At 43.4% G+C, this 66,629-nt stretch overlaps 1 protein-coding gene across 2 annotated transcripts; it reads right to left on the minus strand.

Moving 5' to 3' along the window:
- Positions 1-3,940: 3,940 nt before the first annotated feature.
- SNX31 (sorting nexin 31) lies at positions 3,941-52,444 on the minus strand. 2 transcript variants are annotated; one of them, XM_054590065.1, is made up of 14 exons: positions 52,365-52,444; positions 52,201-52,275; positions 41,655-41,769; positions 39,859-39,923; positions 37,273-37,383; positions 33,166-33,256; positions 31,894-31,981; positions 29,035-29,104; positions 22,711-22,803; positions 20,743-20,946; positions 14,422-14,535; positions 12,350-12,427; positions 7,240-7,294; positions 3,941-4,635 (listed from the first exon to the last, which is right to left on the minus strand). In XM_054590065.1, exons 1-14 carry the CDS (start codon positions 52,428-52,430, stop codon positions 4,538-4,540), a joined length of 1,323 nt encoding a protein of 440 aa, XP_054446040.1. In that variant the 5' UTR covers positions 52,431-52,444; the 3' UTR covers positions 3,941-4,537. The 2 variants fall into 2 exon arrangements, with proteins under 2 accessions (XP_054446040.1, XP_054446039.1); XM_054590064.1 differs by having other exon boundaries at positions 4,544-4,630; positions 7,238-7,294.
- Positions 52,445-66,629: the final 14,185 nt, after the last annotated feature.

Genomic DNA, 66,629 nt, shown 5'->3' on the forward strand with positions numbered 1-66,629 from the left:
ATGGTCTGAAATCTCTTCCCTTTCAAAGGTAATTTTAGTTTTGGGAAAAGCCAGAAGTCACAGGGTGCCAAACCTGGGCTGTAGCGGGGCTGGGTTACTTGGGTAATTTGATGATTTGCCAAAAAACTACACAAGATGAGAAGCATAAATGGGCGCATTGTTGCAATGAAGCTGCTAATCACCAGCTGCCCATAGCTGCAGCCTTCTGATTCATCTGAGTAGTTTCTGTGAAGAAATGTTCGAGCTTAATGCAAAATTCAATGCAGATTCGTTGCTCTACTGGCTCAATCATTTTGAATGTGATAACCACACAGTACCGATCCTCACTTAACGGCATATACTGCCCCCACTGATTAGTACAGTGAAGTCATCATTGTTCACGCATGCACATTCCAGTCCACTCTCCTTGGCTGCCAGGTTACACAGATATCGCGCAAACCATTCTATGTTAATATATTAACATTGTTATATTAACAATGGCTGGACTTTTTCTAGACAGGCCTCATATAAGTATTGTTACACAGATATAGGTATACATATACATAATTGATATAAATCCACTTACCTGTAAGAATCTTAGGTTTGACCACGATGCATATTCAGTCGATACATGAAAATAAACTCTGATATACAATCCTATTTTCTTCCTAACCCTGCTATTTTGCAGGTGCTGGGGCCATGGACCCACTTTCCCTCTGTGCATAGGCAGGTGGACTTGTTGACCTAGTGCCTCTGGGAAGCATGATATTCTACCGGCTATTGTGAAGCAAAATCAGGAAATCAATTCTGTAGTTGACTTGTGATTAAAACTTGTCTCCAAGTGGTTGCCTTTTGCAATATATGTTTATTAACTGTCAGTTCACTTGTTTTACTCATGATTTTTGTTCTGCTAAAAATCAGAACTAAGCTTTCCTTGATTGAGACCCCAAAACAGTAGATTTATATCATCTTTTTCTCTGCACACTAGACCCTATTACAAAGGATTGGAGCTCCCCAGAAATTCTGGTGAGAGCAGTTTCCAGTGAGAATCAGGCCATGCATGTGCACAGCAAATCCAATGCACACGTACCATTTTCAGTCTGCTGCTCTGAGCATCATCACCCCAGACAACCGCGGCATCGCAGAACCCATCAAATATGTGCTCATGTGGACAGACGGGAAACCCATTAGGAAGTAGAGCCAACTCCATGTTCCCACATTTCCGGGAGAAACCACATTCAGTGCAGGAACAGTGCAGAAGCCCAAGGGTCAGTTCCTATAAATCACCTGAATGTTTGACCTCTTCTAAGATATCACACAAGCAAAGCCCATGTGGTTGAAGACTTTGCCCTACAAAAAAGGACATGTGCTAGGACTAGAATGACCCAAGTTCACCCTGTATTTTCTCTAAAGCTCCAATTTTTCTTGTCTGGAAAATTATTACAGAATACAACAAATAGCTAGTATAATGCAATTTATATGCCAAATACAATTACACCTGAGTAAAGTGGGGAAGTACAAATTTAAGGATTAAAAGCCGTTTTCTAAGGGATCGTCAGTTAGCCATATTTCTTGTAAGTTAACTGAGCACATTTTATTTTGGAGTGATAAGAGCCAGCAAAATATACCTAACTTCTTGACATTTTTGGGGAGGTTGGTTACTGATGATAGGATTCAGACCAGTGTAATAAAGGAGAGAAGTACTTTCCATCCCATCTCCCACCACCCTGAGTCCCCAGCATCCTGGTGGACCAGGGACCACACACCGCAGGAGGAGGGATAACCAGGAAGCATCCAGAAAAGTAGAGGGGTCTTCTTTGCTGAGTTTTCTTTTGTTTTGTATTTTAAGATCACTTTGGCTACTATCTTCTCACTGATGCTTGGAACCTTTTTGGTTTTCCACAAATTAAGATCATTTAGCTCTTTTCAAATTCCCTTTGAGGGTGAAATTATGGTAATTTCTAACTTAGATATATAACACAAAATTTGCTTCCCAACTGTCCGTGTGGGGATGTGTGCAAGCTGTAAACTCACCACATGTTGACCTAGTCCAAGACCTGGCTTTGGAAAGCATGTCAGATCTTCAAACAAAACCTGCATGTGTTTTCCCTCCATAGCACCCAAAGAAGCTCAGATCTTGGGCTGAACCACAACTTAATCAGCTCTGCCCTTTATTCTCATTATAATTTTTGTGAAATTTTCAAACTTAAGTATGTTTGCCAGTAGGCAGAGAGCTTATGCCAGTTATTTTTAGGAGTATGAAGAGCAATGGGAACAAAGATGCATGTCTAGAAGAGGTGAGAGAAGTAATGTTGGTGAATGTAAATGTATCAGGAGTAAATCTGGCTGGTTGGGGACCATTTGCAGGTACATGGAGAGTGAATCTACAGACTAACCCATGCTGCACCACTGAGAAGCTACTTGAAGAATTTCAAGAGTTGCCTACCTTTATAAAGGTTGTGGGCTGGCTGAATGTCTTCTGTGCTGGGTGGCTGCGCTGTTGGGAAGGTCACGCCCCAGCAGCACCGCCTGAAAAGTGAGGTCGTCCCTGGCAGGAGTGATAGGGGGTCTTCTCCCAGGGTCCGCAGCAGGCAAGGCCACTCCAGCAACTGGAGTTCAGACTTTATGCACAATAATGATATGTTTTGATCCAGAAGGGATTTAAACCCCTAAACTCCTTCTAGATGAAGATAGGCCCAGGAATCCCCAAAGGAGCTAATAGCCCCTTCTCTCACAGGACTGCTAAGGAATGTGTCATTTTACTAGGTAAGTTTTGAATTTTGTTTTCTACTATCCCACTTCCTTTTTTTCTTCATGGAATATACTGTGAATGCACTTCATTACTTGCATTTTCTTCTCGTATTCTGAAATATACTGAAGATAATCTCAATGTCCTAAAAAAATTAATAAATACAATGCTTTGTTTTTACCATCCTCATATAAGGGCTAAACTGCTTGACTTACGTTGTAGGGATGCTGCATCCACACATGCATACTGATCCCTCGTCCTCTTACCACTATCTCCGAACTACGCCCTGAACCTAAAGCCTTGTGAGCATGAGCAGGCTGGCCGATCATTTCCCAAACACTGTACTCATTCTCCCAACGGTGTCTATCTTTGCCTTTTATGTGTGTGCCCCCAACTCTGCCTCCACTTGGTTGTACTCTTTCTTCAAAGTCCCTTGTCTCCTTGGACTTTCTTGACCACATCTTCCCCTCAACTTCCTTTCACACACAGGACCACACTACACATGGGACACCCATGTTATCTGGGATTACTCGCTCTTCTGTATCAAGTTGAGGCATAATGGCCTACATAACACCAACTGCGTACAGTTCAACCTAATATATGCCTCTTCTCACCCCAAATACAAATTTCTTTGTATTTCTAGCGTATACAATAGTCCCTTGCACAGAGTAGGTGTTTGCCATTAAAAAGAAACAGGCCCCGACTAGTCTTAAATTGGCCAAATAGCAGATAAGCTTCCATTTGCATCTAAAAATGCATCCTAACCCATTAATACACTTACCACAGATGATATAGGGTGTTTATGATTCTCCCTGCCAAAATTTCCTACTCCAACCTAAAATTTAAATATAAAACTTTACAGCACCAGAAGTTGTGGCTAGAGGCATTGCTTTATAAGTACTATAGGGCCTTAATAGATTCTACACTTCAAAAATATTATTCAGAGAATTGCCATTAGTAAATTCTATATTCACTGGGATATATTTCATATTTATTACATGATTAATTACACAACTGAGTTAGAAAAGAGTATCACAATATTATACTTCATCTAATTATATTACATAGATTCTTCTGTCCTCTCTTACTGCAGCCTTAATTCTACATATATACTACATTATTTTTATAAGCCAGAACTCTAGATAAGAAAAAATCTAGTGAAAAAGTATGTATATTTTTAAATCTAAGAGACTTATAAGGTGTCTGACTGATACCCATTGATTCCCAAAATAAAAATATTCAAAATAGATAATGACTACTGAACTGAATTTAGTATTCTAAGGACAGAATACAATTGCAAGAGTAGAGAAACACAGAACTAGGAAACCTATTACTTTGCATGCATTCACATTTGATAAGCTCAGAATTATGTAAGGAAACAAATCAGTATTTCATCCCCTCCTTGCTCTGGTGCTGTGGACACATCGGAGAAATCCAGATTTCCACTTCTTAGAGCCACATTTTCCTCAGCTGAGGAGTCATATCTTCAGAACATACAAAAGACTTCATGGAGCCAGGTAAACATCAATGGGGAGGGAGGGGGTTGGAGAACGAGCTTCATACTAATTGATTTGGATTTGCCACCGGTCATTAATGAGGCCAAAACAAACTGTGTAACTTTGGCTCGTATTTCTTTTTCATCTCGAGTTTAACAAAGTTCTGAAGTAGTGTTGATGAATAGGGTCCATCTTAATGTCACAAAAATAGGAAAGAGTCAACTTTCTTCATTGACGGTAAGAATCTCACTTTTAACCATTAAGCACTGTCAGGACAGCCTTAGAGGACATTTTAAAAAGTGAGACTTTCTCTTCAAAGACCTTCTTCCTTGATGGTCCCCAAAACACAGTCACCTTCAGCTATCTTAATCTTGCTTATTCTTGGTAGAAAACTAGAATAGTCTTTCTGTGTGAAGTAAACAAACAAGTTAGAAATATATATGGGAGGAAATAATTTCCATAACAACGATAACAATAAAAATATCAAGCATTTTAATATTTAAAAGGTGACATAAAGTAACATTTGTTTAAGCAAAGATTATATTAGTTTTTGTCTTTAGTTACATTTAGGGCTGAGAGCGCCCCCTGCTGATCTGCTAAGGTAGGCCACCTCCAGGCACTGCAACGTCTCCAGGAAACACCTGAATTTGCCTCCCTTATCTTTTCCCCCCTCCCTTCGAGCCACGTGACTTTCAATTTTTAACTTCACCCCAAATCTTTAGTGCACATTCACACAAATATAAATTTTTAAAAAGTATTTTATTTATTTTAAAACACGTTAAGAGCTTCTGGTTGCTACAACTCTTCAATGAGTGAGAAATCCACCTTCAGTATCCTCAATATTTATGAAATCTCAAAGACAAGGGCCACGGAGAATATGCTTTGGCCCTGGTGAAATAAATGTGGGGCACCTCAATGGGCAGATCAGCTAAAAAAATTTTTTCTATGAGGTATTTGTCTTGATAGGGAGACCTCATGACAGGTAGTTAAAGGAACAAACTTTATTTGTTAAACAACACATACGGACTACCTGGGTTTGGACACAGCCTCCACCATTCACTAGCTATGAGAACTTTCTGTGTGTTTTCAGCTTCTTCAGCTATAAACTGAAGATGATAATAACACCTGGGTCATTATGAGGACTAAATGGATTATATATGGAAAGTAATCGTAACAGTGCCTAGCTCAGAATAAGCTCTATAGAAAGATTTGCTATAAGGCATATACTATTGTATGCCAACTATACTCTAATTTAAAAAATTATAAATAAATCATAAAAATGAACAACAAAAAAAGAAACACTTGCTAAAACAAGTTGGAATTCAATACAGTGAGACACCAGGCCCCCTTCCGACCTGCTGGCCCTGCCCCGAGCATGGAAGGGCTGCCTGGTTGGCCCTGCTGCTCATCTGAGCAGATAATTGAATCAGCATCGATGCTGATGGCAGCTGTGTTGTAGGCTGTGTTGCCTGTTGTTCTAGGACAGGGGCTGTCAAATTTAAACACGCATCGGACTAAATGGAAGTGTTTGCTAAACACAAATTGCTGGTCCCCAGGCCCAGAGTTTCTGATCCAGCAGGTTTGGGGCTTGAGAATTTTAATTTCTGATACATTCCCAAGGGATGCTGATGCTCCTGGTCTAGGGACCACACTTCGAGAACCACTGTTCTAGAGCAATGGTTCCAACCCTGGCTCTACATCAGACCACCTGGGAACTTTCCACTGCTCTGTTGCCCCAGCCAGCCATCGCTAGTTTTCGGGTATCTCCACGTGATTCCAATGTGCAGCCAAGGTTGAGAACTACAGCTCTACATCATTACTATGCTGCTGAAATGGGTGCATTTAAATGAGTAATGACCCCATGCATTTTATAGTTAAAGAAATTAAAGCTTGGTGCAGTGTTTCCCACTGAGGTGCTTGTGATACATTCTGATTCAGGGCCCCCATCCCAGATCTACCGCATCAATCTTTTGGGGCGAGGCCCAGGAATCTGCACTTTAATAAGTGCCTCAGGGACCCATACACACATTTAATAACTTAATTAATTTTTTTGCCTGAAGACACACAACCAATAGGGGTGGAGTTCTCATCTTGTGTCTCTGATCTATGCATCCAGAAATGTTATTATAAACAAGAAAAGGCTTTGCAGTTAATCTGTCTTAAAATTTTTCTGAGCTTATTCACTCAAGAAAGGACACTATATGCATATATATTTACACATACTTTCCCTATACACGGAGCATTTTTATATACACAACAGACCCAGTGACAGAAGTTGGACCAATAATAAATTCCATTCAAAAGCTAATAAGAGGTCAACCTGATTTCATTCACCTCTAAGATTTGAACCTAGAAAGGAAGAGTTAGCCAAGGCAGTTAAGGACACAGCTCTAGAGTCAGACTGTGTGCCCCCTTCCACCACGGGTCCCCGTGCAACCTGGGGCAAGTCATGTAACCTCTCTGTGCCCTGGCTTCCTCAACTAATTTGCAGAACAGGATGGGGGTGCACGCATCAATCCACAGAAAAGTGCGTAAACCCATAGAACGATGCCTGTCAATAAGGAGAGCCTAGTAATGCTTTTTATTATGATTTTTACTGTTATTGTTATCTGCACAGCAGACCTACATGCTCAAGAAAGTATTTTATAAACTTAAAAGTTGTTTTATACAGAGTGCACTGCAGAAAATCCATGAAACTAGAATATACAAACTAGAAACTATTTTCCAAAAAGTGCACAGGGTGTAGAAGGCAATCCTTAAAGAATTTTGTGTTCTTAAACATTTTTTATGTAAAAACTCAGAATAGCATTTCTCCTAGTCCTGCTGGGTGCTACAAAAAAAACCCCAACAAAACTCCAATGCCCTCCAGTTGGCCTAACCTACATGGAAGAGCTTCTAAAAGGAGAATTCTGGCTTATTATTAAAAGTAGAATAACCTTGGTTCCTTAAAGGGTGAAAAAGGGAAGACTGATCGACATTATAATGTATCAATTACATAATTTTACTCACAGACCTAGCTTTGTTGAATGTTGTATTTCTTACTTTTTCCTTTTTCCGGAACTTCAATCTGCTAAAGAGATTAGTAAAATGTCAGTCAGCACAGCCTGGAGAAGGAAGCACACAAACAATTTATTTAACTACACATATCCCCTCCTCCAATAATCCCCTTAGTGGTTACAAAAGCGGCCAGTCAGCAGGCAAACCTGCTTGTCATCGGCATATTCCCCCTTCATTTGCAAGTGTCTAAGTGGTATAGTAATTGAGGTGCCAAAACTTAAGTGAAGCTTAATGTTTAACCTTGGTGGTTGCCTATGGATATTGTAATTTAACTAAAAGGACTTCGCACAAAATAAAATGAACTTCTAAATCCTGAAGTAATCCATGGAACTCCAACCCATATGCTGAATCAAAGCCAAATAGGGCTTTGATTAATGAAAGGCACCATTAATCAAGGGAAGAATCAAAATGCAGTGCAAGGCACTTGAATCTACCTCTTGTACATAATTAAGGTAAACAACAGAACAGTCAGGGTTCCAGCAGAAAGCAGATGGCGCCCTCTTGGGGTGACTGAGGAGTTTTAAAAAGGACCTGTTTAACGAAGGTGTGGGCAGATTCAAGTAAATGAATGAAGGGATGCTGGAGACCCCCGGGACTAGGATGTGCATGTTGGGGAGGAGGGTGTTCTTCCCCCCTCTGGGCCTGAAGGGGCAAGGGGAGCAGCTGGTACCAGAAGCGGAGTAGCTACAGCTGCAGGAAGGAGAGGCCGCCCACTGGAGTGGAACCCTTGATGCAAGGCTGTAGCAACTGCAGTGACTCAGCGGGGCAGAGTGGGAGAAATAAATGCCCGAATCTTGCTTTTCTCCCACCCTCCAATCTCACTGGGTTTCCTCATTGGTGAGCATGGCCCAAGGCCGGAGGTCAGAGGGCAAGGTTGCAGCACACAAAGGTCAGTTTTCCAGGGTACACAGAGGGTGGACAAGAGTGGAGAATGAACCTGGAGGGGAAAAGATAGTGTCTGGTACAACCAGTAAACTTGACCTAGCCAGTGCTAGGGGGAAAGAGTTCTTAGACTCTTACAGGAAAAGAAGAGAATTACTATTAAACAATTATGTGCATGCCTCAGCTTATCATTCTGTAACTGTAAATGTCTCTTAACTTTCTCCTCCAATGAATAAGCTCCTTGACGTTGGAGCCTCAGTTTCTAGCCATTGCACGGCAAATAGAGGCATCATAAATGATAGAATGAGGGGTGAATTAAGTAAGTCGTTGGTTATTGCTTATTATTCATGAGATTATAGAGCAGGCCCTTTCCAAATAAGTGGGATAAATAACATGATACTGCAAAAGAGTAACTATGGTCAACTTCATTTTGTTATAAAATATATTGTTTTGAAGTATGTAAGGACTTCCTTTAGGTTAGTATTCTTAATCAGAAAGTTCATAAAATTTAGACTAATCTCAGCAATTTAAAAAAATCTGTTATTAAGCTTCAGTAATGAGAAATTAATGCTCTAATGTTTTATGTGTTTTACTATTATTATTATTATTTTACAATATTACATTATAGTTTGTAAGTAGTCTTGTGCAATGAAATACGAGTTGGGGGAAAACAGAATCTTTCTCCAGTCTCATTCTCCTCCCCTCTGTGTCAAAATAAAATAGAATCCACTCCAAATGTTAATTGATTTCTGATATACTCTGTTTCCTTAACTTATTTCCATCAGGCTTTAAATATTCTCTGTGCTAGAAGGAATAAAGTTGGGGGGTCGGGGGAAGCTAACCCTTTTTCGTAACGCAGCATGCCTGCACTTTTTCCTTCATCAACAGAGAAGTGTCTGTTAATGATCTAACCACCAACTCCAGCACCGTCATCTCCCCGGCTCTCTAAAACTCTGTCCCCCTGCCTTGCACAGGCCATTCTCCTGACGGCTGTAACACATCTGTACTTCTGCTTCCTGAACTGGGCGAGCTATTCCAAGGCTGACAATGGCTGGGTCATCAGACAGCACTGCCCTTGGTGTGTTTCCTCCTTACCACATAACAGGAACACACTGTGGCCCTTCCCATGGTCTGAGCCTACCCAGCATGAAAGAGAAGTGGAGAGAAAAATAATATATATGGTGATGAAATATGGGAAGCAGGTAAGAAGTAGGAGGCAAGCAGGAAGCACAAGGCCATATCTTGGCCCCTTTGTGTTGGTGGCTGCATTTCTCTAGTTCGCAAACTGTCCGTCTGAATAAAGTCTGTCCTCTTTCTGCACCCCAGGTTGGGAGTTCCTACTGGCATTAGACTGATGGCAGCGACATTTTGTTGACAGTAATAACACACGAATTTATTTGGAGAGACAACAACACACCCTGCAAAAAGACTACAGTAACCAGCTCCCTTGCAGCAGGGCACGGGCCTGTGGTGTGGCCAACTCTTGGCTAATGAGCTGCCGCAGAAATTTTCGTGGGATTTCTGAGACAGTGCTTAAAGAAAACAGATGGGCGCCCTGGTTTGTGTGACTTGGTGGATTGGGTGCTGGCCTGAGAACCGAAAGGTCACCAGTTCGATTCCCAGTCAGGACACATGCCTGAGTCGTGGGCTGGGTCCCCAGTTAGGAGTGTGCGAGAAGCAGCCGATCTCCTATACATCAATGATTCTCTCCCTCTCTTCCCCTCTCTAAAAATACTTAAATAAAATCTAAAAAAAAAAAGAGGGGATGGGCCCTTCTTCATACTTTCCTCAGACTTGTTGCCTAGAATACAGATGTAATGACCGGAGCTTCAGCATGAGGTGAAAGCCACTGAAGACGGCCGCAGAAAGGTCTCTGGTGACAGCTGAGAGCCACTGTATCAACCCAAGACTGCTGACCTCTGAGCTTCTTTTAGGTGACAGAGAAACAAACTTTTCTTTTGCTGATGGCACTTAGGGGTTTTGTTTTGTAATACGTAGCCAAATCAACTCCTAATATACTTTATTTGAAAATAAAGTAATCTTTATAATTCGGTTCTAGCTAAAAGTTGCAAATATTAACAAAACTTACTTAGGCATTGGTGAAGGAGCATATTTTATTCCTTCTGGTTTGCAGTTAATATTGCCTTTAAGAATTTAATGTGACTTTTTTATTATTGACTGCTTACATTTTTGTTTAGTGCATTGGTTTAACTTCGAATTTTAATGATCTCGTCATTAACGTTTCAAATCTACCTTTGAAAGCATTGCCTAAAGCTAACTAAGCCAATTAACTTTAAGTTGGCACTAAATTTCTTCTTTTACTCCTTCCTTCTTACTCTGGTAAAACAGTGCTACTTAATCTGCTTTTAGGGACAATCTGCTTTATTTATGGGGCTCATTTGGTTAGTTTCCTCAATTTCTCTCTCCCTCCCCAGGTTCTTCATGATTATCAAAATCTTGGAATCTGTTCTGCCTTGCAAAATAAAGACCTCTATATCCTAGTCTATGCAAGCCTTCTAAACATGACATGCATCAGTTCAAACTTTATGTGGGAGTAAATGCCACAGCCATACATTTATATGGCTCCATTAAGCTACACAAAATGAATTGCTCTCATCAACTGTACTTTGAAGGGAGGCCCAGAATCCGTTGAAGTTCAAACAGCTGATCTGTCTTTTCTCTGCCAGGATCCCATTCTCTCCAGGGGTTTGTAGATGAAAGTCCAGATTGAAATGTGGACCATCCCTACAACATCCTGTTAAAAACCCAATTTTCAAGCGGAAGGCTCTTAACCTGTCTATTCAAGAACAAAAATAAGAAACAAAAAAAAAAGTCTGTGGAAATAAAATTTGTTGAGTATTTGGGTAAAGAAATATACATACTGACTGATACGCTGATGTGTGACCAGCCATAAGGATAAACTACAGATTTCAGTTTGTGTGCAGCTCTAAGGAATGTAGTCGTGGGGTTGCTTTTCTTGAAAACTTTAAATAGATACTTTCTCCTATTATTGAGCAAACTCTTTAGCTATTCATTGCACAAGTATTTCCTTGCATCAAGTAGCTTATATTTTATTCAACCACATTTGAGGGCACTTCTCCCTTTTAAATGGGACTTCTTCGGTTAATTACTTTTCTCTTTCTTCTGCTTTTTATATACATAATAATTGGCGCCTAAGGGGGTACATCCTGCCTAGGAGGTTAGATTTTATTACTCTTTTTAAAACAGCATCCTTGGTTCTTTTATTGCTTTGATTTGCTACTCAGCACATTTTGAATTGTTTCAGCACCAAAAGGCAGTGCATTTTTATTTTCCCTGGGAAAATATTTCAGTTCTGAATGAGAAATAAGGATAAAATGAAAATATTTTCTTAGAAAAAAAGCTGCAAAGTCAAGAAAGAGCAATATTAAACTAAAGATGTCATGGACTAAATTTAAATGAAAACGTTAGGGAACATTCCCAAATGTTTTCTGTTGTTTTTTAAAAAATAATGGTAATATTCTGTAAAAGAATTATGTTTATAAATGTCAACTAGGCATTAGTATTTGTAATCATAAAAAAATTATACCACACTGTGTCATTGGGGACATCCTTCCATCATGGTGGTAACAAAGCAAGTAGAAAAGGAACTCTACCTCAGTAACTCTTTTTACAGCCTGTTGCCAACCTTTTCAGTGAGTTACTAAGCCTTTTATTAAAGGAATGTAGACTAGAAAAACAAAGTTTAATTTTACATTGAGAAAAAATCCCAGGCTCAAGAGCTTATTTTACTCGATGGCCTCTCCTGACTGCTACAGACACTTTAATTTGGCACAGTGGAAGTATCACAAGGCTGAGGATTCTTTCTAGAGACAAAACTGTAGGGCTTGTTTGAGATTGTTGTTGCTGTTAAAGACCTTTTAAGACCCTGACTTTATAATGTTGCTTTTATGGTAAATCCAGATTCTTCCCTTTGGGGGAAGGCAGAAAGACAAAGACACAGTGTAGAGGCTTAGAGAATTCACAACAATCCAAGGATGATTCTTGTGGGCAAAATGGCTTGAATTCTAAAGACGGAGCTCCCAGGAGGCAGAGCAGCTCCGTGCTGGGTTCCTCGCTCCAGGCCAAGGGAGCTGATCAGGGTAGCTTAGTGTATGCAGATGGTGGGAACTTAACGTGTAAAATAGACACAGGTAAGAGCACTTACCATTTCTGGATTCTCTGCCGCGAGCTTTACCATCTTTTCTGAGATCATTTTTTTCAAGCAGCTACTCAGCAAAAAAGCCTAGGAAATCAAGAAATAAAGAAGTCTCTCAGCTAAAGAGAACTTTTTTCTCTTCCTTCCCTCCTCATACCACTAGGCAGATTTTGAGATCTGCCCTCCAACAGTATGAATTTAGATTTCTTTTTTAACTTCCATAAATTTGCATAAGATGTAATTACAAGTAATGAAAAATTTTCTCAATTATGTGGATATATTTGCAGTAAATTTTTAAAAGACAGGTGAAAATGGCCAGGATCTCATTTTTTTTCTATTACTTTGTAAGCCTCTCATATTTTACAAGCAATGAATTAATAAAAATTGCTTATTACTGTAATCACATGTGCTGATGATGGTCAATCTCGTAATTAACTGCATGTAAGACCTGGGCATAAATAGCAACCTGTCTGTTTAAAAGAATGTATTAATGCTTTATGGCTTTTACTGAAACTAAAAAAAAAAAAGAGGTTGTTTATCTTCACTTTTGAAATTTTCTGGTATCTTTAATCATTCATTTACAAAATTGACAGTTGTCCCCAATATCACCTGTGGCTTTACTGTTGGTTCATCCAAGACACACGTTATACATCTTGCAACAAAAACCTGAGGCTTCCTTGTACCAGGATCTTCATAGCTATTTGCCAAATGTAAGGTTCCCAATGATTTCCCCATTTGCTCCTTTCCCACTAATCCTTTTTCTCTCTTGTCCTGCTCTCAGTTCTGGGCTTGCTCGCTCTTCTTTGAGCCCTACCAACGGTTGAGGTAACTGAAGCTCAAAGGTTACAGGGACTTAGTATAAGTTTCTGCTCAAGAATGGTCCTTTTTTTTGGGGGGGGGGATGGGAGGGGCAGTGGTAATGGAAAGGAGAAAAGAGAAAGAAAACTCAGGTTGGGGTAGTAGCCCATGTTGAAAATTCTTGGAGGACAGTTCTTAGAAATAATTAGAGGGAGAGTGGGCTACCTAGAGAGAACAAGCTAAGTCGTGCAAGACTATAGCATGTGACAGGAATTCATTTAATTTTAAGGGGAGAGAAACGTGGGAAGAGGAAAGAAAGGCACTACCGCTAATAAGGAAAAGAGTCACACATGTTTTAACCTCCTGGTTTTGGTAAGGACTAGCTGTTTATACTTGCAGATATGCAACCTACATAAAACCCAGTTATGAAATAGTTCAAAAACACCTCCTGAGCTGCTGCAGCTAGGAAGGACGTTTAATGATGTCCCACAAGGTTCAGGCCTATTTCATATCACTATAAAATGTACATAGATATGTAGGTTAGGACTCTGCTATAAACAAGGTAAGGTTTATTGAGCATAAAGGGACTGAGCTTTTATTTAAAGGGCCTAGAAAAGATCTGGGCCCAAGCCCTCGTTTGTGCATAGTTGCAAGGCACACAGCCACATTTCGGCCTTTTGCAAAAGTAGTCTCTGAGTGCATCTTAATAAACCGACACTCGAAAGGAAATAAGGCCTTACTAGGAATCCTTTAAAAAAGTGTTTATTATACCTCTCTATAGTGATTTAAACTCCTTTGCTACAGACTAGATTAAAAGACCATAATAAAATTTAACTACTGCACTTAGCATTCTAGGGGAGGCAGGGCGGTTTCACTACCCAAATCTCTCTCTGTCTCTCCAAGTGACTGTAAATCTTGTCTCAGCAAACATCCTATCATTTTCCTAAGAATGTTTCACATCATGGAGTCATTCCAAGAGAGACCAAATGGACTGCAAAACCCAAAATAGTTACCATCTGGCCCTTTGAGGAAAGCTTCCTGACCCCTGGCTTCAGGCACTGTCAGTGGAGTCTTCTGTTATTGGGTAACTAAATTCATTTCTAACTGACATGAAGGCTGGGGTGGCCAAGAACACAAAACAAAACAGAGCATCACAGCCCAAAAAGAGAGAGCACACAGCATACTCTGGGAACTAGAAAGGGATAAGGCAACGTGCTGTGTCCACCCCAGCAAGCCAGAGAACACCCCAGCACAGGTTTTTATGCTCTTCCCTGAGAACCCACCTGCTTGGTGTAAATCACAAACCACTGCCAGTGGCTCTCCTCGCTATACTGAAATCTGAGCTCCAAATTCTGGTTGAGAGTTCGCTGGGGCCCATCCATATCCAGCAGAGTCCCCTGTAGAGGAAAAGATATTATTTGATATTCAATAGAAATTTAAGTAGCATGGGCTGCAAGACACGCAGGTGGCGAGAGAAGAGGCTTAGAGAGGCAAGCCAGGGCCAGATTTTGAAAGGTTGGTAGAAGGCACCCATGGTTTTTGCTACATAGCATCCATCAGTCTTTCTCCTAGTAGTGGGGTCTCATATCCCTTGGGAAAACCATCTCTCATCCGCTATGGCTATGTAGGTAGGACTTTCAGGGAATGCTGCCGTCCTAAAGGGTATCACGTGACCCAAAGTCAAACGAACTGAACAAATATTCCCTGTGTTCCTCATTTGATTCCACAGCAGAGAGGCCCAAGGAGGAGATCCTGATAAAGAATTCCTAGCAACCTTGAGCTCCTTTGTTCCTGGCTTTCCTAAGCCTCTGCTTCAGCCTTTCCTTTAAGTCCATATAAGGTTACCCCATATTCCTCCAATAAACCCCCTTTTTCACTAGAGCCACAGTGTTGGTTTCTATTGCTTGCCACTGAAGAACCCTAACTGTTATGGGCTTTATAAGCTAAGTTAGGAGTCTGGACTTTATCTTGAGAGCAACAGGCATTTATTAAAAGATTTAAAAGCTATATAACAATTCAATTTGACTTATATTTTAGATTTATATTTTTGTCCGACAGCATCGATGTAAAAACTGAACGGAAAAACAGCTTTTTTCTGACACTGAACAACAAATAATACAAAACTGTTAATTGAGGGAGGGAAAAAAACAAACAAGGTGAGCCCTACAATTCCCCAGCTTACTGCCTGGAGGAGCTTACAGGATGCAGCGCAAGGAGGGGGGACCCAAACGGAGCCCAGAGGTCATGCCGACTTGAGGAGAAAGAGCTAAACATTTGAAGAAGTCGAGGTTAGAATTTGTAGGGCAGAATACCAACGACAAGGGCTCTAGACAGAGAAAGAGCTCCAGAGATCTCCTTTCAAATCTTTAGCTGAATAATGAATGATCTGTGCATGAGAGGAGAGGAAAAGTACCACTGAAAAGCAGTAGGTTGAACAATTCCAGGAACTCACAAATTGAGCTGGAAATGGTTTGTGTTTCTATCAACCAGAGTAGAGAGACCATAATAAACAAAACACGGAGAGAGCTAATGAGTAAAGGACTAAGTAAGCCCTCAAGACTGCTCTTGGCCTACCTTAAGAAAGCTTAAAAGCAAGCCAATAAATAAATAAAACCAAACCCAAGTAACTCAATTGCATACCAGAACAAACTCTAATACTCTTTAAAGGAATACAATAAAATCCAGCATTCAACAATGCAAAATTCACAATGTTTGGCACACCACAAAAAGTTACCTGGTATGCAAAACTGGGGAAAAGTAGGCTGTGAAACAGGAGAAAAATCAATCAGTAGAAACAAACTCAGAAATGACAAAGGTGATGGAATCAGTAGACAACAGTACTAAAACAGTTACTTTAAATATACTCCACACGCTCAAGAATTTAGAGAAAAACATATCATAATCAGGAGAAAAATTAAGATATAAAAAAGACCCAAATGGCATTTCCAGAGATTAAAAATATAATAAAAGAAATAGGAATACATTGAATGGGGAAAACAACATGTTAGGCACTATAGAAGAAAAGATCGATAATCTTAAAAACAGAGCAACAGGAACTACTGACAATGAAACACAGAGAGAATGAAGACTGAACTGAAATCACAGTGAGATACCACTTTACATCCATTAGGGTGGCTATGATTTTAAAAATCAGATAATAATAAGTACTGTCAAGGATGTGGAGAAATCAGAACCTTCATGCTGGTGGGGATGTAAAATGGAGCAGACACTGGATAACAGTCTGAAATTTCCTCAAAACATAACCAAAGAGTTACTACTAGGGCAGAGTTACCAGCAATTCCACTCCTAGGTATAAACCCAAGAGAGATGAAAATATATCCACACAAGACTTGTACACACATGCTCATAGCACTAAATGATAACAAGCAAAAGTTAGAAATAACCCAAATCTTCATCAGTGGAAGAATGGATAAACCAAATTTGTTATATTTATACAGCAAAATATTATCTGACTATAAATAGGAATAAAGTTCTGATATGCACTGCAACAAGGATGAATCCTGGAAGCGTTATGTTAAGTGAAAGGAGCCAGTCACAAAAGACCATATATGATTCCATTAACATGAAATGTTCAGAATGGGCAAATCTAGAGACAGAAAATAAATTAATGATCGCTTAGGACTGGTGGGAATGGGGGGGAGGGGTACAGTGGTAAGAGGTAAAGGGTGTGGGGCTTCTTTTTAAGTAATAAAAATGTTTTGAAATTGATTGTGGTGATGGTTTCACAACTCTGTGAATATAAGAAATGCCATTAAAATGCTCACTTTATATGGATGAACTGTATGGTATGTGAATTATATCTCGATAAAACTATTACAAAGGAAGAGAATGCTTGTGTGGTATTGGTGGAGAAATAGAGACATAGATAAGTGGAACAGAACAGAACAGCCAGAAATAGACCTGCACAAATATGCCCAACTATTTTTGATAAAGGTACAAAAGCAATTCACTTGAGGAAAGAAAGCCTTTTCAACAAATGGTCCTGAAGCAATTATACTTACAGAAGCAAAAAAGGAACCTTGTTCTAACTTTAACACCCTATACAAAAATTAACTCAAAATAGATCATAGACTTAAATGTATAACCTATAACTATGAAACCTTGAGGAACAAACCCAGGGGGAGGAAAAACTTTAGGATCTAGAGTTTGGCAAAGAGTTCTTAGACTTAACACCAAAAAACACAAGCTATAAAAGAAAAAACTAATGAATTATACTTTGTAAAAATTAAAAACTTTTGCTTTGCAAAAGACCTGTTAAAAGGACAGAAAAAACTAGAGAGAAAGTGTTTGTAAACCACATATCCAACAAAGGAGTAGTACCTAGAATGCATTAAGTTTTCTCAAAAATCCAACAGTAAACAAACAATCCAATTATAAAATGGGCAAAAGATATGAAAAGATGCTACACAGTTGGCAAATAACCACCTGAAGAGATGTTCAACATCATTAGCCTTGAGGGAAATGCAAATTAAAACCACAATGAAAAATCATTACACGCTTATCAGATTGACTAAAATAAAAAATAGTGGCAATGCCAAATGTTGATGAGGATGCAGAGAAACTACATCGCTCATATATTGCTGGTGGGAATGAAAATTAGTACAGCCACTTTTGAGAACTAAACACTCAACTTCCATATGACCCAGCAATTGCACTCCTGGGCATTTACCCCAGAGAAATGAAGACTTGTGCTCAGACGAAAACCTGTACATGAATAGTTATAGGAGTTTCACTCATTATAATAGCTAAAAACTGAGAACAACAAATACTTTTCATTAGGAAAATGGCTAAACAAATTTTGGCCATTTCAAACCATGGAATACTACTCAACAATAAAGAGAAACAAACTATTGATATATACAACAACACAATTACACAATTCTTTGGATGAATTTCCAAAGAATTATGCTGAATTAAAAAAAAAAAAAAGCCAATCCCAAAAGGCTACATACTATACTATACTATATTATAGAACTCCATTCGTGTAACATTCATTTCTTAATTTTTTTTTAATTTATTGATTTTAAAGAGAGAGCAGGATGAAGAGAGGAGGAGAAAGAGAGAAACATCAATTTGTTTTTCAGTTAACTATGCATTAATTGGTTGCTTCCTATATGTGTCTTGACTGGGGATCAAACCTGCAACCGTGGTTTATTGGGACAACTCTAACCAACTGAGCTGCCTGGCCAGCAAACATCCTTTTTATAAAAGAGATAATCAATTTGTAGCTTTTATATATATATTTTTACCTCCTAAGAAGAGTGAATTCTTATTATTCACAGTAGTCATGTTCTATAAAAGTCACCATTAACACTGTTACCGAATACTGAATCATAGCCCAAGGGGAGAAACAGGTTTAAGTTCCTGTGAACCCATGATCACATTTTCACCAACTGATCAATATGTAACCTCACACTATGTATATTTCTTTTTTAAAAAAAGTCTTATTGATGTATAATATACAAAAAACGGCACACAATTAATGTATACAATTTGACGAGTTTGGACACATGCATACATCCACGAAACCTTCACCAGAATCGAGGTGGAAAATATATCCATCACCTCCAAACATTTTATATAATATTCTTGAAATGACACCAGGGAAATGGCAAACAGATTAGTGGTTACAAGGGCTAAAGGAGGAGTGGGGATGGGAGAAAGTAGCTGTAATTGTAAAAGGCCAACATGTGGGGTCCTCGTGATGAAAATGTATTGATACCAATATCTTGGTGGTGACATTGTACTATAATTTTGCAAGATAAAATAATTGAGAAGAGTGGTTAAAGAGTACACAGAATCTCTGCACCATTTTTTTACAACTGCACGTGAATCTATAATTATATCCAAATTAAACATTTAACTACAAACAACTAAAGCAAAAATAATTATACTGTAGCATGAGCTTATATGTAGAAATGAAGTATGGCAACAAATATCACAAATGACAGAAAGGGTTTTTACACTTACCGTGAAGTGATATATTGAAAGTCGACTGTAATAAGATAAAGATGTATATAAAAAAACTCTTAAGTAACCATAAATACTTTTTAAATAAAGATATAGTTAATAAAAACCAATGGTGGAGATAACTGGAATCATAAAATAAGGCAGGAAAAAACTGATAAAATACAAAAGAAATAGACAAATCCACAATTATATTTGAAGACTTTAATACTCCTCTCAACTGACAGAACAAGTAAAGAGAACATGTATAAGGATATAGGAGATTTCAACACTATCAACCATGTGATGTAATTGACATCCATAAACTACTCCACCCTTGAGTGGCAGAATAAACATTCTTTTCAGGTGTGCAGGAAACATTTACCACAATAGACCATATTTTGGGCCACAAAGCAAGTTCCCATAAGTTTAAAGGACTGGAATCATATGATATTATTTTCTCTGACCCCCAAGGGGAAAAGAATGGGGCAGGGAGAAGGATTAGGAGGCTGATGTGTCCATTAAGGCAGGAAATGCTAAGACCAAGCTGTGAGGGTGGACAAAAAGGAAGAGTTTTGATGAGTAGCAAGGTCGTAAAATGGATAGGTCTCCACCAGCAATTAAACATGTAAGGTAAGAGAGAGAGAAGAGTTGGAGGTAATTTCAACATTACCGGTTTGGCGGTTAGGGGGTGGCGGTGGAAGTCCCATTTACCAAGATAGGGAGCACGGGAGAAAGAACCCTAGTGTGGGCATGAGAGGGAAGAGTTGAGTTTGACCTGCTCGTAAGACACCTGGTAAAGATGTCCAGGGGGCAGAAGGAAACACTGGTCCCTCTGAGAGGGACCTGGGTAATTGATTTCAGAGGATGTGTGGCGGAAATGTGCTAGAAACAGAACCGGAAAAAACGCCAGCATTTTTGAAGTGACCAAAGGGAGAAGTGGCCCACAGGAATGGAGGAGGGAAAGTACGACATCAAGTACCAAGCCGGATCAGAAATGCCCTTGGCTTCGGTGGACTTAACAACCAGATGTGATGGTTGCTCTACTAGAATGTGTCCTCTAGTAGTTAACCTCAGTTTCCTGTGTAAAGGGGATAATCCCACTTAATTCACTGAGTTATTGTAAGAATGTAAATAATAGATGTGGCAATGCCCCGCATAGTGCCTGGTACAAAGCAGGCACTCAGCAAATGTGATCATAAGGGTTTCTCTTGGGAGGGGACGGTGATGTAGGTGTTACGCCAAGGGAGCATTAAGTACAGCTTACTGCTCAGCATCCAGTTTCCAAGGGTAGAGATCTTGCCAGAACTAAGTACACATTAAGTGCTCTCTACATGATAGCTGTTATTTCTACATGCTGTTATTACTGTAGCCACCCTTCCAGCAGCAGAGAAGCCTGTTATTGGAAGGTGGGAAAATGGGTATCTCTACAGCTATGAATGGGAAACTTGTACCAGACGATAAATACGTTTTGCCACTGGCTGGTGCTTACTGTGGTTTTGCCGTTTGTTCACTCAAGGTACTGATTCAAATGGCAGACCTGTCTCTCCCGTCAACTCCGTCATCCAAAAACAACAGGATTTTAAATCGTGAGTGGAAACTTTAAATCACGGGCAAGGCAGCGCCGAGATACTCACAAGGAAAGTGACCTGCCAGCACTTCACTCTGCTCATCTGGAAGATGATGTCCTGGGTCTGGCTGTCGGGCAGGGTGACGCAGCAGCTGATCTCGTTATTGCCGACAGAAAGAACGGCCCCACAGCCTGGTTCCGGGTAGTCACAGGTACAGGGATCCAGCTGCAGGTATCCATAGTGCCGGACCTCGCGGGACAGCTCCAGAAACTGCTCCAAAGGGAGGTGCAGGGAGGTAGGAGACAAAAGACCACTTGAAACAGAGAAAATGGCCTTTCTAGCAGAACACGGGGAACTGAGAGACAGTGGGAGTGCCTTTTTCTCCTGGACACCGCGAAGGAGGGCACTGCTCCTCACGCTCTCTGACAGTGAGGCCTGGGGAAGTTCATGGCGTGTTCCCAGGGCGGGGACCATTCCCGCCTCACTCACCATCGTGCCCCTGCTCTCCTCACAGTGCCTAGTACAGAGTGGGAATAAAAATATTCAGTGCGGGAATGATGAAGAAAAGAGTGAATCGTGTAAGAAGATATGATTCTATCGCAGGGAGTTATAAGGGCAAAGTAAGCAAAAGCTGTACATTTAAAATGCCATCTTTTAAGAAACTAAACAGACGTCTATGTAGGAGGAAAGTAGTTTGTTTTTACAGGCCGCTTTCTGTAATGGTATAAATTGTCACAGAAAAAGATTTTGGAAATAGCCATGAAATGAGACCAAGAATGAGTCTGCTTTTTAAGCAGACTTTCCAGACAGCCCAAAAGTACCAAGGGAATACTTATGTGATGTTTAGGGTTTCACTTTTCCCTCTGCTTCTGACGTGACTTAAGAACAGAGGACAATTACAGGTCTCACCTGTGGTCCCGGCATCCTGTTCCATTAATGTCTGCTGAAGACTGTTTTTTTTTTAACAAAGTGATCATTAATGATTACATTTAAATAACCTGGTATCAGCCCGGTGACTCCCTCTCGTTGTTCTGCCAGCTTTTGCCGTGGCTTTGGCTGATGGTTTGTGAGATGTGTGAGCTCAGAGGGGGCTTCTCGCTTTAACACATGGTTAAATCAGAAAGACGGTCCCTCCCCGTACCCCACCCCCAATGACAACCTGGTTCTTTCCTGGTCCTTTCCTGAAGCCAGGTAGCGTATGACTCCCTTTTGCGCAGTCATTTCCTTTTCCATTTCCTTTGTTTTTTTCCAGCTCATCAAAAACAGTGGTTTTGAGAATTAGTTTCTACATCAACCTAAGCATAAACGAGTCCTCTAAATTCTGTTTGCATTTTGTTCAAAATCAATGCTTTAGTCATGAACAGTGGCAAAGCATAAAGATTTAAAAAGACAACAGAGCGAAGGAGAGGCCATTTCTTCTCTTAAAATACTTCCTGTCTGTCAGACTCATGTATACTGCTTGGGGACAGGGTTGTGTGAGTTGGTGCCATCTTTATGGAAGCTTTAAAAATGGATGTTTAAAAATACATCCTAAAGAATAACAGAACACGAACTCAAAAACAGAAAACATGGTTGCCGTGCCCAGGGACCTTGAGCCAGGAACCATACCAGGTCTTGGGAACACACAAGGTATGCATGAGTCAGACACAGCCCTGGGCCTCATGGTACTCCCTGCCAAAGTGATTTATAGCAGCAAAAGCTGGAAGCAAACTGACCTCCAACAATGGGAAATTGGTTTGCTAAATGATAGCCATTAGATGGAATACTCTGTGGCCATTAAAAATGTTGAGGGTCTATACTAATTAACTTGATAAAGGACTCACAATATATTGCCTGCATTTTTTTTTAAAGAATCTTTAAACATAAAGCCTCTATTAATTTTATAACCAGAAAAGTCAATGAAAAGTATTCTCATTTCTTAAGAGTCCCATTTTTAGTGCTTGGTGGGTTTTTAGGTTCTAGAAACTGCCCAATTCTGATATGTTTCTTTAACTCCCTCCCGGGGGATTTCTTCTGGTGCAACATGTGATTCACCTCCGTTTGGTTGTCTTCTCTCTGAAGAGCCTCTAATTTCTGCCTCTGTGCCTGTGTGGGCTTGGCCCATTCTTTCTGAATGTCCTGTAGTGCCTTCAAACAACATAAGTTATAAAATTAGCACACTTAGCAGAAACCCATTAATCTGAGCAAACATACTCAAGTATGAAAAACAGACCCAAGTAGACATCTGTAAGAACCCAGCATGTTATAAAAGTTACTTTTTAAGTTAGTGAGTGGAGAAAGAGATTGTTCAATGGTGTAGTGACAACTGACAGCACTTGAAAGAGAAAATAAAAATAAAGTTAGCTCTTTCCCCACATCACCCAATCAAATAAATCCAGATACATTAAAGATCCAAGTGTAAAAATCATAAAAGAACCAGAAGAAAATACAGGTGAATATTTTTATCTGACTTGAAGTAGAGAATATCTTTTTAAGATACAAAGTGTCACAATGAGGGAATATATAATACATGAAAATATAAAACTTCTATATATAAAAACCACCAAGAACAAAACAAACAAGTAAATGGAAAACCAGGGAAAAATAATTACATCATATGAGGCAAAGAGTTTATATTATTTATATAAAGCAATAGAAACAATGTAAACATTGGAAAGTGGGCAGATATGTATCAGCAATTGACAAAAATAAATTCCAAATGACATATATATATATTTAATCGCACTTGTAATCAAAGAATTTCTTCCCTCTCAACTTGGCAAAAACTAAAAAATATGTAATATTCATGGTTGACAAAGGTTTGGGGAAACAGGAAGTTCCACAGAGAATGGATGGGCTTTAATTTGGCAGCCTGTCCTGCTTTACTGTGCTTTAGAAGAGTTTCCCGTTGGTCCTTAGCTGGACTGTTAAAACCCTCAAGGGAAGACCCTGTGTCCTTCCCCTCAGTGTAACTCGTCCGATGTCACATATACAGGAAGCACACAGTCATTCTTTGCCAGTTATCCGGTGTTTGCTTACACCTTGGTCTGAATACAAGTCTACGTGTTGTGTCCCTCAGTGATATCGGCAGGGTGCCTTGTCTCTAAGAGGCGAATGAAAAGCCGACTAAATTTTTGATATTGCTGTTTAGATTGGGAGAAAAGGAGATGAGGTGAGAGAGAAGAAAAGTAATATTTGTTGAGACATTGTTTTAGAAAGGTTTCTCAATTACTTTTTCCAAACTATTCTGTGAGGTAGGAAAATTACCCCCATTTTACAGATGGGCAAGTTGAGGCCCAGAGACATTATGACTTTCAAGATGATCCAGCAACTATGTGGCCAGAGTTGGATTAAAACCCAGCTCCAACCACGTGCCATGCATTAACCAGCGGGAGCCGAGTAGTTGACGCTTTGTTTCGGCGGGGGCATGTGTGCCCCATTCCTCACCATTGCCCCATCTGCAGAGAGCTTAGGGTTTGTGTGACTGACGCTCATGAAAGCCATGAGACATCACGTGGCCCTCCCACCCTTGCCCAAGCCACTGAATTCTGTCCACATAGGCAGCTACCTACCCCAAGACTTCCTCCTTGTTTCCAACTGTTGTCAACACTGAACCTTGATGCTGTACAGCATGGAATCAGCACAGGCGAGAAGAACCAAACACCTTCTTCCCTGAATTCAGCTTGCTGTTAGAGCCCTGTACGGGCTGTGAGCACAGGGCAATGATATCAAAGAGAGAGCCTGGCTGAATCAAATGAAATAGTCAGTATTAACCGAGGACACGCCATTCATCATTAGGGGACTTGGGACAGAGATTTAAATGTCCTACAGAAGAGGTAACATAACTTTTTGTTTCACTACTGTTGTAAGTGTCTGACTCTGAGTATGAGTTCACGAGTCATCACTTGAATACATTATATACAGTACCTCACACCAGATGAGGAGGAAGTCGGTTTAGACAAATGTCTTTACTCAGTTATGTGGCTCCCCCAAAGATGGGCTGACGGAGACTTAGGCAAAACCTAATTTTTTAAACCAAGTGAAATCGCATGTCGTGGTTTTCATGATCTTCAATCACACATACACTAGTGCCCTCTGCAGAGGGTGCAGTCGTGAGACATGGAGCACATGTGCCTTTTGAAACAAGGCGTCAGCTGCTTGGCTCCAGCTGGTCAAGGCAGAGCAGAGCAGAGCAAGGCCGGGTATGTGCGGTCAGCCTGGGCCCAGGACAAGGGCGCTGGGCCATGGCGGAACTGGGGGGCTTCTGGTCGTCACACTCCCCTCACCAAGCCGTGGGCCCTACCTGGAGGAACGGGCGCCTTTTTCTAATTTGCACAAAGTTATCATATGGGCCAGTGATGGCCCTGCTAAAATATAGGCCCAAAATTGACCAAACCTTCAATATTTTTGAGAAAATCCAGAAACTTACACTTCTATATGTAATCTTCTACTTTATTAATGGCACTCCATTTTTCTTTTTTTAAAGAAGAAAAGCAACACATTGTGGGAGCCCACTTGATCCTGGGACGCCCCTGGCACTGCTTTAGAAGGAGCAGAGCAGTTCATTACGATGGCGTTGTTACCTGTCAGAAGAGCTCATGCGCACTTTGCATTAACTTTTTAAAAGGATGATTGCTCCTCACCCATCCATACATCCTAGGCCCCTGGGACACAGTCTCTGCCCTTGGCCCCTCAGAGCTCCGTTAGGGAGATACCTACGTGAACCATATTTATGATGCTGGATGAGAAGTGCCATCACAGAGGTTTGAACAAAAATCATGGGAGCAGAGAGGAGGGAGGCATTTTCTTCTGGGAGGAGCCAGGGAAGGCTCCCCAAAGAAGGCGGTGGTTGCGGGTCGCACCCTCCCGCTGACCATGGGCCCCTGCCGACTTGTCGGTACCCCCACCTGGAGTCAGGGAATAACAGTGATGACGATGATGATGACTCAAGTTGTTATGACATCAACTCCAATTTTTTGAAGACTTTGCCAGGAAAAGAGCTAAGTTTGAAAGACAGTTTCTTAAACCTAAGGGGAAACTTAGAAACTGTTAGTTCAACCTCATCCCTAAATGGGGGGGGGACATTGCAATTTCAGTTCCAGAAAGATAGAGTGTCTGGTCTAAGGTCACACGGAGAGAAAGCTTCTGGCAGAGCAAGGGACAGAACGCGTTTTTGGAACTGCAAGTCACTGTGCTTTCCATGAAGCCCTCTTTTTTTCCAGCTCTAAGCAGAAGAAATGCCATCTATTGCTCTCTGGTTTGCCACTCCTTAATGAAGACACAGAGAAATCAGATTCTGGTGCTGGCAGTCCCTACCTCTCACCACAATGTATCCCTGGAAACCACGTCACAGAGACATGAACAACATTAGACTTAGCTGATGCATTCTCAACCAAGGATGTAACAACAAATGAACCAGATGCAAATAATAATGCATTACAATAGCAAGAATGAAATGGTGATGAGCCTCAGTAAACAGTGAAAATGATAGATTATGTGCCAACTCATATAACATGGGTATAAGGACACCAAACATGATTCTACATGGATCAAAGTATAATATGAAATGAACTCCAAACCATAGTCTAACCAAAAAAAAAAAAAATACAGTCGTGAATATTAAACATTTATTGGGTGATATTTTGATTTGCCTCCTGGGAATTTAGAAAAGATGGTTTTAATCTCTTCAAAAGTCACCTAAGGAGGGATGGGCATCAAAGTTGTAACTCTTCATCTGATATTCTGGCTGCTGGGATCTGTTGCGTCTGCTCAGTCATACACCCAAGTTCTTGGCCGTGCGCTAGAACAGCCAAGTGCTTGCATGGGCTGGGGGGTAGATGTATATAGAAATGATGTTCTATTCTGTCAAACTGATTCTCAGATACCAAGATTTTGTGTGACACTAAGAAAAAACACTGTCAAATTATGACACAGTGCCTAGCAACAGCCCTGTATCGTCCATGAACTTAGGTGCCAGCATTTTCTGGCTAATAACTACTTCCCATTATTCTGAGGCATTTAGTGACTTCTCCTGCCTTCAGCTGCACCGCTCAGCTGCTCTGGGCAGTCCATTTGCATATCCTCTTAGTATAAAACAGAGCAGTTTCCTCTCTCTGGGCACAAAAGGCACCTGGTTGTTGCTTTGCAAGAGAATATGAAACTGTGGTCATTTCTTCAAAAATGAATATTTGCTTTACTAATATAAAAGGGAACCCTGCCATTTGGTCTCTGCTTTTCAGTGTAAATAATAACTCCCATTCTCTGCAGAATGATAGTGTAAACTTTTCAAAGTCAATTTAAATGATATGTAAGATACCAGCAATACACACGATTCAACTAAGGAGAAAAATAATACAACAGCTTTGCATCGGTTAGCTATTGCTACATAACAAAACAGTCCAAAAATAAAGCATTGCTTAAAATAATACAGTTAAAGCAATGTAATTGCTTAAAACAAAAATAAAAAATGAAAGTTACCTTGAAGTATGTGCTGGGGCTCTTTTCCTCTTCTATGTTCTTTAATAAGCCAAAACATCAAAAGCCAACCCTCTACTTTTTTTTCCTATATCCAAAGTACTACAGTAGGCTCTATTGATGTTTCTTTGTCCCCTTGAAACACCCACTAAAGGTAATGACTGACCCTATATGTCTCCTTTCTCTTTCATTTCAGTTTATGAAAAGCTACAAAGTGTAGCAACTTAGAATCACACAATAAGTATTGTTAAATTCCCTTTCTATCTTCCGTATCCAAGCCTATTCAATCCCCTTCTTCTCACAAATGTGGGGGGTACCACCTGCCTTACAGAGTTATTATGAAGCTTATATGAAACAATGTATTTAAAGCAATTAGTACAACGTCAAGCCCACCACAGGGCTTAATGCTGACATCAGACAAGGTTCAGTTATAGCCCAGGGATACAGCAGTGAACCAACAAATACCTGATTTCATGGAGAACTCATTCTAGGAGGAAGAGAGACAGTAAACAAATATTTTAAAATACATAGATAAACATACACATATACGTGTGTGTGATGGTAGAAATGCTAAGAAAATAAAGCGAGTGTGGCAGGCCCTGGGGTTTAGTCTGAGTGAGATAGGAGGACCTGGGAGGGTGTGGACAGGGCAAGAACCCGACTGGCCATTCTGTCTGCTGTGCAAGAGCAGATGCTGGATATTCTCATGGAACTCCTTAAATGACGCTCCCGTACCTCCCTCCCAGCACTGTCAAACGGCCAGGCCTGCAATGGTGCTGACCTGGCAAAGCGAGCACGATGGGGGAGCTGGGGAAGCAGGAGGAAGAACTGAGGCGGGAACCCAGACGTGCGTGCGCAGGCGGCACCTGCTGACCCTCCCACGGCTCGGCAGAACCTCCAGCACGGGAGCTGGGGAAAGGAAACGAGATCAGGCTCTACATTTACTTTTCCAGCGGTTGAGCAGTAGGGACAGGCAGGACCAAGTACATAGGTTGCAGGGCCTAGTGCAAAATGAAAATGCAGGGTCCCTTGTTCAAAAATTAAGAATTTCAAAGTGTGACAGCAGAGCATGAAACAAGCATAAGACCCTGCTGAGCACAGGGCCCAGGGCGGCTTCCCAGGCCACGTGCCCATGACGCTGGTGCTGAGGCAGGAATGACACCCGCTGGCTCGGGGGAAAAGGAGATAATGCTAAAGCGAGGTTTAGGGACCGCGTGTGACGCTAAGTACCGGGGATAGCCTTTCTGGGCTCATCTAAATTAGGCTACATGATGGTGTCTCACTGGCAGATTCAGACAGTGCTTGTCAAAATGGAGGCAGAATATTTTTTTCTCTCAACGCTTCTATTTACTTATTTTGATTTTTTTTTTTACAGTAGTAAAATACGCACAGCATATTTCACTTTAACCAGTTGTAAGTGTAAAATCCGGTGGCACGGAAGAAAAGATTCACAATGTTTTCACTGTCGCCACTCTCTATGCTGAAAACTTTTTCACCATCCCTAGCAAAGATTCTGTACCCTTTAAGCAATAGCTCCTCTCCCCCCACCCCCAGCTCCTGGTAACTGCTGCTCTACTTTCTGTCTCTCCGAAGTTGCCTCTTCTAGGTATGGAGGTAGAATTAACTACTGCAATTTTTTTCTAATGCTTTACACCCAAATGGCCTATAATACAGGGTCCAGCACAAATAATGCCCCTTTTTTATTACAAAATCTTTTATTACAAAACCATAAGCACGTAAATCTGTAACATAACAATATCATACTCAAGCACACCGTATGACATTTTTGGTGAAATGTTCAAATTAAAACTATAAATTTTTACACCCATATTATTACCCTACCAACCCACTCAAGCAAGCCTTGCTTCTGCCCGTATGTGGCGTTCTGATGGGTCTTACTCTCACCTGCATGTAGATCAGATTTACAGCGGCTCTGCAGTCCATCAGCATGGAGTCGAGGGATGGGTCCATGTACCTGCGGGATTCAGGAGCGTTAATTCATGCGACACAGCTCACAGGCACACCTGGGAGAGACACCTGGGGTCTCTGAAGTAGCAGCTCTCTACGCTTTGAACCAAGGCCCCCTTTCTGACAAAGCCCTACCCTCTACTTGGCTAGTCTTCAATTTGTCCCTCCACCTCTTCTGTTCCCTGTTGTCTTTATGCTGTGAGCTCTTACCTGGCAGGCACTGACAGCAAAGGTGCAAACAAACACACCTTCAGGGGAAAGGTCCAGATTTCTGTTCACACGCAGCCCCGCTCTGAGCCACCAAGCCCTGCATGAGCTTCCCCTCCCACAAGACCCGGCACACGCTCTCACTTGCCGGTACCCGCACCTGCCTCACCCCCCATCCCCAGGCCACCCTCACCTCTTGCCTGAGCTGCTCTGGTAACCTCCTCACAGGACTTGCTGCCTCAGTCCGGTTCCCTCAATCTCACGCTCCACGTTCTAACAGGAGTGGTCTTCCTCAATGACCTTTCAGGCTCTCATAGGCCCAGCAGTTAGATCGTTTACCCAACTCCCTGCCAAGGCCCTTCATAGGCCACCTGCTTTCAAGGTTAGCAGAACCACCACACTCAGGTGTGTAGGGTGAACAGAGGATGGGATTGGCTTAGACTAGGAAAAGGATGAAAATATTAGTTGAAGATCAACTTCATTCTGGGGCGTGGGAAGAAGCCGCTGAAGCATTCCTACTCACATTCTATTTACTACTTCACTCATGCATCCCAGGGGCCCCTGTGTGGCAGAGAACAGCAACTGTTATGTCAGACTGGGGCTCTGAGAGGCCAGGGCAGGCACCCTCTGGTCTCATCACTGGAGAGATGCGCCAGGGGATTCAGGGGCAGAGGAAAATCCCTAAGATTTTCATTTTCCCTAGCAAAGATTCTGTACCCATTAAGCAATAACTCCTCCCCTCCCCCAGCCCCTGGTGACCTCTGTTCTACTTTCTGTCTCTCTGAATTTGCCTATTCTAGGTATGCCACTAGAATTAACTAGCACAATTGTTTTCCAGGGGTTTAAACCCACTCCCAGCAGGACGAGGCTGTACCTGCTGGGACTCCCGCAGCTCCTGGCAGTGGAGCTGGCCTCCCTGCCCCATCCCTGCCTTCATCCTGGAGGGCAGGACAGGCACCTGCAGGACCCCGCACCGGCTCCTGCTTCCAGTGACCTGATCCTTACTTTTAACAACTGACGTGAGACCTCCCTTCTTCCAGTTCCCATGAGCAGAGACACCCACCTGGATCTGAGATGTTGTCTTGTAAGTAGGCTTTTTTTTTTTCCATTACCACTTATCCCCACATGTAGGTAGACATTTTACCTTGCACTTATGATCTAGAATTTACCTAGTTATTGAAGGCATAGCAAAGCCCAATTTCCAATTCAAGCGTCAAGGTGAGGAACAGAATCTTCATCTCCTGTGATCTCATGCTCTCCAGAGAGCTCATGAGCAACAAGTCTAAGCCCCAGAGGTTTCTATTATTACTATTAGCATCATTATTATCCTCAAGATAACAATAACAAACAAGACCAAAATGTTCTGAGTATATGGGATCACTTTATTTAACCCTCACAATAAACCTATGACGTAGACTCTATTACAATTCCCATTTTCCAGATAGAGAAAATGAGTCTTAAAGAGCTTGAGTAACTTGGCTAAGGTTATTCAGCAACGTCCTGAGAGAGTTGGGACTTAGATTCATATACTCTGATCCCAGGAATAACTGTGCTCAGCCACTCACTGGGCTAAGCAACTTCCACAAGAACAGGTACTCTAGAAACCCTTCGATGGAGCTGCTAAGGGTTTCTCCTTTTCCTTTCTCAGGGTTCCATGCCACAGATTTTGACCGTTTCTCAGAATACCTCTGAATAACAGTAAATGAACTTGTAGCCTTGCTGGGAATATCCTTCCAAAATTCATAACCGCAGACCAGAGCTCTCACAGGGCATCACAAGGTCAAGATAACTACTATTCCTAGATTTTGAAATGCCTTCCTTTCAAGCTTCTGTGCTCAGACTGCAGAATAACTGAGCTGGGAAAGAGTGAATGAAAGACGCAGTCCAACACAGCCACGGTAATAAACACATGAACTACAGGTTACAGGTCATGTCTGGGGGTGGGTTCGGGGAGTGTCCTGCTTCTTGTTATTTTCTGTGTGCTTGCTCTCCACAGGGCCCTCCATTTCTGGGGGAAGTGGTAGTATTTTCTGCAAAGTACCCTGTGGATCTAGAAATATGGCTGGTCCTGGTATATACGCATTTATTGTTGAAATCCCTTTGGAATGTAAGCCTACTATTTCGAATGCACTGCAAGTTGGCTGAGCCCACCTTTTGCCTTCAGGGAATACCACAGTTCAACAGATGAATCAGAACTGCTTGTAATCGACAGATTTCTTCCATTAATACAGTCAGTAATCCATTCCAGAGCGAGCTCACACTCTGCAATTCCTCACCATTACCTGTTTCAGTCCCAACCTCAACAGCCCTTGTTTTTCAAGTCTCACCTTCATGGCTGCCTTCCTCACAACAATCTCTCGAGCATTACCTTGAGACCAGTGACAGTCTCCCTCAACACCGTACCCTTCAGGACAGGGCGTCTCATCATTGCCCGCTCTGCCTTCTCCCTCGCTCTCCCCTCTGTGCTTCCCAAGCTCCCCCATGGTCTCTCGCTAGTGTCAGGCTCTGAGCCGACGTGGTGAAAAGGACAGATTCGGGTCAGCGACGGTAATTCAGCCTCACATGCCTGCTGTCCCAGTGCTTACTCACCACTTCCTGAGTCCGACCTTGCAGTTTTCCACTTCAGAGCTTCGAAGACTCACATAAGGGAGTTCAAAGTCTGCCAATTTTTTCATGACTAGAGAAAGGGAAAAGGGAGTCTCACAGGCTGAAACAGCATGGATAGTTTACACCCAGTGGCTTTAAAATGAGAACAGAAAGCATTACTACTGGAAAGCATAAAATATGATACTGCTATTCTCTCACGTTGCTATGTAATGTTTAGCTTTCTAACATTTATTCAAAATACAAATAACGATTTATCTTCATAAAGCACCAGCACCTGGAGTGGGCAGGGTCTTACACTGCGATACAGCTGAAGAGGCTGAGGCCCGGAGAGGCCCGCCGCCTTTGCCGGCGCACCCCAGGCCCTCGCGGCCGAGCCAGCACGGCAGCCCCTTCACTTCCAATCTAAACCCCCTGCCCCACAGCTTCGTGAGGACATGTGTAAACTCTGCCGAGATCACTGGTAGCATTTCACAACTAAAAAATTTGCACTATCTAGAAATGCTCTGTAGAGAAAAGCAAAAGCTTATGGGAATTGGACGGTCATCTTTCACTATTTCATTCTAATTTTTTTAATCCTTACCTGAGGCTATATTTATTGATTTTAGAGAGAAAAGAAGGGATGAAGGGAGAGAGGGAGAGAGACACACACATCAATGTGAGAGAGAAACATCAGCTGGTTGCCTCCCGTATGCGCCCTGACCAGGGATTGGACCTGCAACCTAGGGACGTGCCCTGACTGGGAATAGAACCCACAAACTTTTGGTGCACAGAACTACATTCCGACCAGTTAAGCCACCCGGCCAGGGCTCATATATCTTCTGTAAGAATCTGAGGACTTATTTATATCATCTAAACTTTATAGCAAATATTCCTGAACAAGGAGAAAGGACAGTGCAATGAGATGTCCTGATGCCTGGAGCCTGGCCCTCCATTCACAAGCAGGTTCTGGTGCGGCTGGTGGTCGGCAGCCAGGGCGCCCGGGTGCAGGTGGGGCAGACCTCAGGCCTGGGACCAGGGCAGGCGCAAGAGGAGCGCAGGGCCTGGAAAGACCCGACTTCTCACTCCTGCCCATGCCGCTTCTCTGGAGCTACTTGCCCCCGCTCACCCTGACAACAGACGCAACCTCCCGTCCCCTGCCTTTTCACCTGGGGTGTAGGGGGACAGTCGTAGGGGCCATGCACTCGGGACTTCCCCTGGGGGGTGGCCAGCCCCTCAGTTGAGCCCCTGCCCACGTGGCATTCCTTTTGTTCTTACCGGAGAGGGTGCCCTCCTTGCAAAACCGAATGAGAAAGAGGCCAAAGTAGCCCAAGAGCTCCCGACACAATCCAATTTTGTGTGACACCACCTTGAACCAAAGACAAGAAAAAGGAGGGGGAGGGAGTTAGAAGGGTTCCCCACGGTTACTGCGATGTGCCCAATTTGCAACTGCCTGTAAACACAATAAAAAGTGCTTTAATGGGCTAGCAGACGTTACAAGAAATGTTTTCAGAATCTAAAATGGTACATACTTGTTTTAGAAAATTTAGAAATTAAAAAAAAATAGAGAGAAGGAAAAAAAATGTGTCCCATCACAATGAACATTAATTGGCCTCCGCTGAGGCTGGTTGTCCCATCTCTGAAGTGGTCATGTCTCCCACATCATTTTGGACTTTATTGTCCACCGGAGGGCAGCACTCATTCCACACGAACGTCTGTCCCCTGATGCTACCTCCCAGGAGGTTGAATTACCAGATACTGGGAGGAGGGATATTCCCCACTGCTTGGCTGTCATATAAAAGTCTATGAGCTGCGAGCCTTTGATACCCCAGGCCGGCTTCTCTCTGATGTCTCCTGTGATGTTTAAGCCTAATTTACATGGCATTTGCACACTGAAATCCTCAGAACTCAGGCACGAGCTGCCCTCGTTTCATATTCTTTTTTGACCTTCACATTAAAGGGTTTCATTTCAACACTGACGGGTGCGTTTTTACCAAGAGGTCACAAGGCTGTAACCTCAAATGTTCCCTTAGCAGGACCTCCCATGCCAGCCCAGACTCTCTCCATCACCACCCACCCACCCCAACCTCTGCCCCTTTAAACCTGGGCTCCTCAGTGATTTCTTTGCATGCCCCATCTGAACTCTCTAGATCATCTCTCACACCCAAGGATGTACCCTTACAGCACTGTGCGTGAGCCGACACGTTAACCACAGCTCCAAGTTCTCGTGGTGGAAGTTGTACAAATACCAGGCCCGAGGGGGACTTTCCTTGGTGGAGATCTGTCAATTACCTCATGAGGCAGTCTTTTGAGGTGGATGGTATGAATGCGTGTTCTCAGTGTAGCCTTGCAAGTAAAGAGCCCGGGAGCTTTTCACAACCTTCCCCCAACACTTACCCCCACTCTCCTTTCTCCTTTCTCCCTTGCTTCATTCCCCGCCCCTTGCAAAGAAAAACAAAAACAAACACAGGGTTCCACTGTGCGGGGTTGGAGGGGATGGAAGTGTGTGCTGGTTGGTAGCAGATTCTATCCTGTCCTAGAGTAAATATGACCCGTGTCCATTCAAACTAGATTTCTCTTCTCTGACTCCATCAATGAAAATAGCAAGCTTATGCGTCACAGCAGAGGAGTGAAAAAGGAGAATGGAGCAGCATTTGTACTTTACAACAACATAAATACAAGCACCTTCTTTCAAGGAGAGTAAGCATCTACAAAATGAGATAATAATATTTCCATCTCGGCAAACATTAACGATGCTCCCAAACACAAACACCAGCAATGAAACTACATTAGCACAAATGTATAAACAACAACAACAATAAAAAGATTTTCAGCTTATTGCTGGTCCTTAAAAAGCCAGCAAGACGGGGCGTGGGAGTCGGGAACAGCAGAGAGAGAGTGGCGGCAAGGCTGCTTGAGGAGATGCAGACCATGATTTTTAATTACAAAGTTTAAATTACATTTTCACGCAAGGGAGAGAATGTCCAGCCCCTGGAAGAGAATATACATTTCTGCCTGGCCAAGTGCTCACTATACCTGTGATGGAAACTCCACTCCTTTAAGGGTAGAACCTCCAGTGAAACTTACCTGATGCTAATAATGTCAGTGTCACAGGTGAGTTTCTCACAAGGGAATGCCATTGGAAGAAAGGAAGTCCATCTTCTGAGACTACAAATGTATCTTATTTAACTGACGCTATTAGTTACAAGGGGAACTGGGCAAAACAGACGGCATTGTGGAAGCCTCGCCTTACTGCGCAACTGCATACTTAACTCAGCACTACGTCTAACGGCAATAACAATTCCAATGATAATAAATAACCTTACCACCACTGTTGATGGAACATGAGCTGTTTCTGTAATTACTTAGACATTGTCTTGAAAGGTTAAGTCACTTACTCAAACTCACGCAGCTGTGACGTGACGGCACTGTCATTTGAATCCAGGACTTGTCCTAACCTCAGCACATAAGCGACTCCAGCTGCCCGCAGCAGCCAGCTGCAGCTGCAGGTATGTCTCGGCCAGCGAGCCCACTGTGCGCAAACTTGTCAGCACTGATGTCGTCAGGCAGGGCAGGTGCTCCAGGGCTCCACGCGCCCAAACATTTTCAAATTATCTTACATCCACAGCTGCACCTGAGTTACCTGCTTGGCCCCAGAGGCATGGACTTTATGGTCCCCACCCTCACTATTACCGTCCTCCTCCTCCCTCACTTACGTATCTGTCTCCCACTTTGTGGATCCCAGGGGGGCAACTGAAGGAACTGTGGTTTTGGGAGAAGAGGGGGTGGGGATGTGGTATAAATCCTCTCAAGCATAAAGCATTAAGGCCTTCGATGCATTTTAGAAAGATCATTCTGGAAATCTGTACAGAAGATTAGCAAGATGAAACAGGGAGACTCTTCTTCAGGCTGCTGTAGAAATCTAGCTGAGAATGATGAGGGCTCAGATTAGGGGTGTGGGGGTTGAGAGGAGAAGACAGGAGAAGGGGTGACTCGGGGAGAGATGTGGGGTACAGTGGCAGGAGGATGCAGGGGTGAAGGGAGAGGCGCCTGGGGTAACTTCTCAATGGGCGCGCTCAGCAGTGAGGTGGCCGCTGACACCAGGCACCAGGTCCACAATACAGGGGCCATGAAGAGGCTGGGGAGCGGGGAGCATGCAGGGACTTTAGCAGGAGGGAGTGTCCAAAATGATCATGCTCAGGCCAAGCCTCCATCTAGGGAAAGGGTGTTTCCTGTCTGGGAACACAACCTGCTCTCCTGAGGCCAGAAGGACACGCATGGGCTTAAGTCTCCAGGCTAGAAAGTCTCCACGGAGCGACCCCCGCCCCCACTGATACACTGTGTCAGGTAAAGGCGACTTGACGTGAGTGAGAGCTGGGAGCCCAACGGGAGCACTCCTGTTCATTTCAGGCTCCGAAGGCGGCAGAGACCGTGACCCCAGCACAAGAACTTTCTGTCCTTGGCAAGGTCCTAGAAACTTTCCCACTTCCTCCTGTTTATTATAACTTTTTATTCTCCTGTGTGTGTTCCTCTGGAGGATTAGAACTAAAAACTCCAAAGAAAGGGGCCTGGGAACTGTGTGTGGGTGTGAGAAGACGGTGTCCCCTCCGCAGCCCAGGGGCAGAGCTGGTCACAGCCACGTCTGAGGAGGGGTGGGTGCGCTTGGGGTCTCGCTCTGGGAGAACAGAGTTCAACCTGTGGGGCTGCTGGTTTCAGGGCCGTCCTGGGAGGGAGGAGGCACAACTCTTTCCACATTTGAGAAGTCTGCATCGCTCTCTCCCAGAACCTGTCGCAAGCCCCCCCAGGGGCGGCCCGTTTCGGGCTCATCGGGGCACCAGCCTCCTTCCTGCTCCCAACCATGGAGCACCCCGCAACAGAGCACTTGGCTCACTTCCAGGGCACATCCCTGGCTGAGTTTGGGGAAACTGAAAGCAGCCTTAGGAAGACCCTAAGGAATCTCTAGAAAGTTGATGCCTGCAGAGAAAGTAAAAGCAAAGAGGCCTGGTGAGCCCTGGCCAGGCAGCTCAGTTGGTTAGAGCATTGTCCCAATATACCAAGGTTGCAGGTTCGATCCCTGGTCAGGGCACATGCAAGCATCAACCAGTGAATGCAGAAATAAGTGGAACAACAAATCTACATTTCTCTCTCTCCTCCTCCCGCCCCTTCCTCTCTCTAAAAAATTAATCCAAAAAGAAAAAAAGGCCTTGGGGACTAGCTGTAGCTGAGACCCAGCCAGTCTCCCAGAAAATTCCCAGCATCTCTACCGATAAGTCATCCAGAGTGACATGACTGGCAGGCGGCTTCCGGAAGATAACTGTGTCCTAGTCCTTGCATTCAAACACTGCTTCCCGCATTCAGTTCTGGGGCTGGAGTTTAGATGTTTACCTCTAGGACTCTTTCAGCAGTGTCTGATGTTAGGATTTCAACCTGAATGCTCCTTCCATTGGGCAGAAATATGTCCAGAGAGGCTTTCTTGGTAACGATGCTAAACGTGTCCTGTGAGCAAAGGGAAAGCACAGTAAGCCCCCAGCAACCGCAGTGGGGTGCCTTATGGGGGCAACGGTCAGCAGTGCCCTCTCCCTGGGCCCTGAGGGTCTACAGTGCCCAGAAGAACACGAGGGCCCAAGAGTAGAGATTTGGGGAGTGGAGTTTTGGGGGACAAGGCGGAGATGGGGAGGGGTGTGGAGAGGATCCAAGGCAATGCAATGACAGGTAGCTTGAACAGTTACCAAATAAACAACAAGAGCATCCATTTTAGAAAAAACATCATCCACACGACCTTTAGTGGTTTCAGATTTTAACTCTCATTTTTAATATGTCCAAGCTTCCCTAAAAGTCCATCAAAGGCATTAATTTATGACTCTGCTGCCACAAAACCAGAAGTGTGCAGGCTCTGAGGCCCATACAGGGAAGCAAGTGGCGACCTGTGCGTGGGCGCCCAGACGAGGGCCTCCCCCAGCCGTCCCCCGACCCCGCGCAGCTCAGCGCATGCGCTCCTGCGTTCATGGGGGGGACGCGTGTGTGCTAGAGATGAGCGCAAAGTCAGGGACCTGTGAGGTTCGGGGACAGAATGCTCTCAAAAGAACCCTCAAGAGACACTGGAAGGCCATCAGAGTTTAGGGAAGTTCAAAGCTGAGACTGATTGGTGCTCAGTTTCCATAGACAGAGGGACCCCAGGAGACGGCATGGCAGGTGCCTGCCCAGGTGGGCCTCACAGGGCGCGGCTGCTGGGGCTGCGCGGTTTCTAGCACCTCACAAATGGGACCCCGTCAGTTCACAGAGCTGTCTCATCTCTGTGATTCAGGGCACAGACGGTCTCATCCTGTGTTCTATGACAGGATTAAGCCCTAATGCCCTCATATGCACTGCATGCAGTGAGTTCACGCTCTCCTCGGCATTTTGAATGGCCCTAGTTATGGGTCATCCCGCAGAGATCTGAGAAGCAAAAGAGAAAAACAAAACCATTGCGAAAATCCTACCAGAAGCAGCAAAAAGAGACACTGAGAAACGCCACTGGAGCATAGGCTTTTGCATAAAGTTATAAAGGTAAAATACTAAGAGACCTAAATCAGGTAAAAAGCTTTCAAATTATCAGGAAAAAAGGCCTCAGAGCAAAGCTCCAAATCATCGATACCCATGGGTGGTTTTTAAAAAGCACAAAAGCAAAAGCGGTAACGTACACACAAAAGAGATGAAAGAACCAAGGCCAATCACCCCTCTGTACTGACATGGAATGATTTGCAAGATGTAAGTTTTAAAATACAAGATTCAGACAGTGGGTAGGAGGATGTGCCTATTTGTAAAACAAAAATGATATGCATACATCTGAATATTGTGTACACACAGAAATGTGAAGAACACACGTTGAACTGTAAGCCACGGTTGTCTCTGAGGTCTGTGGTGGTTACTATTATCATAGACCTTTGTGTGCTATTTGAATGTTACCACCATCGCAAGAAACTTTTCAAAGAAAAGGGAAATATGTGTGCGTGTATTTTTTAAACCATCTAATATATGTGAAAATACAAATGACTGTACAATAAAAGGCTCTAGGGTCATTTCTCAGGTTGAGTGGACCAGCATGTATACCAACTCAGTTGAATGACTAAATAAACAGAATTTGCTTCCACTTTGTACAAATCTGATCAAGGTATTATTCTTCCCAAGCTAGGGAACTAGTTCAATAATATCATTGTACAGCTAAGCCTTTCAAAGTTCATCCATTGAGTCAAGAACATACCTTCAGGCATAAAAATGTTTCCATGTGTACAATTAGAACGAGTGATGTACTAAACAAATGTGCTTGGCAAAGTTCCAGCCTCTAGCGGACAAGTTGGAAGTGGTTCAGACCAAGTGAGTGGTTATATTTCATTCTGTTCAGATTGGATTTTCTCTGTGATTCACTTACAATACCGGGTTGGCAAAAGTAGGTTTACAGATGTGAATACACAAAACATGGTTTACTCTTGCATTATTATTTATTAATTATTGTATTATTTTCCACATGAACAACTGTAAATCTACTTTTGCTCCCTCCCCCGCGCCCGTACAGCTGGGAGCAGAGAACCTACAGGTAATGGAGGCATGACCATTGACGCTCCCCTGCTGGCTTCGCCACGGCACACGCGGACAGCTCAGCTACAGAAATTGGATTCTCTCACTGTCACAGGACCCTTAATGATGGAAGGTTCTCTCCTTCATGGCCAGTTTTGAGGTGTACAATGTTTAGGCCACAGGAAAAAGCTATCAGCTTTATTAAAATGAGCTAAAGGTCGTGACACACTTAATTTTCCATCGAGAATCTAAACCTCCAAAAGAACGAAATAGGAACCATCCTCCAATGTACTCCAAACGAACGTATTTTACCTGCGTCCAGGCTCTGCTGGGCTGATGCCGGAAACATACGTGTGGTTAATGAAGAGACATATTATGCAGCAAAATAATGACCTTAGTAAAGAAGAGCAAGCTTACCAGCTGTACCAGTTTTAAAAAATCAATGAAGACATCGCTTCTCAACATGTTTGGGTCCCCGGTTACTGAAAAACATGGACAGGAAGCCAGATTAGCATGGAGCTGGGCTGACATCCCCATTATACTGCTCTGACCATCAGGGAACCCCCAAGCCTTGCCACCTCCTTGAAAGCAGCGTAGCTTGTGACCTCTCAAATACATGAAAAGCTGCAAAGCTCGCTTCCTCCAGGCAGCCCTGACGACAGGCAAAGCTACCACACCAATCACAGGTCTCAAGTCATTCCTGCACACCCGAGTCGCTCAATATGCACCTTGCCAAAGAGGATGCACAAGTCACACTGAAGATATAGGTGAAGGCCTGGCCTGGGAACCGACCCCTTAAGCACTGTGATCATTTGTGAAAAGGCCAGTGATTAAAGGAGTATTTCTCTAAGATGGGAGAAAAGAAACCAAAACAGAATAAAAATTAAAAACTATTATGTTTTGATATTGAAAGAGCTTATTGAGCAGGTCTGAAAGAGGTGTATTCTCCACTATAAAAGACGAATGGGAAATAGATGACTTCTAGAATTTTCATTTACTACACTTAAGAAAAATATGCAGCCATGAGAAATAACAAAGTAAGTCTGTTATTGCTGACCTAGAATGATTTGTAAGAAATATATTTTAAGAGGAAAACAACAGCATAAAGAAGAAAAACCTTTTTTTCTTTTGCTCTGAAGGACATCAGGGGGCCAGTTGGTGAAGTTTGAATAAGGTCTCTAGATAACATTATTGTAACACTGTTAATTGCCTGATTTTGATAACTATTCTGTGGTTATAGAAGGGAATATCCTTGATCTTAGGAAATACACACAGAAGTATTTAAGGGTGATGTGGCTTGTGTGTGCAACACATGTGACTTAAAAATTATATGTAATATATATGAATATGTATACACACAAGCAGGAAAGTGAGTGAGAAGGATAAAACAACTGTAAAAGTTAACATTTGGGAAGTCTGGGTGAAGAGCATACAGAAATTTTGCATTACTTTTGCAACTTTTTTGTAAGTCAGAGAATATTTCAAGGTAAAAAGTTTTTAAAAATCAGATACGGAAAGATGTGTAGAATAAGCTCCAATTAGTGTTGAACAAACAGGGATGGACATATGTGCTGGTAGACGCGCAGAAGGTTTCGGAGGAACTCGCAAGCCGCCTGCAATAGTGTGCACTTCCAGAAGCCTGGGGTTCCAGGGTGGAAGGGAACGTACCTTTCATGGTATAAGGTTGACTCTTGAACAATGCAGGGGGCAGGCATGCTGTCCCCCATGCTGTTGAATACCACATGGGGGAGTATTTGACTCCCCCAAAACTTAACTACTAATAGCCTACTGCTGACCGGGAAGCCTTGCTGATAAGCCAGTCGATTAACATGCATTTTGTATGTTATATGTATTATATAGTGTATTCTTACAATAAAGTAAATTAGAGAAAAGTATTTTAAAAACCAAATACAAAGGCCATATATTGCATGATTCCACTGACCTGAAATGTCCTGAACAAGCATTGCTATAACGACAGGAATTAGTGTAGTGGGTGACAAGGGCTGGTAGCAGAGAGGACTAGGGAATGACTTATGACAGGTACGAGGTTTCTTTTTAGAGTGATAAGAAATGCTCTCAAATTAGATCATGGTGATAGTTGCACAATCTTGTAAATATATTAATAATCACTGAATTGTGCATTTTACGTAAGTGGATATTAGAGTGTGCAACCTACATCTCAATAATACATTAGTAAAAAAAAAAAAACCTACCATTTTGCAAATACTGTTCCAACTGGTCCCTTCTCTCATTAGCCATAGATGTGGTCATTGCGAGATAGTACTTTGGTGGAAAGGGTGGCAGGCAATTTCCAAAGACCCGTCTCAGCTGAAAGATCCAGAAAACACACATTTATGGCAAAGAACCTCCAATTCAAGGTTGGTGAGATACCAAAGATTCCTCTGAGGGTACATCTTGCTCCAGCACTTTATTTAAAATTAACCCTTCCTGGTGGCCAAAAGGAAGAAAGAGGGATACTTTGATTGGCTTAAGGAGGAATTTATTTCAGCATAGGTTTCTAGAGATACTATTAGACATATGACAGAATGACAACTCCAGTCTGAGTTTGGTAGATTTGGAGTACATTTTAATTTTTTCATTTGTTTTTACAAGGCTGCCTACCATTCACATCATACAATATTTCTTTAATTCATACCCCAATAGCATCTGTGATATTAATGACAATGGTTAGGAATTTAATTCCCCCACCCCACCCCACCCCACCTCAACCTCTACTTCCACCAATTCTGAAGATAACAGCAAATGTTTATAGCAGTGCTAATATAGTAGCTGGTAGCTACTAGTCATCTGTGGCTAACAAGCACTGCAAATGTGGCTAGTCCTTGTTGCAATGTGCTTATAAGTATAAAAACACAACTTAGGTTGTGAAGACTTAGCCTCTTAGAGAGAATGTAAGCCCTGGTCAGGTAGCTCAGTTGGTTGGAACGTCGTTCCAGACACCAAATGTTGCAGGTTCAATCCCTAGTCAGGGCACATACCTAGGTTGCAGGTTTGATCCCCAGTATGGGAGGCAACCAATCGATGTTTCTCTCTCACACTGATGTTTCTCTCTCTCTCTCTAACGTCAATAAATACATCCTTGGGTGAGGATTTTTAAAAAGTTAAAAAATAGTAAAGCGTCACACTAATAATTCTTATATTGATTACATGTTGAAATGATAATATTTTGAATATATTAGATTAAATAAAATATATTATTAAAATTAATGCCACCTGTTTCTTTCTATGCTTTTTTAATCAGGCTACCAGAAAATTTTAAATTCCCTATGTGGCTCACACTATATTTCTATTGGAAAGTGCTGGTTTATAGATTCCTATAAGGCTGACATATGATCTCACTAGAAATCTAGTCAGGCCCCTCCCTCCTACCCACCCACATATGACTGAAGACAATGATGTTTATGCAAAAATAATCTTTAAATAACCAAAAGGGTATGTGCCTTCATTCCAGCCCTACACTTAGCGTGGCAGCTTGATGATAAAGCACGGCATCATTCTCTTTAAAATAGGAAACCAGTCCAAAATCCAGTCAGGTCTGAACACGGCACATCCAGAGCAGAGGGCCAAAAGTCCTAACATTACCAGAGTCGATGGCTTAAAGGAATGAAACCAGGTCTAAGAGAAATGAGACGGCAACCAGGCAAGAATTGTCACTCCATGGCTTTTGTCACAAATACAGGGTGTATTTGGCCAACATTTGCCTTGCGTAGGTGCTAACCTCAAAATGCGTGGAGAGTCTGACCGCTTCTCCCCACCTCCACTGCTGTTGCCCTGGTCCATACACCTGTCGTCTTTTCTCCGATTACTGTGCCTTCCAAGAGATCTCTCTGTTTATACCATTGACTCCCTCCAGTCTATTCCCAATAGAGAACCTAAGATGATACTTCAATGTGTAAGTCAGATCATTGCACCGCCCTGCTTAAAACCCTTCCTGGTCTCCCACTCACTCAAGTAAAAGCAAAAAAATCCTAGAATGCCCTAGAACTGTGATATCTAATATGATGTCTATTAGCCACCTATGACTATTTAAATTTAAACTTAAATCAAAATGAAATAAAATTTCTCAGTTATACTAGCCAGATTTCAAATGCTCAATAACAACTCTAAATGTGGCAAGTACTTACTGAATTGGACAAAGCCGATCTAGAGCATTTCCGTCGGCACAGAAAATTCTATTGGACAGTGTTGGTCTAAAATCGACAAAGTTTTCAACTTTCTGATGTGCTTTATTTGGCCTGCTAGATTTTTGTTTGTTTGATTTTTAGAGAATTTGAATTTTATTCCAATAATAATTTTGTGGTTTAAAACTTTTCTAACTCATTTCCTGGAAGAAATACAGAATGGTATGGCCACTTTGGAACAGGTTGGCAATTTCTTACAAGGTAATGTTTACATCCAGTAATCACAGTTCTAGGTATATAGCCAATAGATTTGAAAACTATGTCCACAAAAACACACATGTGAATATTTATAGCTACTTTATTCATATCTACCTAAAACAGGAAGCAATGAAGATGTCCTTCAATATGTGAATGGATAAACAAACTGCGGTGTACCCATACAATGGAATATCCAGCAATAAAAAGAAATGAGCTACCAAGCCTTGAAAAGACATGGAGAAAACGTCAATGCAGATTGATAAGAGAAAGGAGACAGTCTGGAAAAGCTATATGCTGTTTGATTTCATTTATATGACATTTTTGAAAAAGGTAAAATTATAGAGATAATAAAGAAAAAACCAGTGGTGATCAGGAGCTTGGGGTAGGAGGGTGTTGAATTGGTGAAGCACATGGAATTTTTTAGGGCAGTGAAGCTATTTTGTATAATACTGTCGTTGTGGACACATACGCGATGCTATGCATTTGTCAAACCTATTACACTTTACAACACAACCTAAATGTACAAAAATATTTGAAAAATAGTTTAGGAGGAGAGGAAAAACCCAGGATGGAATGCAGAATGTAACAAAGGAATTTACCCATATTACAAATGTATGAAACATTGCAATGAAGAGAGAAAGGTACTGGCCTAAGCAACTTTGGAAATGAGTGGAGTCTGTACAACCTAAGGCAAAAGAAACTGTACAGAAGCACTGTACTCTAGCTGACAAAGTTCGCCATTTCTAACACTGCTATACTTGTGGATAGAATCAAACAATTAAGTAAAAGATGGCGGGTGATGGGAATCAGTTTTCTCACAGTTGCAGTGAGAATTTTCAGAAAAGTAAGGGGTGTAGGCTAGAATGATCCATGTGGTAATGGATTATAGTTGGAGATATTGCCATGAAATTATGTTAGTTTAATATAGACACAGACAGTTAAATATTAAACTATCTATAAATATGCTATAAATATGTGTGTGTATACAGGATACACACATATATTCTGTACTTTGTCAGCTGAGAGGGCCTAGAAATAACAGCACTGCCACAGCAAAAACACACCTAGTGCCCAGACTTTGGTTTCTAATATTGTTCTCCAGTAAAAGCTACCAGGGCTCCGTGGAGAAATGGCTGAGGTAGGAAATAATGAAAGATGAGTCGGAAGCATCTTGTAGCACCAGAAAATAAAATAGTGCTCAAAAAAGAAAAATCAACAATAGGGGTACACCAAAGAGACACAGGAGCAAACTGAAAGAGCTCCCACAGGACAAAGCTGAAACAGTTTGAGCAACAAAAATAAAGTCGTATTGAAGTATAACCCAAAGTATAAAGTAAATATCCAGGAGTACATACGAGTATAAATAAATTATTGAATAAATAAATATAGAGGAGAGAATAGACAAATCTCCTGTGAAGAATCCCAAATAATTTATGTAGACATGCATCCACAAGGAGACAAAGCATACCTCCCAACTCTTTAAGGGTGGACTACACATAGTGACTTCCAAAGAATACACTATGAAAAGAGAGAGAAAAAAATAACTTTACAGTGGCAAAACCTGACAATCACCATCTCAGGCAGGTGATCCAGGGCAACATCAACAGCGATAAGTCATGTTGATAGTACGTACCCTTGGTATGATGTGATTAGAATGGCCCCTGACCTCTGTGGTCTCCTTACCCAGCTTAGTCATGTGAAAACAGCAGGTTCCAATAGAGGGACTTTCCACAAAATACCTGACCGATACTCCTCAAAACAGTCAAAGTCCTTATAAACAATGAAAGTCTGAGAAACTGTCACAGTTAAGAGGAGCCTAAGAATACATGACAACTAAAGGCAATGTGGTGTCCTGGGTGGGATCCTCGGACAGAGGTAGGACATTATGTACACACTGAAGTCTGAATAAATTGTGGACTATAGTTACTAATATTGTAACAACACTGGTTCATTAAGTGAAACAAATACTCCATACTAATGGAATACACTAGGGAAAACTAGGTGCAGGGTATATAGGAACTTTGTACCATCTTTGCAATTTTTCTGTAAATCTAAAACTGGTCTAAGAAATTAAAGTCTATTTTCTAAAACACGGAGGTCTGGCTTGTCTTGAAACATCAGAAGGTCTGGAATCACTGGGCTCCCATGCTCTCAGGCAGCCACCCGCTTCAGAGCCCTAAGCCGCTGCCACCACTCCCATGGCCTCTCACCTGGTCCATGCTTCACATTTAAACTTCCTGCCTGACCCCTGTAGCCATTTAAGTTTGCAAACATTCTTCTAAATCTGTATAAAGATCTAGACTCTTTACACTAAATGGCTACATTATAACATTATAAAAATGTTATACTAAATCTATAGTATAAAATATTATTGCAACAGTTCTGCTTCTTTTAAATTCAAGGAAATTTTCCTGCCACGCCAGAGATTGTCCGAAGGTACATGTCACCGGCAGGGCAGCTCCAGCTCCGTAGGATTCATGCACCCCATCTCTGCTAACTCCTTTAAATAGAAGCAGAATCCTGTCTTCTTTGCATGCAATTATTTTTTTGATTAACTGATTAAATGATCTTTAAAAGGCAATTGTCGTCCTTGGCATGTGTTCATAAAAGTCACAGCTGCTCCCAAATTGGTTGAAATCACAGCAGCGTTGTGCAAGCAGGGCTGCCTGGGTTGTGCATTTGCAGGAGAGCATCTTGCAGAAGCCTCTACCCTAGGGCCAAGATCGGGGGAGAAAGTCAACAAGAATCCAGGTTCCAATGCCCATCACAGAGCAAAAACTCTCCCAGCAGGTTTTACCACCTGAGATGACTTCTCAAAGAGTCTTTCCCCTCCCTTCTCTAATGCTGCCGGAAGGAGAAAGATAAATATGCAATGAGCTGCAGGTAAGTCTGCCAAAAGTCACTCATCACCTACATAAGTCATGCAACTATCAAAATACAGCCTTTTCTATTGGTCTCAGACAGCACATGGTTCAGGTATTAAAACCAGTAACACACTGAGAATTACCTGGTATTATAGTTTAGCCCACTCTTTCAAAAAATTGTTTCAAGAGATCAAAAGAAAAACATAGTTCTTCTGGAGTGTTTAGAACACTTTTACAAATTTATTATGAAGTGGTTTTGTGAGTTTGGTCCTTTTTTTAAGACAATGTTCCGATTATATATATTTTAATCCCAGCACAATCTCCTGCACCACTTTCTCCATCGTGCACTTCTGTCTTTTAACAGAATGAAGACCTATCTGGCCGACTGTGAAATACCACCTCCCTCCCCACCCTATGCACTCACAGCCCCAAACCTGTCCCAGAGCAGTGACCTGGGGCAAGTGAAATTACAGGCACAAACAATGGCTTTCCTACCGTCCCTGTTTCTACCGTTGGCTCAATCTCCCCACTTTTCCAAGTCCCCTTGTAATCAAAATTTCAGATTCTTGGAATGAAGAGCCAAAGCTCAAAAAGCAATCTGCCTGAAGAACATCAGCCTGAAGCTTGTATATCATCCTATGTATCCTTCAAAACTGCCCTGTGAGGTAGATGATCGTCGTCACCACTCACAGTACCATTCTTCCCCCTTGACAAGGCACCTGACAACATTCCTCCGCCCTGACAAGAAAAATTGACAAGAGTAACCTGAAACCCAGGGAGATGAAGTGACTTAAACCAAGGTCCTACAAGCTAATGAGTGATGGGGACCTGGACACTGTCTTTTCACTGCTTTTTCATTCTCCTCCCCCTCATTTTCCTTCTTCCCCAAATCCCTGTTGAGTATCTACTACAGCAGGATTCTGTGCTGGGTATGCATGCCTGCAGCCTTCATTTATTTATTTAAATGTTTGGGTTTTGCAACTAAATAACCAGGGGAGACAAAATATACATACAAAAAGAGGAACAGGAGCCCTGGCGGGTGTGGCTCACTTGGTTGGAGCAAGGTCCAGCAAGCCGAAAAACTGCAGGTTCAATTCCCAGTCAGGGCACAAGCCTCGGTAGCACGTTGGGTCCCCCCTTGGACTGCATACGAGAGGCAACTGATTGATATTTCTCTCTCACATCAATGTTTCTCTCCCTTTCTTTCTCTCTCTCCCTCCTTTCCCCTTTTCTCTAAATAAGCAAGTACTCTGGTGAGAATAAAAAAGAAAAAAAAAAAAAGGAACACCTTAAGGCCTACACATGACATAGCACAGGAATCAGAAGAAAGCATATCATGCCATCAAGGGGGACTTCCCAGAGGAGGTGAGGCCTGAGGTGGACCTTGAGAAAGGGCTGGTCCCTGACCAGTGGGCCAGCAGCAGGGGTCTTCTCAGGAGGGGGACGTGAGCCAGGCACAGGTGACAAATGGGCCAGCATGATGTGAATAGAGGGTTTGCTAGGGAAGAGGGGCGAGGGGGTGAGAGGGGAAGCAGCCAGGCTGGGTCTGCACCAGGCCAGGAGGAACCAGTGCGTATGGTCTCACAGCCCTCCTGTCCCACTGCAGGATTCTTCGCCAGCATCCATAGCTCGTCCCCGTTGCCATGGCTGATGCTGGCAGAGTGTTTGCAAAGAGGCGAGCATCCTTCCATAGAGTTCAGTAGCACGTGCGCAGCAAGAATCACATTTGGCTAAAATGAGCCAGTTACATTTGCAGAGGGTGCTGCAGGCAAGGGCAGGAGCATAGATCACACTGGCTTTATTCATCCGAAGACACAGAGGGAGAGGTCAGGTCAGGCAGTTCACAGGGCAGGGCGTTGGGCAGCATTCATCAGCAGAGGGGCAAACTACCAGACCTTGAGGGGGCCTCGCCTGGGGACCGGGCTACAGTGCCTTAGAAGGGCTCGGGTCACAACGAACCTGTTGAAAACACAACAGTCCATCGCCAGTTTCAATCCTATTGCATTAGCCCCTACATAGCTCGGCTGAGAAGGAGCCGGGGCCACCTCTCCCAAGCCAGGTACTTATCCTCAATCTCAGTTATCCGATTTACAAAATAGAAACCCAATTTTAACAGCCAAAAATCTCGTGCGCTCAAGTCTGAGTCTTCATTTAATTCAACACAGTGCATGGTATCTAACAGGAACTCAGTAAATATTTAAGTACATGAATTAGTCAGCTAATTCTATAAGATGAAGTTTCTATTCTATCGGGACGCAGAACTTCCCAGGAAACCAACTGGAAATACACTTACACTCACCAAATACACACACACATAAATGGGACCTTTATATTGGTTCCCTCTTTATAGTACTCTGTATTATATCAGATTAAGAATTCTGAGCCGTTTCATGTCCTCTGTGGAATAGGAAAAATAAAATCTAGATGAGACGTGGCTAGAATAGAATAGGTCATCCAATCTTTCGGTGTTGGACTTAGGGTTGCCAGATAAAATATCCAATGTCCAATGAAAATGTCCCAAGTATTGCTTGGTACATACTTACACTAAGAAAGTGTTTGCTGTTCATCTGAAATTCACTGGGGATCCTGTATTTTCATTCCCTAAATCTGCCAACTGTACTCAGACTATAAAATGGGAGCGATGAGCTGGGATTAAATCCCAGGCCTGGAGCTCTGCTGACAGATAGCAGATCTTGGATGCCTGGGGCCAGACGTGGAGGGAGGGTATCAAGAGCGAAGGAGACAAAAGAACTTTTAGAATACAGGAACAGTTCTCTATCTTGATTACGGTGGTGGTAACTGTATATACATTTACCAAAATTCCTCACACTAAACATTCCAAATTGGGGAATTTTATTAACTTATTCCAAAACAGAGAAAAGCATGGTAGTTTAAAACTCAAGGACTTGACCCTATCATTTTATTTATACAATTTGTTTTGTCAACTTTAATAAAAAAAAAAAAACAACTACAAAATGGAGTGGGTCTGAGCAGGTTCTGGAAATCAAATCCTGCCTCCAACTCTTACCAGCAGTATGGCTTTGGGCAAGTTATGCCTCAGTTTTCTCACCTGTTAAATGGGGCTGACTATAATCCTAGCTCATGGGACTGCTGTAACAATTAAATACGCTATGACATGTAAAGCTCTTGGCACCAGCCTCAGCACACAGTAACTACCTAATTGCTAGTTAGCGCTATAAATCAATAAGAAATACCAATAGTCACCTAAGATCTAAATAGTTTATTTCAAATGGAGTTGTTCCCACAGAAAGAGGAAACAATAAGGGCAAGATGTGAGGTAGTTTGAAACTGAATAAAGAAATCGCCACTGTAGGATTTTGAGAAATCTGGGACAATTATGAAGTGTTCATTAAGAGCTATTATATACCCCACAGGGGGTACTGGGATATGGGAATTCAATATTTAAGAGTCCGCTGCAGTGAATTACAGTTTCTTGTTCCTGGCTCCCAAAACAGAGGATCAAGAACACAAGTTAACACAATTTATGTCTCTGCTTCTGGGCTTGTTGGGATTTGATAGGTCAGAGTTTTTCTGAAAAGGAGCATTTTCCTGAGTCCGTTGGTTAAGGAGGACCAGATCCAGGAATTCTTCAACCCTGAGTTTGTCGATGTTTACTGAGCATGTACCACATGCCAGGCTGCATGAGAAACCAGTCCCTGATCTTCACACGCACCCTGTGACGCTGACATCCATAACCACCTATTTGCTTAGTCTTTCTTTCTTTCTTTTTTAAATTCTCATCCAAGAATGTGTTTACTGGTTTTAGAGAGAGAGGAAGGGGATGGGGGAAGGGGAGAGAGAAAGAGAGAAATTGATCAGTTACCTTCCATATGCACCCTGACCAGGGATTGAACCCACAACCTAGGTAGGTGTCCTGACTGGGAATTGAACCCACAACATTTTGGTGTATGGGACGACACTCCAACCAACTGAGCCACCAGACCAGGGATACTTGTCATTTCCAATGAGAAAACTGATGGTCAAAAAAGAGCTGAGCCAGGAAGTGGTCACTCAATTCCACTATCTCCCTTCTCTTCCTTGCTATCATTTCCTGCTTTTCACCTTTAAGGGCTTCCTCCCCAATCCCACCTCACTTGCAGGCAGACAAGCAAGAGGAGGGCAGGAGATGACACCTCACCTTCCTCCTTCAAACACTTAAAACACCTTTCTTTTCCTTCGGGATCTCCATCTGCAGTCCTCCCAACTTTCCAAAAACATGTTTTGGTCACAGGTAGCTTCCCATCTTTCCGAGGTCCAAGCCCATGCCCTTCCTCATCCAGCCACCTGACAACCATTGCTGAGCACCAGCTGGGTGGCAGGCTCCGTACCGGGGGCTCACAATTCAAAGATGACCACACAAATGAATGTTGTGACTGGTTTGTGTTGATTTTCAAAGATACTTAATCATACCTTGAAAATGAACTTTTTCAAATACATATGATGTATGAGCAAGAAGGCTGGCTGCTGTGAGGTTTTCCATAGAAAAACGGAACTGAGCTGCCCACCAACAGAAGACGGTTAAAGGAAACATGGTGGATCTACTCACTAGAAACCTAGAGGTTGTCTGAAAGGGCTCTGCCCAAAATGTGAATAGCGGCTGCCTGGACAAGAGTCTCTTTTACTTTTCTTTTCTTTTTTTCTTTCCTTTCCTTTCCTCTTTATGATCAGAATATAAAATCTAAAATATAAATAAACAAAAAGAAAAAAATTGTGTTTGGGAAAGGGCTGAGGAAATGATGAAGTTTATTTCTAAACTTTACGCCTCTAACTTATTTTGAAGACTTGCAACATTTCCTTACTAGGACAGGAAAAAAAAAAACAACCCAAAAACATTAGAACAAGCTAATAAACCAGCCTGCAACCTAGAGAAAATGCCATCAGGACATCAGAGTGAGAAACTATAGTGGGAAATGGCATCCTGCCTTGATATTGTCATCTGTTTCCTGGGTGTCCAAGCCTGCCACTACTTAAAGCCTATGAATACAGTCGGTAGAAAACAAAAATACAGACACACCTTTTTAAAGGGGAGGGAGGGTAAACTTAAGAAACCCTGCGAGGAAGGATATTAAATGCCCTTGTGCACGATTCCTGAGACTACGCCTTGGTCTAGACTTGGTTTGCTCATTTTGAATAGGGACGTTGTCCTGGGGAAAAGCTGGCTGTAAAATGGCCCTGCCAGGTGGGGCTGTGAGGGCGGGGAGGGGGTCCCTGGGCTGGAAAGGGCTTGGAAGAATCACCCGCACTCCCTCATCTCCTAGCTGCAGATGATTAGGAGCGGCAACGTGTATTCATTGAGTTCTGTGCCAAGTAATTCACACAATGATCCTTACCACGACGCTGTCTCCATGATTTGGAGCCTGAAGCCCTCTAAGGGCCCGGGATCTTGCCAGAGTCACGCGCCCAGGACGCACTGGGCGCACTTTTCCTCACGTGCGTCCAGTGGACGAGCTGGTACCCGCCTCGGACCCGCTCACCTGTTCGTTCCAGCGATGCAGCTGGCTGTAGCGCACCCTGCAGAAGAGGAACCCGTCCAGGTACACCGAGTACAGCTGCAAACGCAGAGAGATCCGGTCCCGGATTAGCCCCCGCCACGGTACTGCCTCCTCCCTGCCCGGTGGGAACCCGGCCCCTGGCGCACCGTGTAGCGGCCCCCCAGCGCGTCTGGCCGCTGCTGGGACACCGGGATGCAGAAGTGCATTTTCATGGCTCGCGTGGCGGCGGAGGCGCGGTCCTCGAGTCCCGATCGGGATTGCCTCGTAGAAGCCTGACCTGCGGCGCTGGCACAGTCCGCAAGCCCGGGCTCCGCCAACAGCGCCGGAGCCCGACGTGCGGCGACGCGGTCCTAGGCTCTGAGCCCTGGATCCGTGGGCGCACCCGGGGTGGCCACACCGTCCCGGGCGGGGCCTTGCTGTCGCTAACCCCTTGCCCCCGGCGTTCGCAGGTGGGGCTGGGGGCTGGGCGGTGCTTCCTCCTGGTCCCCGCCCCATCCTGGCTGCGCGGCTCGGGTCCCTGGACCCGTGGAAGGTGGAGCATGTCTGTGGCCAACAGCCGAGCACCGTACCCCTCGCTCCCCCACCTCGCAGGCATCCTGCACCCGGTGCGGGGCTGTCACGTGCCAGGCAGAGCCAGGGACGGAGTTCAGGGCAGAGACAACCTAGAGAGTGCCAGAGCCTTCCTTCGGCCAGAGGCTTCAACCCTGGAGCCTGGGGACTCCTTGGGGGGAAATGCTGCGTAGGTGAGTGGGTGGAGAGAACTCTTCCGGGAAGAAGGTCCAGGGTTTTTATCAGATTTTCAGAGGGTTCCTTGAACCCACACAAGTTAAAAATCGTTGCTCCTGCTCCATGGATATCCTAAATATATGCTAAACGAGTAATTCACTACTTTCTGTTCTGCCCCCAAATCTCAGGGTTGGACTGTTTGCTGGAGGGTTAGTGGTCTAGGGTGCACCGCGGAAGAGAACTGGTCTTCTCCAAGTGTACGCTCCAGGGCCCTGTTCTGATCTCGGTGGCTTGAAAAATGTCCAGTCTCCCTGACGATGGGTCTACCATCAAAGACAGAAAATCACATTGAGACCCACCCTCAAACAATAAATGTTGACATTGTCTTTAAGTACCTTGACAGAGTTGAAAAAATTTTGTTTCACATTACTTGCCAACACTACCTGGAGTGCAATAGGAATTAAGATTTAAAAACAAAAAACAAAAAAAACATATATCTAGTAATTTTTCTGTGACTATCACAGTATTTTGTGTTAACATTTGTTAAATGTAACACTTAAGGTTGTTTAAAATCCACGTGTAAGTGGACCAATGCAGTTCGAACCCACCTTGTTCAAGAGTCAACTGTATTTTGGATGTGAGGTTGGGAATCCCAGTATTCAGAGGATTGACTTAAATGACACCCGGATTTTCAACGGTGAGGTCGGGTAGGTTGGCACCCCTTAACCCCATGCTTGCTGTTCAAGAGTCAACTGTATTTGTAACCCCGCCCTAGTATTTTTTTTTTTTTTTTAAGATTTATATGTTTTTAGAGAGAGGGGAAGGCAGGAGAGAGAAAGAGAGAGAGAAACACCAATGTGCTAGAGAAACAGTGATTGGTTGCCTCTTGCACTCCCCCAGCTGGGGACCTGACCCACAACCCAGGCATGTGCCCTGACAGGGAATAGAACCAGCAACTTTTCAGCTCCGAGAACGGCACTCAATCTACTCAGCAGCTCCAGCCAGGGCAGTATTTTTTAACTACTAAATAGTCTTCCTTTTAAAAAATACATTTTTATTCATTAATACACCAGGAACCTCATTCAATGGAAGTGGCTTGGGCCTCTCTTGATCCCCAAGAACCCCTGGTTTTAAATGGGTGCCAGCACCCAGCTGGCTGGGTTCACATAAATCCTTTGTTCTGTGGACTCATCATCCCAAGTTCTTTCAACAGTCTCTCATTTTTAGTTGCTGTGGAAAGTAATCTTCCTAATTCTCTTATTTTAGCTAAATCAGGACAGAATCCCTCCCACCTTGCCAGGGCCACAGTGGTAGAGGGGAGGAGGAGGGAAACAGTGGTCACCACATTTATCCGTCACAAGGAAGACACTAGGCTATCTCTCTGCTTCCTCCTGTCCTTTCATCCCTGTATGACTCTTCCAGGTCAACACTAAGAGCAACATCCAGCCCTGGCCCATGTGGCTCAGTTGGTTGAAGGGTCGTCCTATAAACCAAAAGGTCACAGGCTCGATTCCCAGTCAGGGCACATGCCTAGGTTGTGGGTTCCACCCTGGCCTAGGCACATTGCGTGTGAGAGGCAACTGATTGATGTTTCTTTCACATCAATATTTCTCTTCCTCCTTTCCCCACTCTCTAAAATCAATGAGCATGTCCTTGGATGAGGGGGAAGGAAGGAAGGGAGGGAGGGCAAAATCCAACAGTGACAAAATAGGACCAGAGAGTGGATCTAATCAGAGTCACTGAAAGTTCTTTAAAATCCAAGTCATGGCTGAGTGAGAGCTGAGTGCCTGAAATGGGAATCTGAGACTAGGGCAAAAGAACAAACGCTTGCTGAACACCCATTCTTTCCTGATGCTTAGTGTGTGCCAGGCATTATGCCATTGGCCATTTCCCCCATACCTGAGCAAGGAACTGTTGACAGTTCTGGTTTTACAGAAAATGGATTGAGACTTAGAGCTTTTAGTTAGGGGAGGTGGTAAAATCTAGTGGCTAAGAAAATGGCACAGTAATTCATATCCCAGCTCAGTGGCATCTAGTTACGGGGCCTTGAGCATGTTCGTGGACTCGTAAACTGACTTTTTTCCCTCTATGAAATTGTGTTTAATAACTACACTCACTTCAAAGGGATTTTCAGTCCAGGGTCAATGGGCCTTAGGGCTTTTCCCCTCTGCGGGCCACCCCTGATCTGGAGGACCGCTCTATACCGAGGCCAGGAGTGTCCCGGAGTGTCCCTGAGTGTCCCAAGGAGCAGAGGCTAATCAGGTAGGCTCAGGGATCTGAGTCTTCAGGACAGCAAAGCAGAACATCCTGATCAGACCGTTGCTCAAGGGTCAACTGTATTTTGGATGTGAGGTTGGGAATCCCAGTATTCAGAGGGCCGACTTAAATTACACCCGGATTTTCAACTGTGAGGTGGGGGTGGGTTGGCACCCCTCACCCCACACTTGCTGTTCAAGAGTCAACTGTATTTGAAACCCCGCTCTAGGAGTGTTTAACTAAATATTTTTCCTTTTAAAAAATACATTTTTATTAATATACCAGAAACCTGCTTAATAATTATACGGATGATAATAGTAAGTAGAGCTAACCCTGTGAGGGCTTTCTCAGGGCCAAGCACCCTCTACTTTAATGCACTACACTAACTCACTTAAACTTCACAGTGACCATGGAGGTTTAAGGACATTTGATATTTGAAGAAACAGAACCACGGTGGGGTTAAGGACCTTTCCCACCTCCCATTCCTCCCTAATGGCCTCTTCTGGGGATGCCCCCTCCTCTTCACAGACTCTCCGTAGCCTCCTGCACTATGCTTCAGGGCGGGCTTCCCGCCTCACCTTCAGCGTGTGCTGGGGTTGGGTATTTCCCCGTCTATATCAGTTCTCCTCCGAGAGACATTGAAAGACTCTGGGGCCGGGCCTCAGCTCTGAAGCTCTGATGTGCTTCTGTCCATCTCTGCGTGGAGTTCGCATTGAGAGCAGGATGGGATTTTTTTCCGACAGGAAGGAACTGTAAATTACAAGAACACAAGCAGTATTACCTGGGAATCCCCCAAACCAAGTGTCTTCCCAAAAAGTAAAAGGATACCATGGAGCTTTGACATCTTAGGGGCCCCCTTCCTGAACTTTATTGTCCCCAGTGTTATTAGTTTATTAAAATCTGCCTATGTCTTTACATAGGACCACACATTAGCTACCACCTGAGATCTATTATTGTCATGACGTTTGGTTTGGGCGTAGGCAGTCCTCAGGCGCAGCTGCACCCCGGAATCACCTGGGACCTTTAAAAGAAACACATGCCTGAGTCCCACCTGCGGGATCCTGATTTAATTGGCTTGGGGTATAGCCTAGGCATCTTGCTTTAAAACTCCCAGCTCTGAAAGCTCCTGGAGGGTAAGAGCCATTCACGGCTCTAGAATTTTGAAGGCTGAGATTTGATTCCAACTGGTTCTGTAAGAGATGAGGTCTAGTCTTGGAAAAATGCCTCCCGGGGAAGCTGCGTTAAGAACTTCACCCAAGCAGCTTGCTGGGATAAAACTAAAGTCTGTGAAACATCGCGCGGGGTTTTATTCTGTCTTTTTAATCCATATGTAAAATGAAGATTTTTTTCATGTGCTGCTAGGAACCTATGGACAGACAGCACATGGCCGCTCAGAAGCTGAGCAGAGGCACTGGCCAGTAATAAAAATAGTAGTTAACAGGCAGGGGGTACTTACTGTGTGCTGGGCACCATTCAGGGCACTACGTTATATTAATTCACTTAATGCTCACAGCAACCCTATGAAATAAATACTATTTTGCCCATTTTACTGATAAGGAAACTGAGGGGCAGAGTTCAGTATCTCACCCAAGGTTATGCAGGTGGTGAATCCCACAGCCAGGATTTGAAATTCGACCATTTGGGTTCTGCTGTGGACACTGCAGGAGCCTCGAGATCGCACAGCGGGGCGCGGCCGGAGCGCACTCCGCGTGAGCCCACGTGAGAAGCTGCTGGGGACAACCACACTTTGAAGAGGTTCTTGCAGTGGATCCAGGTCTCTGAGTTGAGCAGGGAGAGCCACAAACCAGTGACAGCTGTTTCGTCACTGTTGGTGCAGCCGCTCTGGACCCAGTGGCTGCTAGGTTTGGTGGGGATTCAGGGTACAACACAATTGGTTTCAGGCTGAGTGGGACAAGCAGAAAACATGTCGATTTAACAGTTTATATTCATGTATGGATTACAGAGCAAGATCTAGCGATAAAGGCCATAAAGGGACTTGGTGGGCATCACTGTCCTTTGTGTTTGTGTGTCACCGAGCACAACAGGACCTTCCAAGGCCACCTCGTGACACAGCTCTCAGAAACGGATGTCTGAGCTGGCAGATCATACAAAGGCTTGAGGCATTTTATTTTTCTCTTTGTTTGCAGCTGATGATTATCTTTATTGGTCAGAGGTAACGGGAATGTTTCCTGCTTTTTTGAACAAAGGTAGCAATTCCAAACCAGAAATACTTTGGTTTTGGTTTTTTTGTTGTTTTTGTTTTCTTATTGCAAAAAACAATAGCCACTCATTGTAGAAAGTTTAGAAAATACAGATAAGCCAAGAGAAGAAAGTGAAAAGCTTCCCCTGCTCCAGGTCTAAAAATAACCATGGATAGTGATTTGGCTTGTACCTCTTGGCTCACGTTTGGTACAATTTTAGTGTGTATCCTTCTAGTCTTTTTTACTCTGGGTTAATAAACTCCCTTCAACCCCCCAAATGAGGTCTTTCATGTTGTTTCCCTGCAACCACCCTTGCAGGCTCCCCAGAACGATACTGAATCATTTCCATCCACAAGACTAAGCCAGGCCCGGGTATCCCCCCAGCACCAGGCTTTGGCTCGCTGAAGGACAGGGCCCTCTGGTCAGAAGGAAGAAGCTTCCACACATGGCAGACGTGCTGCCTGGGAAGTTCCTATGTAACAGCGCTCCCTGCTAACCCTGGCTGGCCTCTCCAAGCGGCCTGGCCTGAGTCTCTCAGGCCTTGATAACCGTCAATCCCTTCTCTCCATAGACCTGGATGATTAACCTGGATAAAAATGAGCTAACAAGGGTATTCTGATAAGAATCATAGATCTGAGTAATTTTGTAGAGGGGCTGCAAACTTAGTATCCAGTTCTATAGGAAAACACAGCGAATATTTGAACTCATACACAATGTGCCATCCCCCTTTGTCTGACCCACACCATACAGTGTTTTGAAGAACTTGGATGAACACTCTCACATTCAACGTTCACATTCATATAGAAAGGCAGGTAGATATTATAATGTCCATATTACTGATGAAAATCATTGAGGCTAAGAGAGTTTCAGAGACTTGTCCAAGCTCAGAAAACTAGTCAGTTATAGAATCGTAAGTTCTCATAAGTGGGAGAGAATCAAAAGATTCATATAAACCAGGGAAAACCGAATGCTCCTAGAATTAAGTGTCGACCTCTACTCCAATAGGGACCAGCTGGGGCGCTGCATTAATGAGGATGGGGTCATAGTAGTGATGGCTAATATTTCTTTTTTCTTAAATGGTTTAATTGAGATATACTTGACATACATACAACAAATTATCCATATTTAAAGTGTGCACAAAGTTTGAAATACACACATTTTCGTGAAACCATCACTACAATCAGGATAGTAAACATATCCATCACCCACAAAAGTGTCCTCACACCCCTGGGTAATCCCTCCCTCCTGTCTCTCCCTGTCTCCCATTCAATGCAACTACCGATGTGGCTTCTGTCACTATCGATTGGTTTGCACTTCCAAGAGTTCTATGTTAATGGACTCATGCCCTAAATATACTTCTTTGGTCCAGTGTTTTTTCACTCAGCAAATTTATTTTGAGATCCATCCAAAATAAATTTGTTGTGTATGTTAATAGTTTTTTTCCTTTTCATTGCCGAGCAGTATCCATTTTATACATATATCACAATTTATCAATTCTCTTATTGATGAGTACTTGGGTGCTGTCTAGTTTTTGGCTTAAGAACTTACTATTTCTTGTATATACGAAGTCGTTCAGTCACTCGCAGTGCTATGAAACGAGGTAGGTGCTCCTCTGCCCCTTCGCTGATGAGCTAAGTGAAGCCCGACGTGGCTGAGTAAACTGCCCAAGGTCATGCGGCTGTTCCATGGCAGAGCCAGGAGCCAAACCCAGACAGTATTTGAGAGCCAACTTTCTCAACTGTCCCGCTAAACTGCATTGCTGTGATCACTAAGCAATGCCTGTCACGGGTGAGCCTGGGGATATGGCAGTTGTACCATGTGTTTGCAGTACCCGAGCTCTTACTAACTGCCATCATTTGTCATCTAAACTGTCCTACCCCATGTTTAAGTCACCTTCTCCCGTCTACTTCAGCTGTTCATAGAATAGAGAACATTTCTAGATATGAATTTGTTCAGCACTAGAAATTTCTGTCCCACCAGTTGAGAATAAATCAATGTAAATTAGGAACATATGATTGTCACTGAGTAGTGTCTTTGTATTTGAGAGTTTTAAAAGAGAAAAGAGCTCTTTTCTCAGCAGTACAACTGGAAATGACTCAATCACCCCATTTCTGAGTGCACAGGGCTTTTGAAGAATGCCTTTTCAGAAAAGTTATTTTGTTCGCTTTTGATTCTTTTAGACCCCTTGTCTTCTTTCTCAGTTATGAGGATACTGTGTGAATTACAGCCATGACCCACAGCTCTGAAAGAGAGCGAGGCTCTCCCTGCCACTTGTCACCCTCTTGTGTAAGGGTTTGTAAACCCTTTATATGTAAGCACTTTGTTTCTTTAACAGAAATGAGAGCCGCAGCTCCTTGGCCGGGGCTAGGCGCACTACTAGCCATGCCAGCACACACTGTAAATAATAACATGCCTGGGTTCGTCCTACCTGCTGAGCTTGTACTACTATTCAGCTATCAGACTTTGATTTTGGTAAGTCAACATGAACTTGAGGGCAGCCAGCTTTTCTGCATCTCTAGTCAGGGAGTTGTAGGAACAAAGTGGAGCTGGTGGTTGCAGCAGTGAGCTTGTCAAGCAAGGTGGACCGGTATTCAGCCAAGAGGTGAGAGAGTGGTTAGTTAACATCTCCCATGTTTTTGGCCCTGTGCCTAGGCTATGGGTGCTTCAGTGGACATGTCAGATGTTCCTGTGCTCATATGGTCTCATGGGGAAGCCAGACAGTCAGCAAAGAAGAGCACAACTGGAATAGACTCCAAGTATGAGTCATTCTATGGAGGAAAAGCATAGAGCACAGAGCATGTGCTGGGTTCAAGGTGCAGGTCAGGGGAGCTGCCCTGAGTCGGGGGCACAGGGCAGGCTTCTCTGGACCAGGGACATTCAGCTGAGGCCTGAAGTGTGAGTAGGGCTTAGCCAGATGAAGAGCCTGTGGAGAGGGTTAGAAAGAAGAGTGTTTAAGGCAAATAGACAGCAAGTATGGGAAAGCCTCAAGTTCTCTTGGAAAACAGAAATAAGGCCGTTAAACTGGAGTGGAGAACAGGAGGCAAGGCAGGGCCAGGGAGACCCATTTTGCTAACAAGGAAAATGAAGTGCTGAGAAGTCAACCACTGTGCCTAAGCTTTTATAGCTGGGACTCACAGTCATTGTTATCTTTGTACAGCATTTGACCATGTCATCCCACTTTATTCCTGTAAGTCCTTAAAATGTGCCCATTCTAGAGTTAAAGAAACTGAGACACACACACACAAAAAGACTCGCTCAAAGTGACAGAGCCAAAAAAAATCACAGCCAGGATTTAAATGCTGAGGTTCTGCCTCCAAAGCTCTCTCATTCCTGTGCAGTGACTCCCAAACTTGCATTTAGTGTGAAAAAATATTAAGGTGTTTTAAAACTTGCAAGGTCTCTGGCATCATCTTCAGATGTTTTGGCTCAGTGGGGCCTTGGCAAAGTCGCTGAGCTTGACCCACTTTGGCTTCCCAATCTGCAAAATCAAGGGGCAGAGCCTCATTTTCTGGAGTAAGAGGTCAAGAGGTAATGCCTAATCCCAAAAGAGTGAGAAGTGGCCTCACAGGTACGGATATGGTGGCATGGAGGTGACCAGCCAGACACAGAAAAAGACTGCCTCGCAGGAGGGGAGGCCGCTGCTTGTCTTCATAGTCCTTGTAGAACTAATTAGTTGACTCTTTAACCTATACGCAACGCGAACCTTGATAAAATATTGATATTTGCAAATTAGAAGTAAAATTTATGAGGGGTCGGACGGATGGACTAGATAACCTCTAAGACCCAATCCTCCTCTATCAGGTGATGCTTTGTCAGCATTTCCGATTAAAATTCCAATCCAAGAGATGCATTGCCTGTTGTGCTGAAGTGGCAGACGTGTTAACGGCTCAGTGAGAGCAAGGTGGCAAAGAGGGAAGGGGGAGATGTCGGAAGGATGTTTATTGAGCCCAGACGGAGGCCCAGATGCTGTGCTGAATACATGGCTGTCCTCATCTCCTTTAGCTGTTTTTGCAGCCCTGGGAGGTGGGTTGTTATTACTGTCCCCAGGGTAAAGATCAGGGGAGTTTAGTAACTTATACCCTAAAAGAGACAGGAGATGAAGGTCAGAGCCCAGTTTGAATACAAAAACCTGTGGTTGTTTCTATATGACCCCTGATTAAACCAAGCACAACACGTTACTTCCCCACCCCCAACCCCTGCAGGTGGTTCTGCAGGGGAGGACCCACCCCCTCACCCTCGTCCTGCTGTGTGGCTTCCTGGTGATCTGATTTGCTGTGAGGAGAGGTCACAGACTACCTATAGGGATCAGGTGTTAGCTTAGAATTCTTCAGAGGCAAGTGGAGAAACCCACAGGAGAGATAAACAAAAAGCAAAACTTAAAGTCACAGTTCTTAGAGAACAGGGACAGCTTTGGCTGTGGCTGGAGTGCCTGGATCGAGCTTCTCTGCCCATGAGATCCGTGGGGACAGGAGGGCCATAAACGATGCTCTGGTGCCTCTGATGTGACACCAGAGAGCATGGCAGAGGGAAAATGCAAAGACTGTGCCCACAGTCAGGTCTCTGGAGAAGGCTGCAGATGGTCTTAGATGTGTGTCTCATTAGCCTTCCCATGGACTTGCAGCCACGAAGGTGAGCTAACAGGCTTCTTTCACGGAGCGACTGGGCTCTGGGTTGTTGCCTCTCTGCTGCTCTGAGAGGCAGGGCTCGTAGCTGGCAAAGAGCTCTTCCTCTGTCTGTCCCAGTCCTATGAGATACACATTAGCCACGCTGGCCACCAGAGCCAGATAATCTAGAGGTGTCCTCTGGGTGACAGACACAGAAATTTGGGGCTAAGCAAGTGTACCAGCTCCTTTCAGGGAGATACCTGAGACCTGGAGCAAGGCCGGGGGAGAGTGCAAAGGTGGAGCCCACTGCCTCTGTCCCCAGAGGGCCCCTCAGCAGGCCCCTAGATATGTTGCTCCATTTAATATGCACTGAATTGTTCATGAATACAACCATGTGTAAAGTGAGGGAAAGTTGTTCTTTCCTTTGTTTCAAATTTAACCAAGGGCGGTTTACTACATCACAATTTCAGATGTCTCATCATCATGGGAATGTCACTCGTGCTATTGGAGGTACCATACGGCTCACCTGCCCACATCTCCATCTGCCAGCGTCGCACTCGTGGTGACTCTCCGCGTCTGGGGCAAGCTTCCAGTTATTACATCTGCAAGTGTAGGCATGCCCGTGCATTCACATACTGATGCGTGATTAATTTATTACAAGCTTATTTTTATAAGCTATTTTTATTTCTCTGTTGTATTAGAGTTAGGAGAGCATTTTTTTTTAAATGACATATATATTACCTCTGAATTCCCTTTTGGGGTATTAAAGGGATAATAACAAAATAATTGTTTATTAAAAGGAAGTGCTAGTTTTCAGAACCACTGTCTTAGAGGAAGAGGGCAGTCTGCCCTGTCCCAATGAGCGTTGATCTGCCAGCTCAGAGAGAGGGCCCTCACAGCCGGAAGGGGTGTGGACCCATCCCGGGACCCAGGGCTCACTGTGACCAGGGAGAGGAAGTGCTCTTCTTGGCCAGCCTGGTTGGCCGGGTGCCCTTGGGGCTGGGGAAAGGAGGGAGGGAGGCAAGAGGGACAAGACTCTAAGCTACCCAACCCTACTAGGGCCCATGGAGATGGGGAGGGATCCCAAAGCAAAACTGGGGTGCTCTAACTACAGAAGGGAAGCTTAACAGGCTAATGTGACAGTTATCCACAAAAACCAGTTCACACCAACTTCAAACCCAAGTAATGGGAAAAGACTTAGGAAGCAAGCATTCCCTAGGACAGCCTGCAGAGCTTACAAAACAAACCCACAACAAACCAGACTGTGACAGATAAAAAGAAACAGAAAGCTGTAGTTACAGTGCAAGAAAAACTGCAGAAGAAAGCCACGAGCCACTCTGAAGAACAGTGATGATGCAATAATAACAAAGCTTCCACCTGAAATTGGCAGGAATTCCAACTATGCTGCGCTCGCGCGCAGTGGGAGATGGCGGTGCTCGGAGCAGGGCTTGGCGGCCTGGCTCCTAGGCGGAATGTTAAATCAGGCCCCAGGAAGCACCAGCGCAGCGCTAATTTTGGTAACCCTTCACTGCATGTAGCAGTTGTACATAATAATGGCGCTCTAGGGAATTGTATCCACTCACTGGTGAGAACCAAGAAAAAGGCTTGCATTGTTCTTAACCATTGGTGACCCATCTGGCATTCCTGCTCATGGGCTGCAGACTGTATTTTTATAAAACGAAGCCGTAGGAGAGCTCCATAAATGTCACATCTCCCCATTGGGTTTTATATGGAACTAGGGAGTGAAAAATTAAGCTTAGAATACGGATATTCTAATTTGCTGATGGAGGAGCTATACATAATTAACTTTTCCTTTATTTAATAAATACTTTTGAGCATATTCCACGGCCTGACATAGTACCTAGTGACACAAAGACTTGAGCCTCACAGTCTAGCGGGAGATCACAGTCCACACACAAACGTGCTGAGCGGCACGAGGGGCCAGTGTCCCCTCCCCACCTTCTCTCCACTCTATGCATTCTAGCCTTCTTTTTCCTGGACCAAGCAGTCTTCTGCTTCAGAACCTCATTTTTTGCTGTCCTCTCATCCCCAGATATTTGATAGGTCCATCTCTCTTTACCTTGAGGTCTCTGTATAAATGTCACCTTCTTAGACTACCCGACCACCTCAGCTAAAATAGCAGTCCTGGATGTCACTCAGACCAATAAAGCCGGGTTGCTGCTGGCCTCGGTCCTGGAAAAGCTCTGCAGCCAAGTTCGAGAACCACACTCACAGTTCAGCCTGATCAAGCAAGGAAGCAAGCAGTGTAGAGGTTATAAAATATTGTCTCATCAAGTCTGGGGATAAAGTAGAAGGAAATTTCAGAAACATTAGGCAATGAGTAATTCGACTCTAGGGGATATGGGTTATTAGTCTCCACCCCACCTCAACCTTCCTTTCACAGGAGTTCAGCTTGCTCCTGCATATCATTTTAAAAAAAGAACACATGCAAAACTCTCCCCAGATCTCTGCATCTTCAGAACTTGGATCCTGGATAACTCTACCTGATCGATCAGCAGTCTCAGTCCCATCAATGAGAGTGTAACCTCAGTTCACTTGGGGGGACAACGATTTCCTTACTGGGTGTGAGACTTTACCCCTGGAGAAGTCTTAGACTTAATTTTATAGGTGATAAAGTTAAATACATTGTATTAATATTTTTGTGTTAAATTTAGAAATGACCTATGTAATACTTACCATTTGGTACATACAATGTTTGTTATGTTTAAGAGAACCTGGCATTGTAGGGTATCCAACTTATGAGCTTTGTGATTCCACCGTAAAATGTGTAGTTGAGTAATCAATTGTGGACTTTGGATTTTTTAAGTTGAAAAGTATAATAGAATTTATCCCAGTTTATTAACAATACTGTAATGTTTAAGATAACTGGCAAATCACTGTCATTACTCATTTAACTTATTAGATTTTCTGGAGTTGTTTAAGTATTGTGCTTATTAGTCTAGCATTTGAAATGCTTAAAACTGAATACATAAAATGTGCAAACACAATGTAAGACATTTATGGAACTTGAACTAAGTCGCAGAAGGGGCTGGTGTTTACTTTGGAGACAGCCTTGATTCATCTCTTTCACATCCCATTTCCGATCCTTGACAAAGCCTGATGGCCCTTTCTTTAAAATATATCCAGATTCCTAACCCTTCTTACCTTCTCCTAACTCCACGCTGGTTTAACCACCATTATCTCCCACCTGGATTTTAAGAATAGCCTCCAAACTGGTCCCCCTGCTACTACCCCATCCTCTCCAATGAGCCAGGTCCTATCACTTCTGTACCAACCTTCCAGCAGCTTCTTTCTAACTGAGGTCCTGGACCCACCCACTGCTCCACTTTTCTGACTCCAATCTTCCTGCTCTCCCCCTTGCTCAGTCTGGATTTCTGGCTGAGCCAAGTACACCCTGCTCTCAGGCCTTCGTACTTGCTGTTCCTCCTGCCACAAGTGCTCTTTCCCGGGCGGCCACAGGGCTCAGCCCCTGCTTTCTGCTGCTATGATGTCACCCGCTCAGACAGGCCTTCCTGGGCCATTCTCTGCCAACCCTTGGTGCCCTCCTCCCACCCCTCGCCCTGCTGCATTTTTCTCATGGCACTTACCACCATCCGACGGGTTATATACTGAATGTTACACTAAATTTTTTTAAATTCTAGGCACAAAAAGTGCCTTCACAAGCAGCAGCAAAGCTCACATGGACATGTCAAAGGGAGCTTATATTACATTTTTAATGGTTTCAGTGCTGATTATTTTACATTTTTAACATTGATTATTCCTATGATAAAAAACAGAGAGCTGTACTATGTAAACAACAAATACTAAATCCTTATGACTTGCTAGGTAGCCATCATTCTAAGCATTCTAACCACTTAATTCTCACCGTGGGAGCTGGTTACTATGACTGCCCTCGTTTTTCAAGTAAGGAAATTAAAGCACAAAAGGTTGTGTCTTCCCTAAGATTATGCAGCCAGAGGCTGGCAGAGCAGGAATTCCAGGCCAGGCCACCAGGGTCCAAGGCCCATGCTCGTGACCACTCGGCTGGAATGTTTCATCAAGGCCTCCTTCCCTGTGAAGTACAGAGGAAAGGCTTAGGCTTGTCTGCCACCAGCGGACACAGTGACCCTGGACAACCTACTTTATTTCCACTTTACCTGAAGGGGGCTCCCTTTCGTCTCTGACTCTTGATAATTGATATTAGACAACAGCAGTTTTCGCCTATGAAGAGTGCCACAGAGAAGCGAATAGGAAAAAATTAACCAAGAAGGGATGAAGGCTCTGGCTCAAGGGCCCTCTTAGAACCCAGATCCTCGCCCCAGAAAACATAGCTTGCACATACAATTTTATAGAGGGTTTCAGGCAGCAACGAAATTCCCCACGTCCCGGATCCTGAGTTAAGGACCCTTGGAATAAACAATAAATCTCAGGCCATTCTGAAGGAATGGGGGTCCTCTTTCTTTGAAGGGGTTTTCGAAAAAAAGTCTTGGTTTTACAAGTTTGAAATTGTTCAGCTATGGTTCAATTGCAAGACGGGAGAATGAGGACCCCTGGTGCTCCCCAAACTTCTGCACTGGGCACCTGAGTCACCTTGGGCAGGGGCTTCTCAGCCTGCGCACCCCTG

Source organism: Pteronotus mesoamericanus, unplaced genomic scaffold, assembly GCF_021234165.1.
Source record: "Pteronotus mesoamericanus isolate MK-2021 breed Mesoamerican mustached bat unplaced genomic scaffold, CSHL_Meso_final scaffold_174, whole genome shotgun sequence".
Classification (NCBI taxonomy): domain Eukaryota; kingdom Metazoa; phylum Chordata; class Mammalia; order Chiroptera; family Mormoopidae; genus Pteronotus; species Pteronotus mesoamericanus.

Coding starts and splice junctions, on each gene's coding strand:
- SNX31 (XM_054590065.1), bottom strand. CDS start 52,430: ATGAAAATGCACTTCTGCATCCCGGTGTCCCAGCAGCGGCCAGACGCG. Junction 39,924..41,654: donor GGAACAGTATTTGCAAAATG/GTAGGTTTTTTT, acceptor CATGTTTTTCAG/TAACCGGGGACCCAAACATG. Junction 33,257..37,272: donor CTGCTGAAAGAGTCCTAGAG/GTAAACATCTAA, acceptor CTTTGGTTCAAG/GTGGTGTCACACAAAATTGG.